The sequence below is a fragment of the Sturnira hondurensis genome, unplaced genomic scaffold (assembly GCF_014824575.4).
Source record: "Sturnira hondurensis isolate 20B ecotype Veracruz unplaced genomic scaffold, ASM1482457v3 Scaffold0019216, whole genome shotgun sequence".
NCBI lineage: Eukaryota > Metazoa > Chordata > Mammalia > Chiroptera > Phyllostomidae > Sturnira > Sturnira hondurensis.
In genome coordinates this window covers 594,169-666,257 of record NW_028091847.1, presented here as the reverse complement: position 1 = coordinate 666,257, position 72,089 = coordinate 594,169, and the positions used below count along the sequence as shown (strand labels likewise).

The 72,089-nt window shown below is 40.8% G+C and overlaps 2 protein-coding genes across 5 annotated transcripts; one reads left to right on the top strand and one right to left on the bottom strand.

Annotated features, from left to right (window-relative positions):
* Positions 1-6,310: 6,310 nt before the first annotated feature.
* Positions 6,311-28,146, bottom strand: TRA2B (transformer 2 beta homolog). 4 transcript variants are annotated; one of them, XM_037027648.1, is made up of 10 exons: positions 27,934-28,146; positions 22,116-22,392; positions 16,933-17,066; positions 15,772-15,934; positions 13,525-13,713; positions 11,267-11,382; positions 10,018-10,101; positions 8,701-8,760; positions 7,887-7,960; positions 6,311-7,350 (listed from the first exon to the last, which is right to left on the bottom strand). In XM_037027648.1, the coding sequence occupies exons 4-10, from the start codon at positions 15,802-15,804 to the stop codon at positions 7,340-7,342; spliced, it is 567 nt and encodes a 188-aa protein (XP_036883543.1). In that variant the 5' UTR covers positions 15,805-15,934; positions 16,933-17,066; positions 22,116-22,392; positions 27,934-28,146; the 3' UTR covers positions 6,311-7,339. The 4 variants fall into 4 exon arrangements, with proteins under 4 accessions (XP_036883543.1, XP_036883542.1, XP_036883544.1 ...); XM_037027647.1 differs by lacking the exon at positions 22,116-22,392; XM_037027649.1 differs by lacking the exons at positions 22,116-22,392; positions 27,934-28,146 and adding an exon at positions 21,994-22,095.
* Positions 28,147-39,672: 11,526 nt separating this feature from the next.
* On the top strand, positions 39,673-69,467 carry LOC119004267 (nmrA-like family domain-containing protein 1). The gene is given in 9 exon segments (XM_037071049.1): positions 39,673-39,871; positions 48,682-48,759; positions 55,221-55,247; positions 55,250-55,317; positions 55,320-55,466; positions 57,135-57,384; positions 60,290-60,480; positions 68,507-68,633; positions 68,636-69,467. Coding segments are annotated over 9 exon segments (1,137 nt in total). The 3' UTR covers positions 68,686-69,467.
* The last annotated feature ends 2,622 nt before the right edge of the window (positions 69,468-72,089 follow it).

Sequence of the window (72,089 nt, the reverse complement as noted above, 5' to 3'; positions counted from 1 at the left end):
TTCTAAACCAGTTACTCAAATTCCCTCCTGCTTCTAGTACTCAAAAGTTGCAAAGGGGAGGTCACTAAACAATGTTTAGGACTGGCCCTGGCTGATGTAGCTCAGTGGATTGAGTGCGAGCCTGCGAACCAGATGATCTCGGTTGAATTCCCAGTCAGGGCACATGCCTGGGTTGGGTTGCAAGCCAGTTCCCAGAGTTGCAGACCAGTTCCCAGCAGAGGACACATGAGAAGCAACCATACATTGATATCTCTCTCCCTGTGTCCTTCCCTTCCCCTCTAAAGGTAAATGAAATACTAAAAAAAAAACCCCACCAATGTTAAGGACATATTTAAATGCAAGAGAGCCATCAAAGAATTTCAAAGCAAAGATGTGTTATAACTTACCTTTGAAGACTTTCATTGGTAAGTGGAGAATAAATTGGAGGGAATATGAACTGAGACTAGAGGGATGGCTACCAGATAGGCCTATCACAAATGCTGGAGTACTGTGTTAGTAAAGACTCCAGTTATTTTAAATAGAAGAGTTTTAAAGAACAGTAGGTAGTCTGCACACCTTGCAGGAGGGGATTACCAGGCTTGGTAGAGTTTAACAGCCAGTCATACCACCAAGTCAGTTTAGTGAGGTCATCACTGCCAAATCTGGACACAACTTGCTCCACTACTGCCATTAGAGCTAGAATCACCTCTTCTCATCCTTCACTCATTCCCATCCCACCTTGCTGCTTTCTTTGAGGGACTATTATCAACTCTATCCAGATTTTCTACAGTCCCTACCTTTTGGGCTCAATTTGGAAGCATTTGATTGACCAAGACTAGTCCGCATGCATATGCTCTAGAGTCTGGGTAAAAAAGCATTGGGGAATTTTCAGCATCTATGGTGTCAGGTAGGCTCTGCCTTCCAAGATTCAATTGTTTGGGAAATCCTAAACGAAGGCATGTCTGCATGCTCAGAATCTGAAGACAAAAAGACACCAGCACAAGATTGGAAAACTGGTATATAGTAGGATGAATCATTGACCTCACTTTATGCCTTTTGCATTCTCCCTAAGTGAAAGCGGCCCATTTGCGCATCCCCTTTTTCCTTGACAGCAGTTTGCCTATGGGAAATAGATGTTGAGATTGCAGTGTTAATTGAACTTGGTTTCAAGCTTCTGCAATCAGTGAGGAATGTACCAGCCTGCCCATTTAAAGACCAAGACACGTGGGACACCTGCAATGCTTTAATCCAACCTCTTAAGTAGATAAAGCAACCCCTCTTCCTTCTTGCAGCTAAGAGCCTGGCTGAGATGAACAGCTAAATACTTATTGTATGCTGCTGAGTTTTTATGGTCTATCATGTAATAGCTGATGAGACACACTTGGAGAGTATTGTGAGGAGCTCCACAAAGGTAATGAAAATTGGCAAGTATTGGGTTGGCCAAAAAGTTTGTTTGGTTTTGTTAAGATGGCTGTAATAGCATTTAGTTGTCTTTTAACTTCAAAACAATCGTTTTCTGACAGCTGTTCTATCAATCTGCATAACTATTTTAATATTGAAGATGGAAGAACACACATTTTCAGCATACTGTTTTATTACTTCAGGAAAGGTAAAGTAAAAACAAACATTTAAGATTTATGCAGTATATGGAGATGGTTAGGGTGAGGGTTAAAAAGTTGTTTGCAAAGTTGCACACTGGAAATTTCTTAGTGGATGTTGCTCCAAGTCTGGTAGACAAGAGGACATTGATAGCAAAAAATCAAGTCATTGAGATCACCACACGGAAGATGGCTGACATACTCAAAATACCAAAATTGTTACTGGTGAAAATGAAAAATGTGTTATTTTATAGAAACTAGATGGACATTTTGGCCAACCCAATATAAGAAAGCTCAAACTATGGGAACAAGGAATGTTCCAGATGTGAATGTCTAACTACCCCCATCTGTACTAAAGTCTGAGAAGTGACTGTTGAGACTATATGTATAATCCTTTTTGAAATCCTGTTTTATAGACACGACCAATAATCTAGCAATGCTGTCATCTCACCCAAGAACCCACTCCTCCATCTTCCATATTAGAATTAAATTACCTGTATACATGACTGTCCTTACCACTAGATTTGAGAACTCATTTGTATTATTAGTTTGGTACTCATACTTGAGCCTTTTATGTGATTGTCACTTTTGCTTATCACTACCAATGGTTCCTCATGAGTAAATACAAGCACTTCCCTTATGATTACCTACAAATTGTTAACTGATGTGGCCCCATTACCCACTTCATCTTACACCCACCTTTTTAATCAGTGATATGAACAATTCCTATTCCTATATGCAATATCCCTTCCTAATATACATATGGCTCTCTCTCAGCCTGTTCAAATGTCCTACTAAATACAGCCTTACCTGACCAGCTTATAATACTAACCTTTTCTGCCTTACATTTTCCCATAGTATCTTTTGTCCGTTGCTATAACCCCAGGTCTTAGAAGTGTTACACCTCATAAATGGTTAATACACAAATCAAAGTTAAAACTGAAGTTAACATATGATGGCGTGCTAACTGCTTAGAGATCTATCTAGGTAAACCTCTGGTTTTCCTACGATATGTCTAGTCTGTGGTACAGTAGCATCATCACATCTTATGTAGGGAGTTTAGCTAGCAGCAGTGAATGGAATAGATAATGGAAGACACTTGTGCTGTCTTGGGATGCACTGAAAGAATTAAACTCAAAGGTACAAGCAAAGATATAACTCTACCAGATAACCTAGATTTTTAAATATTTGAGCCAAGTGCTTCCCTATCAAACTGGAAAACATTTTGCTGGGGAGGATAAATTAGTAGACTCCTGCAAAGTTTAAGTTACATGTATTGGTCTATTTCTGAAGTATTCATATTCTACAACTTAAGTCCATTTTAGGATTTAGAAGTTAACATGAATATTGTTAAAATATATATTAAGAGCATTTTTATGATATTAATACCAAGAAGCTAAAGTATTATGTATGTAGAACTATATTAAAAGATGACTGTAGGAATCCGTTGTTGGTTCAGTTCTCTGGAGAACTGTGACTGGTAAGTTGTGTAGTGCAGTACTGACATGACTAGCAAATCAAGATCCAGAATATAGGTTGAAGTTTTGCACGCTCACAACTGTAAACCTGATTTTTGCCCCACCCTATATTTATGAGAACTACTACCCACTTCCCAGTGGAAGCTCAGTGTTACTATCTATTGCAATTATTCCCCTTAACTATTATTTCATATTGGAATTGGTCATTACTACTGGCAAGGCCCCCTGGGATGATGGTAATATTTAGCCTAAGTGAATGGACATCCAAACTGACATTACCAACATTCCTGTTCTGACTGCTACTGCCAAGTCAGCACCTATACAGTAAGAACAGACACTGTCCAGATAGATGTCCATGAACTTGTTCTGTTTCAGACCAAAGTAAGATACACAGTGCTTAGTTTTAACTGGGAAAATGTTATCCATTAGGGTCACCTGACTGTCTAATATTAAGCACTCATGCTGGCATAGTGGATAGTCTCAACTGCAAACCAGGCTTGGAAAATCCTATTACCTAGTCACCCTAAGCACTCATCTGTGAGTTTTAATCACAGTGGTGTTCTTGATTCACATCAACTAGTTTAACTGCAAATCAGTGTCCACTATTTCTACAAGTCTGAGTATTTTTCTGCAATAGTTACAAGTAGGTTTTGGAAACGTCTTAGCAAAACTAGGAAGGTTCACCATATACACAAATGGCTTATCTTATGATTTCTGGTCCCCCCTTCAAAGGACTGTCCATGAATTCTCTATTGTGTCAGGTCTACGTTCATTAAGTTCTAGATTTTGGGTTATATAAACTCTAGTAAAACCGTAGTCTGTTGACCAAAGCAAAACTGCTGGTATATGCACTTATAGATAAATCCAGTTCCTTTCATCCTCAAAATCCATTCCTATAAAATTTGCTAAAATCCTTTCTTGATGTAAACTTTTTGAAGTCTAATTCAGAATTTACTGTGCCCCCCACCCCCTACTCCACAGCATTAAGTTCAAACACCAATGAGAATGAGGGTTGAGAATTATCTCCAGGCACTTTCCCCATACAAAGTAACTTACAAACATTGCAGAGGGCTTAGAGTTCTCCAAGGCCTCCAAAAACTATGCGAACTGTTGGGACCCTATCTTGTTTCCTATATGTTTTCACAAGACCATACATAATATTAGAGATTTAACTATTTTGACTCAGTAATTTTCCAAATCAACTCAATGCATTTGGTTTCAGTCATCTTAGCCCTCTAGCTACAAAACAGTAAATTGATATTGGCATATAAAAATCCTGGGTTCCAGCCCTGGCTGGGTGTAGCTCAGTGAATTGAGTGTGGGCCTGAGAACCAGAGGATCGCAGTTCGATTCCCAGTCAAGGGCATGTTTAAGTTGCACACCAGTTCCTGGCAGGGAACACATGATACATTGTGTCCCTGGCAGAGGCAACCACACATTGGTATTTCTCTCCCTCCCTCCCTCCTTCCCCTCCCCTCTAAAAAACCTGGGTCCCTTTGCCTTCAGTCAAGTATATGAAGACTAATTTATCCTATCCCTAAATTATTCTAATGTCATTTACCCCATGGCCATGACATTTTGTCTGTTTAAAATCATCTATGTCAGCAGTTTAACCAAAATATCACTAAGCTGATCCCATGGAAACAGATGATCTCCAGAATGAACTACCTATCTGCCTTCCTACCCCAGAATAGGAAAGGAGTCTCACCCCACTGATAAAAAATTTTTAAGTTCTTCCAGCCCCAAAAGTAAGAGATCTCAACTGACACTATCTTTGAGGGGAATAAAAACAAAACCTCTTCATTGACAGGATAATGGGTGGCTCACGAACATTTAAATTACAAGCCAACATCTTTTCTGATGTATGAATTAGACCTGGTTGCTTTTCCAAAGATGTGCTTACATCCTCCCCTCCCCCTGGGCCAATTAGAGGGCTGGAAATCTTTAATGCAACAATGACTGGCTAGGGCAGCTCATGGAGACCTGTGCCAGATCAGACGCCCACTGACCAAGCCCCACTGCTCTGGTGCTTCTAGCCTACCCATTCTGCCACCTAGCAAAACACCTAATAAATAGTAAGTACTACACTCCTTCACATATACTTTTATCAAAGCTTAGCAAAACTAAGCTTTCCCTACCTTTAACAGGGCCCTTATAATTCAACTCCTCTGGACCACATTCTACAATTCAAAGTGCATAAGCACACAAGGTGCCAATTGTTATTTCCAAACTAGTTATGATTACATTTTAAAATCTACCAGGAACACATTTACTTAGTTCCAGACGCGTACTAGAAATACCAACATGCAGGGGTGGGGACTGTATGTGTATGTAACAGCTACCGAATTAGTATACATGTGAGACACTGCCCAGCCAAGTCTGACAAACTAATGCGTGCAAATATTGTCTATTCTCCATTAACAATGTTTTCAGTCATCCAGCTACCCAGACTAGAGGCAGAATGGCATCATAATTATGAGTGCTGACTGGAATGCCCAGGTCCTGATCCCGACACTGCACCTTTTAATTGCTGACTCAAGGTAAAAGACATTATGATTGCTACAAACTATATGAGCATATATAAAAAAAAGTACTATATAAAGTACCTTGGACACAGTAAATATGCAAGTACAGGCATAACCATTTATTGCGTTTTGCAGGCACTGAATTTTCACCAGTATCAAGGCAAGATCAACCACCAGCAAAAGGTAAATATGGCGAGGTTCAGATGGTTAGCCTTTTTTAGCAGTATTTTAAAATTAAATTATGTACAGTTTGTAAAGACAATGCTACTGTACTTCATAAAATACAGTATAAACATTACTTTTCTACGCACTGGGGAATTAAACTCACTTCATTGTGATGGTCTAGAACCAAACCTGCAATACCTCTGATATGCCCATACTGTAAAGGTGCAGGCCAACAACAAAGTTACCCTACGTATAGCAATTTCCTTCAAACTGGCCATGCAAGTAATTAAAATTCAGGAAAAGAAAACATACAGAAAACATGTATTTTAGGCATTCCCAGAGCAAGTCTGAAGACTAGAGTTATTTAATACCTCCCAAATGGAATGAATCACCCCAACATCTAGTTACTCGCTCTTAACATTATTTCCCCAAAACACAATACATGTTTGGTGGTGTTTTGAAAAACCAGCACCAAAAATACACCTCAGTCCAAGGGACACTGCACGAGGAACTTTTTAAAAACTATGTATCAACTCTAAGCAGCAAGGTTAAAATAAACAAAATCTTCTTTGTAAACTGAGTTGTACCAGCCTTTTACTTTTCATTTGCATTTATTTAACACAGTTCTCAAAACATTTGAGTGAAATTGGGCCTCCTCTGTTAAGCAAAGGATCTGAAAATAATATTTAAAAAATGAACAGGCAGTCTTCAGTTCATCCACAACACAGTAGTGTTCCCTTCTCTTCCTGAACTCTGAAGCACCCAGTTTTGTTTTGTTTTGTTTTGATATAGTCTAAAAGCCAGAATGAGAGTACATTTGTGGTGGAATGTATTGTCACTTACTGATAACCAGTTGAAATACCATTATCCCCTTAAAACAGCTTTAAGAAATAGCTTTTTAAAGTCATACATTGTGTAACTCTTTTCTTACTCCCTGCTATAAACAATACAGATTATATAAAGGCTGACAAATCCACATTTATATAAGCATTAAGCATTTGCTGTTATGGAAAGATCATTAGTTCTAATACTAGCAGTACTGAGTTACAGAGCATTAATTTTTAACACTTAGTTGCAGGTATATTAAGTATGGTATGTTTTATGGACTGAAGGAAAATGGGCATTTTGGTCTTCAAATTTACTACTGACAACCTAATCTGAACAACAGTTCTGCTAAGCACTGATATGTTAGAAAGAAAAGTAAAAATCAAACTTTATTGTTGCTTTTTGCCATTTTGTAGCATTTTACACACAGGCTTCGATCTTCAGAATACCCTGGATTCAGTAGAAAAACCTTTTAAATGAAGTTTTGTACAATAGAAACTTCTCAGCAGTCAAAATTTAGACTGTAAAAAAATACATGCAAAACATACTTTTCTGAAAACACTTAACTTTGAACAAAGCACCGAACTACACAAATGCAGAATAAGAACAGCATTTCAACTCCACCAAAAGTAGTCATCATAAAAGGTGTAAAAGTCACCTAACTTCACTAGGCACTGTTCACTTTTTAAACAGGAGACAATAAAAAATATTGTCCACAAACAATATCCAAACTCTAGGGTAGGTTTCAGGAAGTCTTCTACTTCATGCTTTAATAGCGACCTAGGATTAAAAGAAAAAGGCATCAACAATGAGAACTGGTTATCAAGTATATTTAATGTTTAGAATTTTAGACTGGTCTGCCTGCCATTCAGTCATTCCTATGTACCAGATTCTCTTCTGTGAAAATAGAGTTAAGACTTTCACACAAGAGTCACACTAGAAATGAAAACCAATGTGAAACAAATAGGGAAGTATTAATTCAATATAAGCTAAGGTTTAAAGTCACTGGGATGTTTCCAAGCTGCGCAAAAATTACAAGCACTCCTCAGTAAAAGAAAAGCTACAATTGTTGACAGTATACTATACATTTACTATTTCAATTAGTGACAAGATCCCAAGGGTTGTTTTCAGGCTTTGTGGAACCCCATGCATAGTTTGGGGACAAACACACACAAACACAAACACACAGCCATAAAACTACTTGTTAACCCTTTCCCAGCAAAAGAAATAGTTACTGTGCTGTGGAGCCTGGTAAGTTAGGGCAAGCCACACAATTACATTATATAAACTAAAATATATCAAGACAAAAAACTTACGAGGTGAGTATGATCGAGATCTGGAACGAGATCTATATCCTCCACGACTATAGTAAGGAGAAGGTGACCGCCTTCTGTAAACAAATGTCAAGACCATCTAAGATGCCACAGATTACAAATAGATTAAATAACACACAGATGACACACAATCTCTTTATCAGTGTCTGAAACTAGAAGGCTATCCATGACCTTTGAAAATTTTGCATTAGTCATGGGCTTTCAAGGTCTGTTTCAGTTCTGAGAATGAAGCACAGTATCAGGTCCAGTAACAATCACTGAAAACTACCAGAAGTCAACACTCCTTGCTATATTCTCATCCATTGATATTCTGCTACCCCATTTTAAACCCTACTCAGTTAAATATTAAAGAAAAAATTCCTTCCCACTAATTCTAACCACACCCAAAAAACAAAGGCCAGTGCACCCAAATGATTTCATTTTCTAAAAGACTGACTAAAGTGTTCACACGCTTATTCCAAGATGCTCATAAAAAGCCAACAAAGAAAATGTAGTGCAAGAGGATAGGTATCAGGAATAAAGACTAACATTATGAGCTTATACCAATTACCTTAATCTATACCATCATTATTTTATGAAATAAATAGAAAATGATGCCACTGAGTAAAAGCCCAATTTCTGAAAACACATAAAGCAATGGACACATCACTTGGCTTCAGTTACAATACAATATTTTATAAACTTCATGCAATCCAATTGTGTGCAATACCATTTACAATTTAACTACCAAAACACCTATACCAAAGTGTCTTCATGTGAGCCATTTGTGTTGCACAGATTTTAAATCATGACATACCTGTAAATCTGATCCCTGTCTTGAGCAGCTCTCCATCCTCCTCCTCCTCCACCTCCTCCTCTGTGAAGGCAGAAATGCATTTATTTTTTGTAAGTTTTTGAAAAAACACAATTCATGCAGTAAAACTAAAACATGCAAAAATAAAATCTTAACAAAATTTCTTGTAAGTAAAATGCTAACTCTACAAATTGGCACAGAGCTCTCTCTGGTGGTTAAAATGAGTATCATTAGAACAAAGAACATTTCTAGGTAAGTGCTTAAGTTAATTAAAATAAAAATCAAGTCTACCACTATAGCTTTCTCAGCTCCCATAAATCAATCCCTCAAGTGCTGTTTAATGCGAAAGTACTTGCTGTTAACAATAAAATGCTGGAGAATGATGTCAAGAGGACCCTTAAAGACTCATTTTCCAGCCCTGGCTGGTGTAGCTCAGTGGATTGAGCACAGGCCTGTGAACCAAAAGATCAAGGTTCAATTCCCTGTCAGGGCACATGCCTGGGTTGCAGGCCAGTTCCCAACAGGGGATGCACCAGAAGCAACCATACATTTCTCTCCTTCCATTCCCTTCTAAAAATAAATAAATTAAGAAACTCATTTCCATAGATAATGAGTAATAAAGCATCAATTAAGCGTCAACTTCTTACAACATCACCAAATAGTGTGCAAAAAGATGTCCACACCCCAACACTACATCACATTAGGTACCATGGATTAGTGCCTGTGGTTAACACTTATTACACAATTTACATTTTGACAAGGCAAGGTCTAAATTACCTGCTGTTGCTGAAATAAAGTAAAGTTATACTTCATTTTTTATCTTTTAAAGTATTCTAAAAAAGATCTTGTTTTTCAAATATGATAGTCTTTCCTAACAACCCCCTAAAAATTTATCAAGAGTTTAGCAATGAACAAACTTAACATGTCAGTACTGAATTAGATTATTCTTAATTACTTTCCTGGACTCTTCAGAGAACCAGTTTTTTTGCCTTTTAGTGCATAATACACTAGATATACAACAAAAATTGCTTCATAAAGCATTAACTTTCAAGATACAACTTTATTTTATGCTTCATAAAAAGGGGAGGGAACATTGAAGCATGGCCTCTAATTCTGTTTCCATTTTCATGCTTGAAATACACTTGTTATCTAAAAAGGCACAAAACCTTATAATCTAGACAAACTCTAGTTCTGGTATCTTGATATAAAAGGTAATAGCTTTTATGAAAAGCTACAAGTATAGTGCTACTTGAAATTATGTTGCAACAGATATTCCTTCAAGTTTTTGGCAACTGAAAATTGATGTAATGGTTAACTTACCTGTATGATCTGCTATAGTAGTCCCGATCATCATAGCCTCGATCATAACCCCTGTCATAGTAATCACGACGGCGTGAGCTGCCACTGTGAATAATAACAATGTTATCTTCATCAAATTATCAAGTGGCCTTCCCCATCTTTCTAGACATGCCTTTGGCTGTTAAAAACTATTCAGATATTGTATTAACAGCAACAGAGACATGCCATGTTCAGCTGGATCTTAAGGGTAATACGACCTACACAGCCAAGCTCTGTGGACACAACTGGGAAACTGCTTCAAGTGTAACACATTTATTCTCTTCTGAGCAAAAAATTCACAGGCCTATGAATTAACTTCCACTGAATTCTCACAGATAGTGAATAAATAATGCTCCTTCTCTCCCCTTCTAACAATGTACATAAATATATTCTACTAACACTCTTCACTTTATTTGCCAATGCCACATTTTCCCTAGCAGGGGTATCCAACCGTTGGCTTCTCTGGGCCACACTGGAAGAAAAGTTGTCTTGGGCCACACATTAAATACACTGCAACAGTGTATTTTGAAATACAATGTATTTTTGTAATCAATCACACACACAAAAAATCTCTAAGTAAATTTACAATTTTGTGTTGGGCTGTAGAGATTGGATACCCATGTAGGCAAATAAAATCATATGGAGAATATGGTTTCAAGAGTGGGAAAACATTTAAGCCTATTAGAAACAGGACAATTAATGGTACAGTCCTGTGTGTATGGTGCAATTATAAGAGCCTTATATTTAAACAATGAATTCAGTTTAAAGCTGTAACATACACACTGGTAAGAATGATGACAAAGAAGAACTATTTTATCAGTATGTTCACTGTAAAAACTGAAGTCTGGTTTCCATTCTGCTTACGGAAACAAAAAATAAAAAGTGCATCTGAGTAGGAGTTATACAAACTTGATTTTATGGGTAAAATGGTCTAATCATAAACATTTAGTTACTCAGCAAAGCCAAATATATGATATTCTTTCATGATAAACTGGGATGCAACCTATGTAATGTAATGGTGTTCATCAGAATTTGTGGCAAACAGAATGTTCCCTCTGAGTACAGTCTATCAAATACAGTTTTACCCAGTTAAGAAAAACAAGAAAAATGATTTTTATACTGTGGCAAAATTAGATGAAATGCCCAAGATTTCCCTACAGTACATGTATTTCTTGAAGAAAGTGAACACGCTGACTGGTCAATCAAATTTTTACCTTCAAAATAAACTTACTAGGTAGGTCTCCCCATGTAAATTCCTGGTGTTGGGGTATGTGGTCTTTTTGTTATAGAGAAATCAACTCTGATTCTACGTCCATCAAGCTCCATTCCATTGGCACGCTCTTTTGCCTTCAAAAAGTACATTAAGTTGTTACATACATCCTGGACAAAGTCAAACTACCCAAAAGCTTTAAGTAAAGTCCAACTGGGTATTTCAGTTAGATGCATTAAATTAACACTGGTAGAACACTATAGCCTCAAGTTTAAGTTGTTTCTCCCATTATATTTTTAAAAGCCTTAAATACTCAGGAGTTTATCCAAAAAAGCTACAAAGGCCAATTTAAAACATGAAATACTTGGATTATGCTAACATATTTACAGTGCTTCTAGCTCAAAAGTAGTGCATATTTGTCAAACTATGATCCATGAGCTAAGATTTGAAATGGCTGGGAGTAAAATTTCATATATGAAAATTACATGAAATTCAAGTATCAATGGCCACATATGTGAGACCAAGCCCCAGTCATTAATTTATATATTGTCCACAAGGCTGCTTTTGCATTTCAATAGCAGGGCAGGAAAGCTGCGGCTCATGTGGCCTCAAATATCTACTATCTTAATTTTTAACGGACAAATTGATGGATCCCTGCTATGGAAGAAAAAATGTGGAATACAGTTCTTTTATCTAGAATATATAGTAACTGAGAGAGTATGTACTTCAAGGTAAGATAAATAAAAAATTTGTTTAAAACCCACTCCAAAGTTAGCAGTTTGTTCACAACTCATTTAAAAAGCATCCCTGCCCACCTAAGTGGATTTTAATGTCTAATTCCAAATCTATTTTCTAATTTGAAAGTTTAATGTTGAAAGAATGGGTTCTGGCACTACTGACTGAGATACAAAATATACTCTTCTTCAGAAAGTTACCAACCATAACTCCAGTCCTATAGCAAAAAAATTAGGGAAACCAAGCCCATACTATTAAGTGAATCTTAGAAAAATTTCTCTTCATATCGTTGGGCATATGATATTAAATTAAAACAAGGCTGAATGACATCTTAAAAGCAGGAATGTCCACCTTTTGGTGTCTCTGGGCCATACATTAAATACACAAACACTAATGAAATTGATAAGCAAAAAAGGGATTGTGTATAATTTCCATGATATGCACCACCACCACAGGTAAGAAAAAAAAGTCCTCACATAAGACCCTAATTATGCAGCGGCCCTTCTGACAATCTTTTAAAATCGACCAGCAGGCCCCAAGTTTGTGACCACTAATATAGAAAATGTACATATTTAAATTATAAAACTAAGTAATGTTTTAGGTTAATTTACAATTTTGTGTTGAGTTGCACCCACAGGCTGAATACCTCTGTCCTAAATCATTCCTTCAAATCTCTTGAATTTCAGTTACCCACTGTAACTGAAAATTGTAAATTACATTTTATTTAGTTTTCCATTCTTCAATAGTTCAGTTTATTGGTTTTCAAAAATGAGTAGTTTTCATAAATAACTACATAATCTTATCTAGAGCTGAATTCCCAATTTCAACCTTGACCTCAGATGGTTTTTTCAGTTTTCCTAATCCTTATACATTCCTTGGAGATGACATCAGCTATCAATCTGTATGTATAAGGCCCAAATACTTAAAATGCAGCCCAGATTCATGAATTGAACTTTTACTTTTAGTCTACATATTAAAAAAATTTACTTACATTTTCCCTTAAGTCAATTAAGATCTAAATACGAAATCAGTTTGTCAATATATGCAAAACTTTTTCCTTAATCGCTATCATTTTTAAATGCCCTCCATTTTAGAAAACTGCTCAATGTAAATAAACACTGATTAAATATTCTAAAGATACAGACATTCTTGTATTTTTTAAATACCCGTATTTAGACCCCCCCCAATCTGGAAGCAGTCATATATGCCAAAATTTACTTCAAAATAATGTGGTGGGACTGAGCTGGAATACAGCAGGCCAGATCTAAGGACACTTGGCGAGGGGCAGGGGAGAACAGGAACAATTGCTTTAAGTCATACTTTGTTATTCCATATATATTTGAAATTTCCAAAAAAGGACAAAAAAGTTCAAAGTATTGCTCTAATGTACTCCCAGAAGAATGTAGTTTAATTCAAGCTACAGCTTAAACATCCTATTTACAATATAAAAACAAAAATTGTCCTTACCCAAGTACTTGATTTAGTACTTGAGCGTTCACAACAAGACTGCTATTTTATAAGTTACAGATAAGGCTTTTACTTACTTCCTTGGCATCATCTACATTTTCAAAATAAACAAAGGCAAATCCTCTTGAACGTCTAGACTGCTGGTCATATACAATAGACACATCAGCAATGGGGCCATATTTAGAGAATACTTCTCTTAGATCTCTTTCTGTAGTGTACAAGCTCAATCCAAATACTCCAAGGCAACAGTTGGGATCGGGATTTGCCTAGAAATAGAAAAATGGATTTTCAACTTTTAATAGGAAGGGAACCACACACAAATTAGCCAAAAAGATCACTTACAATAAAAGTACTGGGTTGGCCAAAAGTCCGTATGGTTTTTCCCACAAAAGATACATTTTTCATTTATACCAATAACCTTACTGATTTGGTTATTGTGAGTATGTCACAACTAGCTCCTACTACTGGCTTCTAGTGGGGAGAGGCCAGGGGTGCTGCTAAATATCTCCCAATGCCTAAGACAGCCCCACAGCAAAGAATTATTTGGGTGAAATATCAACAGTACAAATACACAAACCACTTTTGATCACTCACAGCACCGTCTCTATATGCTACGCAATTTTTTTTGCCCTTCAGGTTTCTTTTTACCTTTCTTGAAGGAAAAAAAATGCATTAATATGCCGAAAAGACTGCATTATCATCGTCCATCTTCAGTATTAGAGAAACAAAAACTCACCAATTATGAAGTTTTCTTTTTAAATGCACGCTGATAGAATATAATCTACCACAATTGTTTCGAATGAAGTTAGAGAACTAAATGCTACTGGAACCATTATACCAAAACACCAACCAACCCACCAACCAACCAAACTTTTGGGCCAACCCAATAGATAATAAACACACTAAAACACTTTCCAAGTGATTCACTTTCTAGGAGTTTATTCCAAGAAATATCCACACATTCACAATACGCACACAGATAATCAGAATAGCATTATCTTTACAAGCAAGAGAAATAAGTGATAAATTATTAAAATGCTGACTTAAGATATACTGCCCATACAATGGAATACTTAAATGGTCAAAGATACAGGGCAGGTGCAACTCTTTTAGAAACATATACACAAGATATTCATATATACATACAAATGAAGTCAAAGATGTGTACTAAACTGTTTTAACAGACATTTAAGCAACTCTCTTGGATTATCTTGATGAAGAAAAACAAGCCACATCTTGCTGACATTCCAGTTGTCATGATTACCCCAAATTTTTATTTATTCCACATTCGTTTACTATAAATTCCATTGCACTCTCAAAAACAAGCACAGACCTAACAAAACCATTTGGACCATACAATGACATCACAGCATGAACACACTAAATGCCACCTCATTCAGAACCTCTCATGGTGGACAATAAAAAGCCTCAACACCTGAAAGAAATTTTCTTACAATTAAGTGGGAAAGTCAGAAAAGCGTTACTTAAAAGGTATTAAAACCCAGAAAACTTGAGTAACATTACTTTGGAAAAGACACACACACACAAAATATAATCCACTATACTCGTAATAGTAATTCACAATGCAGACACTTTTTATTTCATTGGCCAAGTTACCAACACAAAAACGTTACACTTAAATGTTAACTGAGCTTTGGTTGATGTGGCTTAATGGACTGAATGCTGGCCTATGAACCAAGAGATCGCTGGTTTGATTCTTAGGTCACACCCCTGGATTGTTGGCCAGGTCCCCAGTTGTAGGCATGCAAGAAGAAGCAGACTAATGTACTTCTAGCACACTGGTATTTCTTTGCTTCTCTCCCTCCCTCCCCCTTTCTCTTAAAGTAAATTTAAAAATCTTATACATAAAGTAACCTGTCCAAATGTAGATAGACCATTACATAGGAGACATCCTTTAAGTAAAAAATTGTTTTTGTTTCAAGAGGAATCAATTTGTTTTTCTACTTATTTATACACCATAGGTTGATTCTTCTCTGTGCCCAGATCAGAGATCAAACCTATAAGCCTGGCACATCTGTACAATGCTCTAACCAACTGAGCTACCTGAGCTGGGAGAGAGATACCTTTTAAAAAGACTATCTCAAAACACTAAAAAGACTCAAAAGGTAACTCACTACTAGGGTCGCCAACATATTAAAACCCTACCAAAAAAGCACTACTCATATTCGATGCCAACACTCCACTGTCAAATACAATCAGTTCTAACTTCAAACAAAAAACTCACCCCCACCCAGAGAAAACATTATTAATAAGATGGTTCTAGAAGTCCATTGCTTCAAAAACAAAGTTATTTTTCATCTTACCCGATTCCCGACGTGACGCCTCCGAGTAGACATGGGAGAATGACTGTGGCTATGACGTCTTCGATAATCTCGACTGTAAGATCTGCTACGGGATCGTCTGTGAGAGCGAGACCGAGATCGTGACCTTGTATAGTGCCTTCGAGAACTTCTTCTGGATCTAGACCTGCAAAACAAAGGCCTCAAGGTCATGACTAAAATAGCTGACAAGATATGGCTTTCAATTCTTCCCATACTCTATAGAGTTAAACTTCAGAGGACGGAACACAATCCAGGCATATACTAACATGGTAACAAGTGAAATCTTTTTTTGCTTTTAATTCAACCCTATTAGAAAAGAGTTCCAAAACCACTAGCTTTCTTCCAACGTTTCTTAAAATAGTAAAACAATTTCAATTATTTGTGGAAATCAGAAAACATGCATTTCATACTTGCTTGATTTGTGCCTCCCCTCCCCTTCAGAATACACCACCCTGTTTTTCTGCTTCTCCCATTATGCCCACACTATTCACTTAAGACAAAGATCACACCAGTTTTCTCCCAGCAGTGTTGTTCTTAACTAGAGCAACCATATGACTTGTCATCTAAATCAGGAAGGACACATTGTAAAAGAAAAGAGATGCTGTTAATTGTGCCTGACAACAGGCATGAACTGGGGCTACTCTGGTCAAACCAGTATGTATGGGCTACTCTTCACCAACATTTTAAAAATAGTATGCTGTATCATTTTTTAATACATACATGTATAAAAATACTAGACTACATCTATTTATCAAAAATTGCAGTTACTGAAAGACATGTTCTGCAGTATATTTGCCATACTAATAAGCGGTTTACTTCATAGTAAATCCTCACAACAATTCTGAAGAACTAGTACTAGTACTAATTTGCCTTCATAGATAAGCAAGCTAAAGTAGAAAAAGGTTAAGTAATCTGCCCAAGCCAGAAAAAAGAGGTAAGATTTGAAGCCTAACTGAAAAGCCCAGGCTCTTAACCACCTAAGTCTTCAGTCTCCCAAAACTTTCAATTACGTTCATTTCTAGCCCTAGCATTATATAGGCCAACAAATGATCTAACCCTCTCTATCTTCCTAGTTTACAAAGCTCAAACCAATTTCAAAGCCAAAAGAGTAACAGAAGGAAATCCCAAGACAGTCTTTCTTACCTAGATTCAGATCTGGACCTGGACTTTGATCTGGAACGCCTGGAATCTTCCTTGGAGCGAGACCTTGCAGGGGTATGCCTTGCAGATTTCCCAGATCCATGAGCACTTCCACTTCTGGAAGCAGAACGGGATTCCTACACGTAGATGTCAAAAGTTTAATTTGTATACTTTCTGGGCAACTTTAAAAACAAATAAGCTGCTGTAAGATAAATGGTGAGGGAAAGCAATCCCCTTCCAAGATAAGAAAACATAGGTAAGGGCAGGAACTGAATATACCTGGAGTAACAATCACATCGCTCCAATTGACATAAGTCAATTAACTTTAACTTTCACCTTTTTTGGAGCAGGGATAAGAGTTAATTGACCCCACTCTCTCCAGAAAGGGGTGTCAAAGCCAAGCAGCTGAAGGACTGCCCAAGGACTGTGTTTAGGGAGTGTTACGCCATAAAGACTAGGGTGAGAAAGAACCTTATTTAATAACTCCGACACCTATACTTTATACCTATTTCAATCAAGTTATCACCAATAAAAACAAAGCCCTATGAAATTCATAAAACTTACTTTTAAAATGCTATTCACTTTTAAAATAAGACCTCAACCTTCCAGATTATGTTTATTATTCAGTGGGGGAAAGAGACAAGGACAACCTTTTTCAAGTACTAGAGAAATGTAGAAGCCTAGTGGAAAGCAAGGACCAGCTTGGAGAACACTAGACCCTGTTCCATCTAACCATGGTGGGAGACCCTGTAAGATTTTCAAAGGAACCAGATGGAGCTACAGCAGAAAGGCAGTGAATTATGCAAAGGAGTAGAGAGGGTGCCAGAGAACTACAACTTCCTCAGTTAGAGATGAGCCAGGGCAAACTGAAAATAAGTTAAAAAATCTATCTAAAGTGCACATTAATACCAGAACATTAAATAAGACACTTCTAATCTAGACTCAGAAAGGGAATTCAGGAATTATACACAAAAACCAAAGTCCAGGTATGTACTATACACCCACAGCTTTCCCAATCGAAACTAGGACTAGCTAGTTTCGTGGCATAAAAAGGAAGATCTCACCCTCTCAAAACAAACAAACAACAAAACACCTAGCAATGAAGTAAGTAAATAGGATAACTTAGTAGTTCACCAATGGTCAACTCATCAGCAAAAAGGGTACACATATGTAATTAATGAAGCTAGAGAAAAATTCTGCCAAGGAGCAGAAACAAAAACTGGATAAAGAACACTCACACTGATCGCTAACTAGGGTATCACCAAGCAAGACAGCCTTCAAGTTAGCCAATCTTAAGTAAATTAAGGGGTATACAGGCCAGTGAGTTTTTCCTCCAAGAAAAAGAAAACACAGCCAGACTCAAAAGGAACCAACATTAGTGTGTAGGCAAAAATCAATATTGAAGCTGCTGAATAAAAGTCATTATAAAGAGACCTCCCTTTATGGCAGACCTTTGGAATATTTTGGCCATTCTTGAAAAAAACAGAAGACAGGATTATTTTTAAATTACAGTCCCAAACATTTTAGACTACGTTCTGGATTTAAAGAATAACAAAGTATGGAGGATCCTTCCCATGATACCCAGAGAGAAAAAAAGTATATGCGACACAGAAGACACAAATTAAAGTTTGAAGATTAGAATAAGAAACAAGAGCTAGTAAAATGAGATCTGGTCTCTAGGCCCAAAACATCTTTAAAAACTTTCCAACATCTCAAAGCCTTTATAACATCATGTGATGTGACATAAAATATTAAACTTTCCACCATGTTGAGATTTAAAAATGAAAACGAGGGTGGGGAGGGGAAATGGTTCTCTCCACAAAGATGATACTCTGGACAAAGTAGTTTTTTAAAATGAGTGTTTTTTTCTACCATAGGCAAAGACTAATCTTGAAGAGGAGATAGTAACAGAGACCCAAAAGTTCCTAAATACCTTTGTTTATTCCACTGTTAGAAAGATTACAACATGGAACAATTATAACCTTTAATGGAAACCAAAGAAAGGACAACTTGCTCTGGAAGGGAGAGCTCAATACAGTAAGTTAAAGATTATCAACAAAGCTACAGCTGTTAATGGAAACCAGGCAGTCTAGGGATCTGAGTAGAAAGGAAGATAGAGTGTCAAGATCAACCCCCTTCTTTAAACCTCTTGCTTCATTAAACAGAAGACCCTCATTCCAAGCTGAGATGCTTGTCACCACTGAGAGAAAAGAGACAGTACTAATTCTTAAAGAGATTGCCCCCATGAAATTCTAACAGATGTAGTGTCAAAGACACAGTAGCTGTCAAACTATATGACTTTTCACTCAATCTCTGAAAATAACTGGCTACATGCAGGTATCTTCTGATAATTTCTTATACCAGGAATTCCTGGGAAACACCAGAATGCAAAGGTTTTCCCTTCTATACTAATATTTGGTTAGGCTAATTATCTAATGTCTCTACCTACTTTCCTCATCAGGGATATTCTTCAAGAAGTTAAATCACTTTGTAGTTATGTTGACCATTAGCTGGTTTGGAAATACTTAAAAGGAAATTTAGACTGTCTAAAAGAAATGAGACCTAAAATCACTAGCCAAATCTAAAAGCATATAGTTAACTTTAGACCTTAATTCACAGGCAGATCTATAAAACCAGCTGGGAAAACCATCTACACACAAGGAAAATTGCAAGTCCACCCTCAGCTGACAAAGCTAGGGTCGCCAACACATTAAAACCCTACCAAAAAAGCACTACTCTGGACATCAGTACCTCAAGGAAAAGGATCATGAAACTAAGATGAGCATTAATCAAAATAAAGACAAAAACCTCACTAAAAACTGCTCAAGGAATTTAGTTCTTATAGACTGAAGCTATGATAAACATATGTGCAACCTACAAATTCAGCCATCCAACAAAATACCTTCACCTCCCTCTTCCAAGAAGGCAGGATTATAACTTTTTTTGAAAGAGGTGATAGAAGTAGGAATAACCACTGAAATGCTAAGTTTTTCCTGTATTATTTAAAAACCTGGATGCTATAAAACAGACTTAAAACCAGTTCTTGTAAACCTACACAGCACTTAAAAACACCAAAACACCAAGTATCCATATTGGAACTGATTTTACTAAGTCTAGACTTTGAGTATCTACATTCCTTAAAAGCACCATATATGTTTATGATGCTAGATAAGTCTCACTGATTCAGTCAACATCTTTAGTTTTATGCCATCTTACCTATCTGGTTTTTCTTGGTAAAGATATCTCCTGGAATCTTGTTTCTGTTACTTCTGCTCCACTTGCCCCCCCAAAGCATTGATAAGCCCTCTTGGGGTGTCTATCTTACTGCTCAGAACAAGAGGCCTGTCCCCCCACCATACCTCCTCATTCAGCTTAGGGAGTGGAGGTGGGGGGCATAGAAAAGCCTCTGGCCACAGGAGACAGACAAAACCACCAAATGGGTAATAGGATGAATTGTACCAATGTTTATTTTCACCTTTTTTTATATCTTAGGCTATTTAATCAAACTCTATTTAACCCTAAACTCTCTTCTATCTCTTCGAAGACTAGTAAGTTTTCTCTCTTTGGGACACCAAGGACCTTTCAGGTCTCCTAATACAAAAATCCATCGATTTGAATAGAAATATCCTTACACATCACTTTTACCTCAACTCTGCCTAATCTGATTCAGAATACAAAGTTAACATTAAGTTTGTACGCAGCAAAAAATTTTTACAAAGCAGCAACAGGGCAAAGCAAACTTGAAACTGTCTCCTATAAATAGAAATAACCTTCTTCTTAAACGATATATAAAAACTATAAAAAGGTTAATTTCACAACAATAGGCCCTAAAGTCTCAGAAAATGGGTCCCCTCTAGAAATGAAATTGAAGCCACTTTTCCCCTTAAGTGGTAGATTTAACAACTCCCAGAGGAAGGTTTTCCTTAAATTTCAATGTTTATTAATTGGGGTGACATTGCTTAATAAAAGTATTTTCGGGTGAGAGGAAAAGGTTTTTAGGCTCTTCATTTCAGCAATAAGTAATAACCTTGGCATCCCCAATAGGGTAAAGACTGCTAATGGTTAGCTACCATTGAGTATTACTTGGATGTGTACTTGACCCATCCAACTGAAGAGTAACAACATTATAATCACCTGACTACTCTAATTCAGCTAAAACAAAACAACAAAGAAAGGAAAATGACATAACTTTCGGGTTTATTCTCCCAAAAAGCAACAGGAGTGGGAAACTAGAATAAACCTACTTTATAATCCATACTTCTTACGTCACTGTAATAGCTAAGTGTTAATAGCAGAAAATGAGAAAATGAAAGAAGCACCTGCTGCTGTTGCCACTTTGAGTTAGATACCCTGTTCACTTGCAGGTGACCCACCTTATCCTAAGGGAAGCCACTAGATTTTTAGCAATAACCCTTGTCATTCAGCTGGAATAAGCCAACAGAAAAAAATTAAAAGTAATTCGTGTGAATGTAGCACACACACATTTTAAAGTTAAGACCTAAGTGGTCATAGCTTTCCACTATTGCCATCTGGAAAGAAATTAATGTTTTCATAAATGCTCAAATGCCCAAAGTATCCTGTTCAATTCTTTGCTTGGGTTTTGAGTGTTTGGTTTTATAACCATCCTGCTGACATTCTTTAGGAAAACTGACAAAATCCCACTACATAAGGTGGGCAAAAGTAGACTTATAGTTGTTCATATGGGAAAACATTAGAAAATAATACAGGAGAATAAACTGTTTCATGTACTCATAACTGTAAACCTACCTTTGTCCCACCTTATATAGCTCACTACCAAAAGACAAGGGTCAGTACAGTGTACAAGTCCAGGGGTGGTGGGAGGAGGGGTGGCAGAGACCACCAGTTCCAACTCTGGAGGTACTCACTCATGCTCCAGGATCAGCAGAGCTAGAAAAACACACACATGAAAAAACCTAAAGGGAACACCATGAAGTCAACTGTTACCCATGCTGGAGAACTCATTCCTGCCTGATATTTGACTACAAAGGGTAATTTTTAAATTGCATTTCAAAAATTTAACTAAAAAGTTAAAATTAGAATTACCTAATTTAAACGTTTCCCCTGGAAGGCACTTCTTTACCCTGTATATATTTTCTTCTATTAAACAAATAATGCATGCATGTTTAGCAAAATATACAGGGACACATAAACAGACTAGTAATTACTTAGCGTAGTGCTTTCTGATTCCAGATTACTTCTTATCTTAACTTCATTTTTATTTCTTTTCTTCATTCTTCCGTTTCAAATTCTGACTTCTTTCATCTTCCCCACTTCACACAAATTGCTCAATATTCTACAAGTGGGACTTCTGGTCTGATAATTAGCATGCATTCTTTCTTTTATTTTTTTCAAATTTCAGCTTCACTTATTCCTGAGCTTCAAATACTCATTTATAAAACTTGTCAAATGACGACTTCCGCATTTTCCTTCTTCAACATTAACCTTAATAGAAAAAGAACAGGATGAAGAATATTTTAAAACTCCAGGATATAATCCAGTGCCAAAACTGAAACTAGAAAAAAAAAAATCCCTTGTTTTGGATTTAAAAAAAAACCTAGAATATGCAGCTCAAAAAACTGACACTATATAGTTTCCTGTTTTGGTAATCAACCTCATTTTTCTACTCCAAAATAGCTTTATCATACTTAAGTTGAATGTGAAGTGCGCCACTGAACATTTACTGTTCATCTAACAGTTTAAAAACTATAATTACATTTCACACTTCTTATTCATCAATAGAAAATGTTAAGTGTCAAAAGCACAACTCTAAAAAAGTGACACACTAATACAAAAGTGCAAGAAAGGAAAGCACGGACAATTCATTTGTACAATGACGACAGGGCTCAGTTGGAAAAGTTTATTACAAACTGTGATTTGTGTGGGCAAGGTCAAGAAATGTATTTAATTTCACACATTTTACAACACATTTCTAAAGAGCTCTATAGAAAGGCAATGTCAGGGAATCTGAAAATTTGGACCACAGGGAAGTGTTCAACCTATCCCTCCCTAGCAAGTTGCTCTAGTGAGACTACATTTTTAAAGGTCCAACTACTAAATTTAGAACTAAAACCAAATCAACCAACTACTGTATTTGAGAACCTATGAAGGAAAATGGAACTAGAATGCAACATTGGTGATTTCAAATAATATAAACTCCCCCCTCGATGAACAACTTATTTAAAATCTTCTGCAGTCCAAAGGAGAAATTCTACTTTTAAAGGTGGCAAATATGGGGAAAAAATAGCTAGCTCACTTCCTGAATTATTAAAAAGATTTAATATCAATCAAGTGTAATGGTGTCTAACACCCTCAACAAAATAAAGTCTTCATAAAACACCCTAGTTTCACTGCAGTTCACACCTTTTGATTTTAATTTCACTGTCAACAATTTCCTCTCCTGGCTTTATTTTCTTTCTGAGGGGAAAAAAATTAAAGCTTTCTTAAAAATAAAAGTTAAAACGTTATCCCCATCTTGGGATAAAGACAGCCATGGCTATTGTGGGAAGTGCTGTGATGTCTCTTTAAGTATACTTTTCAATATTTTTAAAAAGTCAATTACGGTTTATTTAATCCAGGAAAAAATTAAAATAACTTTTTATTTATGGGAGCCAGTTAATTTACTTTCTCTTAATATCCATCACTAAAATGTAATGGGAAATGTTTGCTGGCAGCACAAATGTAATCGTGGAATCAGAATGCCCAAGCAGGTTTCCTCTTATGGGCTCCTAAACAGTATGTACAGATACAGGAATTAGATGCTGATGGTACTGGAATTGAGGCCAAAGATCTAGGTATCACAACTTTTCAATATGGACTCCTCCCTGCTTTTATTTCATTACCCCCCTTCCCAACCTCCTTTCTTCTTTTATATCTCAACTACAAAATACACTACTAAATAATGTAAAAGGTCCGTTATTTCAACTCAGCTAAGTGGTCACTTTATAAAACCAGAGGCCCAACTACTGAGCTAATATTTAGTTAAGAGACCATACTTAGAAGTAAGCAGAAACTTGTCAATCACCAACACAATTTGTTAAAATGATTCTAGGGCTTACAACAGAAATTCATAAAACGTTAAAAAAACGTTCTAGGTGCAAACTCATTAGGCTGATTACAAGGTAATTAATATTTTAAAAGTTGGGAGGGAGCAAATCAATCCTGCCACAAAGGTCGATACTCCTATCAGTATAAAGGCTATATTACATTTTCCTGTAGCCATTCTACCAGATGGTTGGGTGGACAGAAAAATCCTGAGAACATGTTCTGAAAAAAAAAAAAACCCCACCACCTGACATGCCTGAATCAGTTCACACCTCTATGCTTTTGAAGAGTTCTCTTACAAAAACAGTACACTCCGAATGTACATTCAAAAACATTCAGTACTTTCCAGCAATAGCAAGTTTAAGTATGATTTCTGACTTTCAGGGGCTTCACCTCACCCTTGTCATATTAGACCATCTTTGTTGATAAAAACTAGCAACCATAAACTCCAAAATCCAGTTCAAAGCAAAGATTTGGGGGAACCTGGAGACTTATTTGTCGTAGTTAAGAACTTTCCCCTGGATTGCAGCTTAAAAAAACTGACAACAATATCTCATTTGATGTACCCCCCACTACTAACTTTGGTAAAAACACTTATTATCCACCACCCCATCATTATACGTTGTGAGAAAAATACAATTTATTTGTAAAAAACTGATCAACATAAGACAATACTAAGACTCAGAAGATATATGCAACTGTAGCTCTCTTCTAGGGCAAAAATGTTTAAGGTCAACTATAAAAACATTAATATTTATTACTTAGGTTTGGGGTTTGATTTACCATAAGGGAAAAGGCTGTACAAGGGGAATTTAATTTAAACCATTTCTCACCATCTGAATTCCTTTTCAATTTTTTTGACCAAAACCAGTAATACTTACCTTATAAGCCCTTGGAATTTCAGTTTGAAAATGCCACCTTCCAGTTTCAGACAATATCCACAATATTAAAGCATTTAGTTAACCTGGTTTCTTCAAGAGACTTATACCTAACCATTTACAGTGAAATAAATCAAAATGATATTTCTTCCTTGGTCCACATACATTCATTTTATTAAGGGAATTTGGTACAGCGGCTACAATTCTCTAGAACACGGACTGAGATGTTCCAGTTTTTAAGGTTAGAATTTGGAGTTGGGGCTAAAAACAAATAGCAACAAAAGAATCCTTAATTCAGCAGAAAAGAAAAATGCAGAATCTGAAAGGCAGCCTGATGGGATGGTATCCAGATGTTACTCATGTCTACAGAAAATAAGACTGAAATCCCTAGATTGCAAACATATTACTTCTACAAAAATAGCCAATATTCTACCAAACTGACTTACTAACTGCTACGAGCATCTCTTACGGCAAAGGTGCCGGCCTCTTTGCTTGATAAAATACAAAAAATGTGGGTAATTTTTGGAAATTCTAGGAAGAGGTGAATTTGAAGAAAAACACCTTACTGCTATATGGGTTTGGCCAGACCAGGAAAGTTGACTGCAATTAGACACATTTCCTGAATTTAGATCAACACAAAAATCCAAGGTAGAGGGTAAAAGGTAGATTCTGCCATAAAACTGTGACACGAACCAAACATTCAAGGACGTAGTACCCTACCAGTACATTTAAAACTGAGACAAGGGAACACACAAAACCAGTCCTAAAAGAATTCATTTATTACTTTCCACACACACAATCGTTGTTTACAAAAGAAACAACTTCCAATACCTAAAGGATTGGGGGGAAATTTCTAGTTACTTTGGGACAGGAGCGTCTGGATCAGAGATTTCAATAAAAATGGGGGGTGAGATCACAGCTGAACTGAGATTTCTATCAGTGATTTACAAGACCAGTTGGGAATGTTTGAGAGCCTATCTATGTACAGAGTTGGGAGGACTCTGTATGGACTCAGAGTGGACTTCAATATGGAATGAATTTTTCAGGCTCAAGAGGCTAAAAGGCTTGTCAAAGATTACCACTGTGAATGCTGATTTTTCACTACTTTCAGGCACTTTGGAAAGGACGTTTTTAGCCAATCCCACCTGACTGTCCTTCCTACCAAGCCCGTTTTATGGCATTTTATTTAACTGTTCCACTGACCTTTATGGTTTGCCAAGCAGTCTTTGGGAGTCCAAACACATGTTTATTTTAGGTCTATTCTAACAACTTCAGTTTTGAAACCACCAGTTGGAAAGCAATCAACATACACACACCAAACCAAACAAAATGGAAGTATCCCACCACTTCAAAGGTTGGAAATCCCTCCCAGGAAAAGTCTGGACTTCTAAGAAAAAACAAAAACACTAATTACTACATGCAGCTTACAGTTATTTTATAGTTTTATCTCCTTCAACATTCTATGTGACAGCATTGTGGATGAAAATACATCCCAGCAAAAAAAAAAAAAAAAAAAAATCTATTGAATTGAGATAACACTTCTTGAATCGTCCCAAACCAGGACCTATGGTAATTACAACTGTTTCCCCTTTATATAAGTTATACTAATTTATTTTCCTTTGTTCATTTTTTTCATCCCCACGAACACACAGGTAACTTATTCAGGTATACTCAAATGGGACCTCCTCTAGTCAGAAACCAGTTATTCTGTATTCCCTAAACTGTGTACAAAAGTACCCAGTAATTGTTTCAGTATAAAAAGGCCTGATTAGTTCAAACCAAGTTGGACAGTAAACTTGCTAAAATACCAGGAACTAATATAGTTTATTCTTAAACCACCCCAAATCTGTTTTTTCTCGTTGCGAGTTCGGTGAGGTATTTAGATAGATTTGCCTGATAATTACTGAAACTTTTAAGGTGGCTCTACCCGAAAGGAAAAACCTAACAAGTAACAAACTGTAAAAACATTCAAATTATTCCCATCAGGTTAAAAAATCAACATGTATAGTGTTCAGAATCTAACAAATTCTCCTTAACCTCCAAATATGCAAGACTCGGGCATTCCTTGCATTGTTTCACCTTCATTAGAATACAATCTACACCACGCAACCAAGCTTTACATCACGCTGCTTAAAACCCATTAACTGTTCTCTCTGCAATTTAATCAATCCTCACCGAACTCCACACCTGGGACGTGGAGACCTTAAAACAACAACAAAAAGGCACAGGTCTTGGCCCACAGAATTAATTAGAATGCCTTAAAACAAAGGAACTAACCGCGCCATGAATCGTTGCCCGCCAATTTCTCCTACACTCCTGCGGAAAGATATCTATTCTATATAATAAGAAAATATCGAGTCCTCGTGGTCTACTCTATTTTGATACTGGGATAACGAGCCTGACTCTGAAAACCCTTTCATTATCAAAGAAAGCCACTTCATTTAAACTAACACAAAGACCCCGCGCGCAATCCCCTCAAGCTAACGGGCGGAGAATTTAATCTACCTCAAATTAGTTACCCCCAACCTAAAGGCCTTAAGAACACACTAAATTTCACCCTTTGGGGGCCCATAAGACGATCCTTTACTAACCTAAATACCTGTGAAAGACCCCAAAGAACGATGCCTTTTCTAACCCTCAAGTAGCCTCGTGAGGCGCGAGCCCAGCCCGCGAGAACGCGCGGCCCCGCCGCCATTTTGTGCCTCTGGCAGCGCGCCCAGCCCGCCAGCCCAAGATGGCTGCGGCGTGGCTTCGCAGGAGAGCAACGGCGAAATAAGATACCGCTCCCCTCCCCCAACACCGAGGGGACGCAGCGGCCATTTTTGGTGCCCACCGCTTGTAACGGAAAAAACCGTCAACTCGGTTACGAAGCCATATAAACCTGCCTGCAGCCTCTTCAAGACTAAAAACACTATCCACAAAGGCTTCTTTAACCCGACTCCCATCCTCCCGGCCTCAGGCTTCGGAGCCAAAATCGCCCGTCTCCCGGTCCGAGGCCGACGGGTCTGGAAACAGATGCAAGAAACTGGGACTACACAGCCGCCCCTGCAGCACCTCCACGTACCCGCTCGCCGTAGTTCTGCTCTCCGCTGTCGCTCATGACTCGTAGGTGCTGCCGCCGCTCGGTTCGAAGTGCTTCAATCGAAGATGCAACCTCTTGGTTCTTCTTTATACAGATTCCGCCGCAACCTGCCAGAACACACTACTTCCCAAGGCGCTCGGAAGCTAACTGCTCCGCACCACCTCCACACGGGATCTGTGTCTCCCGGATGTGACGCAGCGTCTTTAACCCGGCTCCACCCCCACCCAGAACGCGCGCTTTCTTGGCCCCTCCCCTCCGCCCTCGTTTTCCCTTTCAGCAGCAGCGCATTGCCGACCGGATGTGACGTCACATCGTCTCTGGCGGGGCGCTGTCCTCTTGTCCGTTTCTGAGAGGCGGGAAAGTTAGGTCGGTGTTTGACCTCTGTGCTGGTTGCCGCGGGGCACGTTGATGCCACCCGGTGACCCCTGACTCTTGTTTCCAGGGGAACTATCGTAGTCAGGGGAAGAAAGGGGGGAGATGCCCCCCGCCCCGTTTTTCCCATCTTTTTTTCACTTTATTCATTTCTATTTTTGTACCCTCTTTTGGCCGGAGAGGGCAGTTTTCCATGCACCTGGGTTCAGCACTTTGCATTTATTTAGTCTTCATTGTAGATCTTTCCTTCTTGAGTAAACGTTTCATTTGAGTATTAAAAGCCAAAGCACTTTACCAAATCTTGATGCACTAAAGTCAGACATAATCTCCATTCTGAAGAAATTTGTGGTCTTGTAAGGAGTCTGGTAAACACACATTTGTAAACTATGACAAATAGTTATATGTTCAGCTTACAGCATAGTGGTTAGACAATCATCTACTTTACAAAGTGTGTCCCCTGACATTTCCAGGACCCACCTGCACCATACACAGTTACAATATTATTGACTTTGTTCCTTACGCTGTTCTATACGTTCCCTTGACTGTTTTGTAACTACTGGTTTGTACTTGTCAACCCTCTCACCTTTTCACCCAGTCCCCAAGCCCTCTCCCTTCTGGTAATCCTCAGTCTATTCTCTGTGTCTGTGAGTCTGTATTGATTTTCTTTATTTTGTTCTTTAGATTCCACATGTAAGTGAAACCATTCCTTTTCATTGCTAAATAACATTCCATTTTATAAATAAACATTTTAATAATTTAATCAGTTATTTATATTAATAACATTTAATCAGTGGATAGATTTTTGGATGGTTTCCATTTTTTAACTGTTATGAATAACACTGCTATTAATATTCACGGACAAGTTTTTGTATCAACATATGTTTTCACTTCTTAGTTCTTTGGAAATCTACTTAGGAGTGAAATTGCTGGGTTGTATGGTAACCCTGTTTAGTTTTTGGAGGAACTGCCGTTTAATTCTAGCCACTCTAATGGATGTGAAGTAGTATTTCACTGTGGTTTTGATTGACATTTCTGTAATAATGAAGTTGAGCATCTTTTCATGTGTGGGTTTTGTTTTGTTTTTTCCATTTGTAGATCTTCTTTGGAGAAACGTTTAATCAGAAACCTTGCACATTTGTTAGTTGGGTTATTAATCTTTATTACGGAGTTGAAAGAATTGGTGATTAGATTCCTGCTTGTTTTAAAATAGTCATCTGGAACAGCATCAGTATTTAAGGTAACTGAGACCCAGAAATTTGCTGAGGAATCAAGATCTCTTTTTATATGTTTTCTGGAGCCAACCTCATATACTTTCATGGTTTCAGTTAGGGACCCACACACTTAAGGTCTCCAAATTGATATTTACAGCATTGAACATCATCATCAGCTTTGTGCTTAAATTTCAGTTGCTTACTGGAATATTTATTTTATTTGTTTGTTTATTTTTCTTTTTAGGTTTCACATATAAGTGAAATGATATGGTATTTATCCTTCTCTGTCTGACTTCACTTAGCTTAATACCCTATAGGTCCATCCATGCTGTATCAAATGGTAAGATTTCATTCTTTATTTGGCCAAGTAATATTCCACTGTATATGTGTTACTGTAATATACCTGGGTGTTTCAGAGTCTTATAAAAATTAACATATCCACTTCCAGCCCAGATGGAGGCATAGGTAGACACACTATGCCTCCTCGCACAACCAAAATTAAGGACAACAAAAATTTAGAAACAGCCCTGGCTCGTGTAGCTCAGTGGATTGAGCGCGGGCCTGCGAACCACATGATCGTGGTTCGATTCCCAGTCGGGGCACATGCCTGGGTTGCAGGCCAATTCCCAGCGGGGGACTAACAAGAGGCAACCATACATTGATACTTCTCTCCTTCTCTCCTTCCCTTCCTCTCTATAGATAAATAAATAAAATCTTAAAAAAAAATAGAAACAATAAAACAACCAGAACCGATAGAAAATTGAACCGCACGCTGAACTGGGCAGAGTAGGCGGCCAGTGGAGAGCAATTTCAGCAGGAAAAAGTGGTGGCTGGCAGACCCAGGCACCGGGTGGCAATGGTCAGATCCAGTGAGGCGCTCAAGGCGATTGGCTGACCATGGTCATGCAATCACGCGCAGATAAACCAGGTAAAATGGGCAGCGAGCTAGACCACAAAACCCAGGGCTCTAGCACAGGGAAATAAAGCCTAAAAGTACCGATTGAAAACACTTGTGGGGGTTAAGGTGCCAGGAGAAACTCCCACCCTCACAGGAGAGTTCTTTGGAGAGACCCACACGGGAACCAGCACCAGAAGGGCATAATTTGCTTGTGGGAAGTAGCAGACAGAACTGAAATCAGAAAGAGAGTGGAGCAAGTGCCATTGTGCCCTCTCTGACCCATCCACCCCCCACATACAGGGTCACAAACCAGCAACCTGGGTTGCCCTGCCCTGGTGAATACCAAAGGCTCCGCACCTCAATGTAACTGCGACCAGACCAAAAAAAAAAAAAGGCTCAAACGGAAGAACAAATCAAAGTCCTGGAGCCAATACATCTAAGCGACCAAGAGACGACTAACCTATCAGATGCATAGTTCAAAGCACTGGTGATCGGGATGCTCACAGAATTGATTGACTTTGGTTGCAAATTAGATGAAAAAATTAAGACTACACTAAGTGAAATGAAGCAAAATGTGCAAGGAAACAATAGTGATGGGAAGAAAACTGGGACTCAAATCAATGGAGAGGATCAGAAGGAAGGAAAAAAACAACCAAATAGAAAAGAATAAAGAAACAAGAATTCGAAAAAAATGAGGAAAGGCTTAGGAACTTCCAGGACATCTTTAAACGTTCCAACATCTGAATTACAGGTGTACCAGAAGGAGAAAAGGAAGAGCAACAAGTGGAAAACCTATTTGAACAAATAATAAAGGAGAATTTCCCCAATCTGGCAAAGGAAATAGACTTCCAGGAAGTCCAGGAAGCTCAGAGAGTCCCAAAGAAGTTGCACCCAAGTTGCACCCAAGCCCCTGGCTGGTGTAGCTCAGTAGATTGAGCGCAGACCTGCGAACCACACGATCGCGGTTTGATTCCCAGTCAGGGCACATGCCTGGGTTGCAGGCCAGTTCCCAGTGGGGGACTCACGAGAGGCAACCAAACATTGATAATTCTCTCCTTCTCTCCTTCCCTTCCCCTCTAAAAATAAATAGATAAATAAAAATATGTTTAAAAAGTTGCACTCAAGGAGGAACACACCAAAGCACATCATAATTACATTAGCCGAGATTAAAATGGAGGAGAGAATTCTAGAAGCAGCAAGAGATAAGGGACAGTCACCTACAAAAAAATTCCCATCAAACTGTCAACTGATTTCTCAAAAGAGACCTTACAGGCAAGAAGGGGTTGGAAAGAAGTATTCCAAGTCATGAAAAACGAGGACCTACACCCAAGATTGCTGTATCCAGCAAAGCTTTCATTTAGAATGGAAGGGCAGATATAGTGCTTCTCAGATAAGGTCAAGTTAAAGGAGTTCATTATCACCAAGCCCTTATATGAAATGTTAAAGGGACTTATTTAAGAAAAAGAAGATAAAAATATATGAATAGTAAAAAGACAGCAAACTCAGTTATTAACAACCACACCTGAAACAAAAGCAAACTAAGCAAACAACTAGAACAGGGACAGAAGCCCAGAAATGGAAATCACATGGAGGGTTAGCAACAGGGGAATGAGAGGAGAGAGGGGGAAAAGGTACAGAGAATAAGTAGCATAGATGGTAGGTAGAAAATAGACAGGGGGAGGGTAAGAACAGTATGGGAAACGTAGAAGCTAAATAACTTATAATACATGAACATGAAATAAAGGGGGGAATGTGGGTGGGAGGGGGTGTGCAGGGTGGAGGGGAATGAAATGGGGAAAATGGGACAACTGTAATAGCATAATCAGTAAAATATATTTTAAAAATTAACATATCCAAATTAAAATTTAAATAATTTTAATATTTTACTCCTCCTCTGTCCTCTAAATGGCTCTGCTAAAACTTTCTTCTCTCTTCCTCCCATTATCAATTCTACTTCCTTCATTTTAAAATTTTACCTGGCTAGTGTGGCTCAGTGGATTGAGTGTTGACCTGCAAACTGAAGGGCACATGCCTGGGTTGCAGGCCAGGTCCCCCCAATTGAGGGCATGCAAGAGGCAACCACACATTGATATTTCTTTCTCTCTCTGTCTCCCTCCCTTTCTCTCTCTCTAAAAATAAATGAATAAAATCTTTGAAAAAATTCAGTTTTGCTTCTCTATCTCCCCCACCCCATCTCCATTTATCAGAACCTCATCAACTCACTTATCTGGAGATTAAGTATCTTAGAAACTAAATTGAGCCATGGCTGGTGTAGCTCAGTGAATTGAGTTCCAGCCTACAAACCAAAGGGTCACTGGTTGGATTCCCAGTCAGGGCGCATGCCTGGATTTCTACCCAGGTCCCCAGTGGAGCATGCTCAAGAGGCAGCCACACATTGCCATAATTATTTCTGTGATTTTGGTTTTCATATCTGTCTTCCCCACTAGACTGTAAGTTCCTTGAGGAGAGGGGGCTTGTTGAGAGAATGAAGGAAAGCAATGTATGAATTTAGAATTGCTAGAGCAGAATAGATTTAGAACAGAATTTAGAATAATTGCCTTTATAAGTTCCTGACTGACTTGCTGAAAGCAGGGAACATTGTCTTGGAAAAGACATGGAAGTCAGGCTGAATGTATTATTTACATTTGTATCTTCAGCACCTAGAACAGGGTCAGACTACCGAATGAGTGGACATGTGGGATACGTACTATAAATATGAGGGGATGAGGACTGGGCTCCTATGGCAGTACAAACAGAAAGTGAACTGATTGGGTCAACTCTTAAGAGGGCAGACCTCACTGGTCTTAACGATGGGAAATCAATAACCATGAGTTCCACATCCATGGATTCAACCAACAACAGATCAGAAATATTCCCAAAAATGTTATATTGTTTACTGACACATAGTTAGACCTATGGTGGTTGTGTTTGTAGTGAACTCATGCAGAGTTTTTCCTTGTCATTATTTCCTAAAAAATAGAGTCTGATAACTATTTACATAGTATTTACATTGTATTAGGTATTATAAGTAATCTAGAGATTATTTAAAGTATACAGGAAGCTATGCATAGGTTATATGTGTTTGCCATTTTATATAAGGGACTTGAGTATCCTCAGATTTTGATATCTGCAGAGGGTCCTGGAACCACTCCCCCCATGGATATGGAAGAACTACTGTATGTGTGTATAAAAGGAAAAGAAATAGTAAAAAAGTAACCATGAAAGTTTTGTGGGTAGGGGTGGTATATGCAGAAAAAAGCAGTGTGGCTTGTTAGGAATATTCTCTGAAGTTTACTCCCACAGCTTAGAGAAAAACCAGAGGCTGCCTCCAAATCTGATTATTGATTACAGAGTGTAGACTCTCTCCCCCAACACCTCTTCTTTGTTCAGCATCTGTCCTGGAATTTACTAGTTCACTCTTTCTTCAGCCAATGCAATACTTTTGTTTTCGCTCATTTTGTCATTCAGTAACCTGGAGAAGGCAACAAAGGGAAGATCATAGAGGACTCTTGCATGCCTTTCTAGGAGTTTAGATTTTATTTAGTAGGCAATAGGGAGGTACTGAGGGGTTAAAAAGGCGAGTCATGTGGTCATTTCTAGGTTTTGAAAAAGTGGTAGGAATGTGGAGCATAAATCTGAGGAGTGATGTGGGCAAGGAAAACTGGAGACGGGGCATATGAGGAATAAGGCCTCTACTGGGAGTATACCTACCAAGGGTCCATGAAAGCTGAGATCTAAGCACTGTGCTTTGTACACCCAGAGGAAGAGCTTCCTTTTTCAAGTTCAAACAAAACATCATTTGGGCCAGTGACAGATAAGCCAAGACACCAGTTCCTAGACTCTTTTTTAAAAAAATTTTTTGAGGTATAATGGACATAACATTATAATTTTCAGGTGTTTCATGTAGTGATCTTATATTTGTACGTACTACACAATGATCAGTACAGTTAGGTGCAGTTAATATCCATCACCATACATAGTTACAAAAATTTTTTTTCTTGTGATGAGAACTTTCAAGATCCACTCTTCTAGGTACTTTTAACTATGTGATACAGTATTATTAACTATAATCACCATGCTGTACTTTACATCCCCATGACTGACTAAATTTATAATTGGAAATTTGTACTTTTTGACCCCCTTTACCCATTTTGTCCACCTCCACTTTCCTCAAGCAACTACCAACCTGTTCTTTAAATCCATGAGCTTGGTTTTTTGTTTTGTTTTGTTTTATTAGATTCCACATATAAGTGAGATCATATGGTATTTATCACTTTTTGGTCTTACTTATTTCGTTTAGCATAATACCCTCAAAGCTCATCCATGTTGTTGCAATGGCAAGATTTTATTTTTTATGGTTGAGTAATATTCCATGGTATATAATATTCCATTTAAATATACATTTATCCATTGATGAACATTTAGGTCATTTTCATGTTTTGGCTACGGTAAATAATGCTGCAATGAACATTATGAACAAAAGAGAGGCACATCTCTCTTTTTATTTGTTAGTTACAGTTGACATTCAATATTATTTTATATTCATTGCATGTGAACATGATAGTGGTTAGACATTTATATAATTTATGAAGTGATTCCCCAGTATGTTTAGTACCCACCTGGTGCCATACAGTTATTAAATTATTACTGACTATACACCCTATGCTGTACTTTATATCTCTGACTATTTTGTAACTGCTAATTTGTACTTCATAATACCTTCACCTTTTTTACTCATTCCCAACCCGCCTCCTATCAGGCAACCATAAATTTGTTCTCTGTATCTTGAGCCTGTTTTTATTTTCTTTGTTCATTGATTTTTTTCTTTAGATTCCCCAGTCAGTCCCAATTCTTCCTGATTAGTCCAAGAAGTCCCTATGGAAGTGTATCTCACTTGCTTCCTCCTTGTGGCTGGACAACAGGAGTTCATGGCTCTGATTTAGATTGCATGGCTTGCCTCTCAGGGTCTTAGGAGACTCTGGATCTGTCCCTCATTTATTGATGAGGACATTAAGGTCCCAAACTGGTTACTAGTATTTTGAGAAATTTTGTTTATGAAGTCTTTCCTTACCCACCAGTTACAAAGATATTCTACATGTTCTTCTATTTATTCTTTTCATCTATCACATTCAGGTTCAATTCCATCTAAAGTCCACTTTTGTGGCTGGTGTGAAACATAGGTCATTAAATTTTTTTCCATTTGGTTATCACCAGTTGTTCCAATACAGTTTTGATCAGTGACAGGTTACATATGTGATTGTGATTCCATAACATTATAATGGAGCTGAAACACTCCTATCGCCAAGTGACATACTAAGCCATCACAATGTAGTGATGCTGGTGTAAACAAGCCTACTTCACTGCCATCTTATAAAAATATAGCACATATAATTATGTGAAGTATACAATACTTTATAATAAATGAATGTTATTGGTTTGTATATTTACTATGCTATTTACCATTTTTTTAGTGTGTACTCTTTCTACTGATTAAAAATTTTGCTGTACAGAAAGAAAGAAGGAACTCCTATCCTTCACGACAGCATAGATGGGTCTGAAGAACATTATACTAAGAGAAATAAGCCTGGCAGTGAAAGAAAAATACCATATGATCTTACCCATGAAACCTAATCAACAAAACAAACAAGGGAGCAAAATAGAATCAGTGACATGGAAATAAAAAATGAACCAACAGTGACCAGAAGGGAGGGAGAAGGGGGACAACAGGGGAAAGAAGGGGAAAGGTCAAGTCAAGGAACATGTATAAAGGACACCTGAACAAAGGCAATGGGGTTCAGGGTGGGGGAAGGAGTGTATGTGGGAGGTGGGGGTTGGGTAGGGCAGGAGGGACTAATGGGGGGAAAAGTGGGGACAACTGTAATTGAACAACAATAAAAAAATTTCAACACACACAAACAGATAAAAAGCAAAATAGTAAAAGTAAGTATAACAACATTTTCCAAAACATAAAAAAATAAAAAAGTTTGCTGTAAAACAGTATGCCATTTTATGCCAGTGGCAGTCTCATGCAGCTGTCTCTTGATTGCATCATTTTCTCTTGTGCTTGATTTAATCTCACGTTGTTTTGTTCATTGTAACCCCTAAGTGTTCACATATTGCACGATTGCCCAGTGACTCATTTCTCAGAACCTATCCCCATCATTGAACAATGCTTGACTGTATTAGGTATTAATATTGCACAATAACTTTTTATTTAGTCAATAACTTTGTGGTGCTGTTTTTATGGTTTATTAAATTCTCACATATACATGTCAATCTCTAAGTTATCCTGCTTCAAGGGTTTATCTGACTGCTTGCAACAATACAGTTTTTTTGTATGAAACCATCTGCATGGCGAGGGCCCAGCCCCCAGTGGAAACCTTTACTGCAAAGTAACTTCCTAGAAACCATGCTAAATCTTCCAAGCACCCGTGTAACCGGTTCGACCACTTTTACCTTTTCATTTACAAATATCCCTCTTCTGCGATGTGATTAGCGGCGTTGCTCCTTTGTTTTCTGTAAAAGCTAACCACCTAAATCAACCTGTGCACAACCTGTGAATGAGGACTACCAGGTAATGTGCAGACAAACCCAGTAAAGGTCGGTCATGGCAAGGGTTACCGCTTTTGCTCCCCTGGAGAGAAAAGCCATGCTGTTCCTTTTCCTCCATCGGACTGGGTAGTCTGTGTGAATGTCTCATTTCATCCGTAATGAGGCGTTCACTGAGGGCCGGTGTCCCATCAGCTGGTGCCCACGAACAGGGACCCAGAGGCCACAAGCCATGGTCCTCATGGACAACACACCAACTTGGTTGGAGTGCACGCATCAGCCCAGGTAAGGCCCGAAGACCCCGAGTGCTGTTCGGGAAGGTCGTCGGGTGTGTTGGATTACAGAGGAAAAGGGTTTTCTTTCTAAGTTGCCCTCTCTTGTGACCGTTTTGCAACTGTACCTTGTTTAGTAAGCAGTAGCCTTGCTCCCTCTCCCAAGCTTTTGCTGCAACCTTGTGGGCACGGATTGAGCAGTTAAGAGCGACAGAGGCGCTCGCCGCAACACTGTAAAAATACTCACAAGCTGATCCCCGTGGCACAACCCCCAACTAGGTCTAGGCTTGGGAGAAAGAGCAAAGATTTTTCCCTTTAATCAGCTTTAAAAACATCAACTAGTTACAGGACAGTTTACAGGCATCTCGGCAAATTCTTTCTTTTAAGCCACCTCTTGCGGCCCCTTCAGTTTTGCCTTTTCCCTCCATCCCCCAGCACAAGGATTTAAAGGTGCAGGCGGAGAAAAGGCAAAATTGAGACTGGTTTCGTAATCGCTGTGCTTGCGGCGGGAGGAATTTCAGAAAAGGTTCTTTTATTTGTTAAAAAATTTCTTTGAAGGTTTCTGCGAATCCTCAACCATGGGGAACGGGCTCTCTAAAGGAACAAGAGCAATGTTTTAGGTTCAGCCGCATTTTGGGGCCGCTGAATGTCTCCTAGATAAGGGATCTTTGCATTTTGGAAATATGGAACAGAAGGGACTGAAGTGCACTAGGTAGGCCCTTCTCGCGGTTCCTGTCAGGGGCCCTGAGTCTCCTGGCGTGCCTGGTGGGCTCAGCAGCGGCTTGGGTGCGCGTGGGAGCTCACAGCGTGGCTGCAGCCGTTGGCGCGAGCATACTCGCTGTGAGTAGAGTCAGGGCTGGGTCTCTCCTCCAGACCGGCAGCGGCGCAGAGGGGAGATTGGTTTCCGGTGCCTTCATTTCTCCCGGGTGGGCGCCGAGAGAGACCTTTCCCCACACCCAGAACCGGGTGCAGTCCCAGGCACACGGGCGCAGTTGCTACCAGCCAGGCGCAGAGGTGCACGCCTGTAGTCCTAGCTACTTGGGAGGCTGAGGCAGGAAGATTGCTTGAGCCCAGGAGTTCTGGACTGCAGTGCGCTATGCCCATGGGGTGTCTGCACTAAATTCGGCGTCAGTATGGTGACTTCCTGGGAGTGGGGGGCCACCAGGTTGCCTAAAGAGGGGTGAATCGGCTTAGGTTGGAAATGGAGCAGGTCAAAACTCCAATTTTAAAAAAGTAAATGTATTTGCCAGTATAGAAAAAACTGTTTCTGGAAGTTGTGAATGTGTTCATAAATTTGTCAATCTAAAGCATGCTATAAGTGGGATGGGGGATGTGACGTGTTAAAGAAATATTAAGAATCCTCCTTATTTATGCCAGAGCCGTGACCTTTATTATAAAAATGAAATATAGGTATACTGCCTCCCAGGGAGAACTAGCCCTTCTCCACAGAAGACAAAGTACCATTTTTTTAAATTCAGTACCTGTAAACACTGATCGTTTCTTTGGGGAAGAACTGGCTATTCTCCCAGAAGGAATGGTTAGTCAATCGAGTCACAAAAGGCCCTTGGCACGCAACCGTTTTTGTCTAAAACATATTTTTTCAGAACACCTCCCCCCGCATCTTTCCCACTTTTCTTGAAAACTCTGAACCTAGGAGCTACCAGGTCCTGAGAACAACAGGGCGGTTAACTTGCTGCTTAAACTCATTGCAGCTTGCAGAAACAGCAGGGAGCTGTCTTTCCAAGCCTTTGGCAAGGCACCCCCATTTACAGGAGTTAATCCTCAAGAACTACGTTCTCAAATAATTTGGCAAACAGATGTCACTCATTACGCTCCATTTGGAAAATTCAGATATGTTCACATTTCTATTGATACTTATTCTGGCACTTTACATGCATCTGCTTTAACAGGAGAATCTGCTAAAAATATACAAACCCATTGGCTTGAGGCCTTTAGTCATTTAGGACGGCCTCAGCAAATTAAAACTGATAATGGCCCTGAATACTTTGCCCATTCTACTCAGGTTTTTCTTCAGTGTTGGAATATCCAACATAAAGCAGGAATATCTTACAATCCAACTAGTCAGACAATTGTAGAACAGGCTCATTGTACTTTTAGAAATCTTATTAAGAAACAGAAAAAGGGGGAGTCACGAGTCTTTTCCCCCCAAATTTGATTATGTTAGTACTGTTTACCTATAATTTTCTAAATTGTGATGAGTCACTTTGTACTCCAATTAAGAAACATTTTCAGAAGAAGGAACCAAAGTCATCTGATCCTCAGGTTTTATATAGAGATTCGCTGGGAGATGGCTCTTAGCAAGGCCCTGTAGGCCTCTTAACTTGGGGAAGAGGGTATGCTTGTGTTAACATCCCTACAGGTCCTGTCTGGCTACCAGACAAACGAGTAAAGCCTTATCATGAGCAGGACAGACACCAAGCTCTGCTACCTGAAGCTGAGAACCAATCGACTGACAGACCAGATGGCCCAGCTGACCCTGAACAAGCAGAAGGAAAACGGACATTCACACCATCACTCACGGGTCTGGGTCTGCCAGCGGAGGAGGATGGGGCCTGCCACAATGACAGGGGCTGAGGCCCAAGCGCATCCTGCAGAGGGCAACAACCCCTTGGTGCCCTGTAGTGTTCAATGGTTGAACCCTAAAAACTGTTTCAGTGGATTGAGTTTATGGGTTTGGGTCCTTGCAGCCCTTGGATGCCCCTTTGTCTTAATCCTTATTTGTGCTTTATAATATATATAAAGGTTGTTTTCTTGAGATTGCATTGGGGAACAGCAAATAGTAGGTTTTACAGGCTTAACAGCTACAATTGCATTTACAGTAGAAAAAGGGGAAAGATTAGATGTTGGGAACCACCCTGCCTTGTTTCAGAAGCTGTAATCCCCCCATGGCTAAGGCTGAGTAAGAGCCCAAGGGACCTGCTTCATCTGGGTCCGTTTTGCCATGAGGACCTGAGCCACTGAGGAGACAAAGCTTATCTTCCTGGCAGGAACACCGCCTCTGCTCACTTTAGTTCACCCTGCCTTGTGGTGGACTTCGGCCAGCAGAGTCCGCCTGTTGTGGCTGATAAGGAGAATCAAAGCACTGGCGACAACAATCCTGTGGAGAAAAGGGGAACAGCACAGCTACTCTCTCAAGGGGAGAGCACTCTGACCCTTGCCTAGACAGGCTTTTATTGTTTCCCTTGGGTCTTACATCAGAGAAAGATTTGTTACCTATCACATAGAATATTATCATCTACATTTTAAGTATGATGAAGGAAATGAAAATAACATGCAGAGGGGGATGGTGATGAGCTGATTAGCTCTGTCTTTGGGAAAGTTTGTACAGGCTTTGGAAGTTACCTTGAAGATAGACAATACACATTTGTTGTCTTAGACTGGGGTAATGGAGTTTTAGCAAGAGCAAGCTGTAACAATCTGTATGCATTTTCTAGGCCTGATTCCCATGGGAAAACTCGGTTTGAAGGTCTGGCTCCTGCCCACCACTTGGCTTCTGTAGGTTTTCCATCTAGAGCTGAGTCACATTTGCCAGACCAAAACAAACCAGTTCCCTACACTGCCTGGTCCCCAATGCTTGGTCATGGTTAGCCAGTGATGGGTAAGATCCCTCAAGGGAGGATCGACCTAAGACAGGCATGGTCACCTGGAGGCCTCAGGGAAGGACTTGAGGGCTGTAGAAAAAGAGAGTAATGGGCCCTTGACCCTCGGTTCTGACATAGCCTGAGTTCTCTTTCTGTCTGCAAGAAGTCTCCTAATCTCTTGGCTGTCTTGCTTCCTGCTCAATCTAAGCCTGAAACAATGCCCAAGGTGTGTGTGGCCATGTGCTGGAAAGGGTAGGTTCCCCCGGGGCAATCAGGCCTAAAAGAGAATGAATAAAATCCTATGAAACCTACTTTGCTAGTACCCTCAATTTAAATAATAAAGATCCAAGCCTGAAATGAGTTTGTTTTCCCAAAATTTTATGACCATTTAGCTATCTGACCCTGACTCAAAATAGGCCCTCTTTGAATGTTGTCTATTTGATCATTACTGCCTGACAGTGATCAATGGGCTTAATCTGAGAATGTAGGTTGCTTACTGATTATAATAATGCCCTGTGTACTTTGATACATTTGCAAATTATTTTCCCTGGGTCATGTGAGACACCAGCAAGTAGCAAGCTTTGTGGGATCTATAGCGGTTCTAAATAAAAACAACGGGGGAGATGTAGGAGATCGTTCTGCGTGACAAGGGCCCAGTCCCCAGTGGCAAACATTTACTGCAAAGTAACTTCCTAAAAACCATGCTAAATTTTCCAAGGACCAGTGTAACTGGTTCAACCACTTTTGCCTTTTCATTTACAAATATCCCTCTTCTGTGATGTGATTAGTGGCATTGGCTCCCTTGTTTTCTGTCAAAGGTAACCACCTAAAGCAACCTGTGCATAGTAAATGAGGACCATCATATAATGGGCCAAGATACTCAATAAAGGCCAGTCACAGCAAGGGGGTGGCTTTTGCTTCCCTTGAGAGAAAAGCCATGCTGTCCCTTTTCCTTCATTGGACTCAGTAGTCTGTGTGAATGTCTCATTTCATCCGTGATGACGTGGACACTGGGCTGGTGTCTGCATCACTTTTTTAAAAGAAATTATTAACAAGGCTTTAGAGCAAGTCTTTAAAACTGGTAGGACAAGTCCCCCTTTGTGATTTTGAAATGTGAACTGGCTGGTTGTTGAATCAAAGCTGACCCAGGTGTTGTACGGGCATTTTGTAGATGTGATTAAATTCCTTTAGTCTGTTGGCTTTGTAAGGAAAATGATCTGAGATAAACTGAGTAGGCCTGATACAATCCGTTTAAAGGCCTTGGAAGCAGAGCTGAGGTTTCCTTGAAGAAGAAAATTTTTCTGTGGACTGCAGTTTCAGGCTGTGCCTGCAAGTTCCCGCTTGCTTTTTGTGATGGCCTGCCCTCTGATTTCAGGCTCGCCTAGGCTGCCCCCATGATCATATGAGCAAAATTCTTGCAATAAATTTCTTTATATATATCTCCTACTGGTTCTTCTTTTTTTGGTTTAATTCTGACTGAGATATCCTCTTTATACTTAAAAAAAAGATTGACTTAGTTATTTGTAAATCTTTATTCTCTAAATAAATTATAGAGATGTTTATTGAATTCTCAAAAAATCCATGTGACATTTTGATTTTTTTAAAGATTTTATTTATTTATCTTTAGAGGGGAAGGAGAGAGGGAGAGAAATATCAATGTATGGTTGCCTCTCGTGTGTCCTCTACCAGGAGTGTGTCCCCTGCCGGGAACTGGGAACTGGCCTGCAACCCAGGCATGTGCCCTGACTGGGAATGGAAACACAATTGTGTGGTTCACAGGCCCACACTCAATCCACTGAGCTATACTAGCCAGGGCTGAAATTTTGATTTTTGATTGCATCAGATTTATTGGTTAACTCAGAGGGAATTGACATCGTTATAATATTGTCTTTCATTCCAAGAGTACTGCTCTGCATTTATTGAACTCACCTTCTATATTCTTCATAAATTTTTTTTCACAAGACATAAATGCCCAAATACTTCACTTATTTTGGTAATTATCAATAGTATTTTATTTTAACTTATATTTTTAGTTGGTTATTAATGGTGTGAGAAATGCTATTTTTTTGTATGTTGATTTTATATGCAGAAGACTTACTGAACTTATTAGTTCTAATAGTTTTTATCTAGGTGCTATTGCTGTTTCTAGATAGGTGTTAACATTCATTTGCAAATAATGATAGTTTTGTCTCTTTCCAATTTTTCTTTTGTTATTTCTTGATATGAAGTAGAGGGAGGAATCTGTAGATTTAAAGAAATGGGAAGACTTCTGCCAAAATGGAGGTGTAGGTGGAAACACCATGCCTTCTCCCACAACCAAGTTTGAATAAATAAAGGTTTGGAGAACAAAGACGCAGCCAAAGAACAGAAAATTGAACTATACAGAAGTCCAACAACAACGAACCGTTCTACTGGACAGGTAAGAGGGGCGGAGCTGGCAGCAGAGCAGGGTGGAGCAGGAAAGATCCCCCGACCCCAGGCGCCCAGACATCTGGGGTAGCGTCGGGCGGACCCAGTGAGGGCTCGGGATGATGGGAGTGAGCAGGGAGACAGACCTTGCAGCCCCCAGCAACGAACCCAGCAGCGGCTGAACGTAATCGCACATTCTCAAGCAGTGGGACAAATCTCGAGGCCCATTCACGCGCAGGGGGACGAATCCAGCGGCCCGCAGTGGCAGCGGGAGGAAGCAAAGGGTGCCCGCCATTGTATTCCTTTGGCCCTGCCCCCACATACAGCGTCACAACCCAGTGACTGGGTCGCCCAGCCCTGGTGAACACCTAGGGCTCTGCTCCTCATACGTAACAGGCACGAACAGACCAAAATATGGCTCAAGAAGAACTCAAAGCCCCAGAGCCAATAACTCTAAGTGACCAGGAAATAGTGAACCTCTCAGATGCACAATTCAAGACAAGGGGTACCAGGAGGGGAAGAGGAACAGCAACAAGTGGGAAACTTATTTGAACAAATAATAAAGGAGAACTTCCCCAGTCTGGCAAAGGAAATAGACTTCCAGAAAGTCCAGGAAACTCAGAGAGTCCCCAAGAAGGAACACACCAAGGCACATCATAATTACATTAGCCAAGATTAAAATGGAGAGAAGCAGCAAGAGATAAGGGGATAGTCACCCACAAAGAAATTCCCATCAGACTGTCAACTGATTTCTCAAAAGAGATCTTACAGGCAAGAAGGGGCTGGAAAGAAGTATTCCAAGTCATGAAAAGCAAGGACCTACATCCAAGATTGCTTTATCCAGCAAAGCTTTCATTGAGAATGGAAGGGCAGATAAAGTGCTTCTCAGATAAGGTCAAATTCAAGGAGTTCATCATCACCAAGCCCTATTATATGAAATGTTAAAGGGACTTATCTAAGAAAAAGAAGATGAAAGTATGAACAGTGAAAGGACAACAAACTCACAGTTATTAACAACCACACCAAAAACAAAAGCAAACTAAGCAGACAGCTAGATCAGGAGCAGAACCATAGAAATGGAGATCACATGGGGGGTTAGCAACAGGGGAGTGGGAGGAGGAGAAGGAGAGAGACGGTACAGAGAATAAGTAGCATAGATGGTAGATAGAAAATAGACGGGGAGGGGAAGAATAGTATGGGAAATACAGAATCTAAAAAACTTGTGACACATGGACATGAGCTAAAGGGGGGGAATAGGGGGGAAGGTGTGCAAGGTGGAGGGGAATGAAGTGGGGGAAATGGGAGAAATGTAATGGCATAATCAATAAAACATAATATATGAAACCAAATATGCTAAGTGTGGTTCCCTCAGAGTAGTGGTAGTATGAGAAGAAGGTTCCTAGTTCTTCACACTTAACTGAATTTTCCCAATTCTTACCATGGGAATGTATTATTTGATAAAGAAATAAAATCTATTACAATATGAGAAACAAAACAAAACCAAAGAGCTTCATCTAAACCTTATAAAGTTTAAAATAGTCATGGGCTTGTAAAGCTTTTACCTTTACTAGAAATATCTTCCTCATCCAGCTCTAAAATTTTAATTTTTAAAAAATTAATTAATTTATTTTTAGAGGGAAAAGGAAGGAGATATCTCCTCTTCCGAGGAGATAGAGAGGGAGAGAAGCATGAATGTTTGGTCCCTTCACATCTGTCCCTTCTTGGGGCCTGACCTGGCCTGCAACCCAGGCATGTCCCCAACTAGGAATTAAACTGGCAACCCTTTGGTTCACAGGCCGATACTCAATTCACTGAGCTACATGAGCCAGGGCAAATTTTAATTCTTATTTAAGCTTGAATTCCTGGTCTTTCTTGATTTTGTTCCTTTGTCCAACCTCTCTGCAAGTGACAAATAATCTTTCCCTTTTCAGAACACCAATAATTTAGCTTAAATTTTACTGTAATAATATCGAGAAATTATTGAACAGTTACCATGTTCCTACTTGCCCTGGTAGGGACTTGCCTAGTTAGAAAGCTGAAGTTTTTGCTTCCATCCTGTGTAAATGTTTACAGGCTTGTACCTGCCCATTTTAGCTTTTCCTGTTCAGACACTTGTTTTTTCCCCCTAAAGATTAGTTTTTAAAGTAAACTTTTAAATGAAATATAATAGAGAAAATTGCACAGATCTTAACTGTACAGCTTGATAAATTTTCACAGAATGAACTCACAGGGACGATCAACACCCAGATCAAGAAGTAGAATATTTCAGCCCTGTGGCAGCCCCCACAGAAGCCCCCTTAAGCTCCTTCCAATCACTGCCCCCAAAAGTAACCACTTCTCATGTCTATCACCATACATTAGTTTTTCCTGTTTTTGAACGTTACAGAAACTGAATCATATGCTAGGCATTCCTTTACTCTTTTGCTCAACATTTTATTTGTGAGGTTTCTCAGGTCATTGCATGTTGAACTTGGTTTATTCAGTCTTCTTGTTGTGTGGTACGTCGTTGTATGAATATGCCACACTTTATTCATTCTACTCTTGATGGACATTTGGGTTGTGTCAAGCCCAGGCTAACATTAATAGTGCGGGTATGTCCTTGTAGGCTTTTAATTTTTTTCAGTCAGCTCATAGGATGATGGACATGTCATAATGTCATGCTATAATCAAAGTATAGAACAATAATGCCATGTCATGCCATCCTTTGGTTCTACCACCAACATATTGCATAAAATCACTCAACTGGTCTTAGTCTATATATGCATATGCATGTGTGTGTGTGATTTTTTTCTTTACAAACTGAAATCACACTATATATGCAGTTCTCTATTCTGTTGATTTCATATACCTTTATATTGTGAGCATTTTCCCATTTTATGAAAATTCTTACAAAATGTAATTTTTTAAAAGATTTTATTCATTTGTTTTTAGAGGGGAAGGGAAGGAGAGAGGGAGAGAAATATCAATGTATGGTTGCTTCTTGTGTGGCCCCTGCTGGGAACTGGCTGTAACTCAGGCATGTGCCCTGACTGGGAATTGAACCGTGATACTCTGGTTCGCAGGCCTGTACTCAATCCACTGAGCTACACCAGCCAGGGTTCACAAAATGTAATTTTTAATGGAGATATACCATTCTGTCTTATGGCTGTGCCATCATTTATTTAAGATTTAGGTTGTCTCTAGTTCTTTTCCACATTAATAATCTATGGGTAAACTACTTGAATATTAGTCTTTGTTTCTTTTGCATGTTTGCTGGGAATGTTACTGAGAATTCTCCATATGGCAAGAGTAATATCATGTGTAGTTTAGGGTAGCAGGCACACTACATGTCTTTCTTATTACATAGCTGACTTTATTCCACTAATATCTTTATCATAGAAATGAGAACAGTTTTCCACTTACTGGACCCTATGGATTTAGCTTTTCCAGCTCAGTCTCTTTGCCTTTGTCCCTAAGAAATGCACAGGTGTGCACGACCAGCTCTTCCAATCTGTAACAACTCCAGAGCCTCCCTCTCTGTTTCATTACAGGTTACACTGTAGAGGGAGGGAGTTAGGAGAATTGCTTCCTTGTGCAAGGATAATCAGGAGGGAGAAGCTATATGAGCAGGGGAGTGGAGGGAAAGGCAAGGGACAGACAGGCTGCAGAGTCATGATTTGCCCCATTTTTGATATGTCTTCATAACTTTGGCAGAGGGTTCCAGGTATCCCTGAGATAGCTGCTGTTTTCAGCATCTCTTCACTTGTGCTGCACAGTCCATGCCTTCCAGCTTCCTTAGAAACTGGAGTTACATTCATTCAACAAATACTGTGACCTACTATGAGCCAGATATAGCTGTAGTCTCTGGATCTGCACATGCACAGTGAATAAAACAAAGTCACTGCCCTCATGGAGTACACAACGTAGTTGGGGGTGGGGGTGGAAATAAACATATGAGCAAAGAAATCACCTGTAATATGTCAAGTCATAAGTGTTACGAAGAAAAATAAACAGAGTGTAAGGCATGGAGAGAGCCACTTTTCACCCACAAACATGTTCAAGTCTTTCCTTGTGAAATAGGATTCCATTTCATTTTGTAACCATAGTTCGCTCTCCCTTCCTTTACAGCAAGGCTCCTTAAAGAAGACATCTATACGTGCTTTTCTTACTTTCTCATCTCTCAATCACTCAATGAGCTGTGACCTCAAACCCAGGAGGTTCGCCTCTGATCTCGCCCCCTGAGCTCCGCTCCTGCTCCTCCATCACCTATCCAGCTGGCAGTTATTTTGGTCCTTTCTCTCCCTTGCTTTCCCTTTTGCCACATCCATTCAAGGATTGGATCAGTATGCTTCCTAAACATCTTTCACTTTACCCTCATTGTCACTGCCTATGTTGGTTTACTAGGGCTCCCATAACAAAATACCACACAGTGGCTTGATGAAACAACAAAATTTATTGTCTCACAGTCCTGTGAGGCCAGAAGTCCAAAACCAGGATGCTGGTAGGGTTGCTTCCTTCCGAGGGTTGAAATTTCTCCCTCGGAAAAATATCTCAGAGTTCAAATTTTCTCCTTTTATAAGGACACCGGTCATATTGGATTAAGCCCACTCTAACGATCTCACTTTAACTTGATTACCTCTGTGAAGACCCTATCTCCAAATGAGGTCACACTCTACTGTATTGGAAATTAGGATTTCAACATACGAATTTGGGGAAGGGGCACAATTCAACCCCAAACACTGCTCTGTTCTAACCTTTGTTATTTCTTACCTGTATCATTTCTTTAGTCTCCAGTATGGTCTTGTTTCGACTCAGCCTCCACTCTGCTGCCAGAGAACCACATATAACCTGCTGTGGCTATCAGAATGAATCCAAGCTCATTGCCATGCCCAACAGACCCTTTGTGTTCTGGCTCCCACATCCTTCCCAGTCTTCTTACTACTCATGTAATGTTGTTGCAGCCATCGGGGAACCCTGTATCAGAATTGCCATGCTGTTGAACTTGGCTATGTGTGGTTCTTCCTGCCTGGGCGGTCTCTCAGAGGGTCTTTAGGCCAGCTCCAGCATCCCCTTCTATGAAAAACCTTCCCTAACACCTCCAGTCTGGGTTTGGTGTCGTTCCTCCATAACCTATGTCCCCTCTGCCATTCCTCTCTACTGTATGTTTATTTACTAGTTTATCTCCCTTACAAGATCTGGACCACCAGGGCCTCTAGTGCAATACCTGATACACCAAAGGCACTCAATATACATTTGCTGAACTCATGAGTGAGGGAACAAATGAATCCTGTTTGGAAAATTGCAGCGTCATAGTGAGTGCTAGCTGGTAACAACAAAAATTATACAAAGGAGGGGCAAAAAATTATGCAAAGGAGGGGTGTGGCTTATAACTCCCATGCTTGAAGAGAAACTATAACAGCTGCTGTCACTAATCTCAGGAAAATTCGGCTACTTCACTATTTCTTTGTCCAGTAACACGACCAGCAAGAAAGTAATTGCAGTGTTTGGAGTAACAGGTGAGAAAAACTCCTTACTATGAAGTGCATGATGACTTGGCTTACTTTTCTGTCTTGTTTTAAAGTCAGAGCCTGCCAGTGTGGGCTGAACAAAGAGCCCTCTGGAAGAAGGAAGAAAGGTGTCCTGTTGCTTGAGTTTCTGATGTGGTAAAGGGGCTGAGTGATTTGGTTTTGTTAGAAATGATCTCAGTGGGACATGGACAACTGACATATTCTCTCTTTCTCAATCGTGTGCTGACTTGTTGGTATCTTTCATTTTAATATAAGCTATACACTGGAGACTTTTTTCCATGCACTTCCTGACAAGTAAGAGGAGCAAGTGTGAGAGGCCCGTGGGTTTGCAGGGGATGTCTCATGCCCGGCCAATACCCAAGTGATTCTGAAAGGATGGAGTGGGTGGAGTTTAGGAGAATGTGCTGAGTGACTTTTCTCACTGGGACAGCTGTGCGGGCCTTTTAACTGTCATCTCTGCTTTCAGCCTTGCCTCCTTTACAATCTGTTCTTTACAGCCAGAGCCATCTTTGCAAAATATTCATCCATTCAGGCCATTCCTATGAATAGCAATCTGTTCTCATTTCAGCCTCTTGATAATCCACTTGAAACTATCAGATGAGGACATGCCTCTGCTCAAAACTCTCCAACCCCCCCCCCATTTCACTCCAAGAAAAATGCAAAGTCCAGCTAATGGACCCCCATCTTCTACCCTCCCCTTTACTTACTTTGCATTTTCCTCAAGCATGCTGTCACCTTAATTCCTTTGCACTAGCTGCCCCTTCAACCTAGAAAAATCTTCCTCCAGTTACCCTCACAGCTTTCTCCCTCATGTCCTCCAAGCCTCTGCTCAAATGTTGCCCACTCCATAAGAACTTTCCAGAACTTCACATTTACCATTGCAACTCCACTCTGCCCTGCTACTGTTTGCCTGCCCTGCCTGCTTGATTTATCTGTACACTAGAATAAATATAAGCTCTAGGAGCAAAGGAATTTTGTCTGAAAAGAGGAAAGGATCAAAGTAGGGAGAAGAGAGAAATATATTTGCAAAAACCAATAGCCAGTTATTACAAAAGCCAAAAAACTTGTATGTATGACCCTGAACATGAACTAAGGTGGGGGAATGATGATGGGAGGGGTGGTACAGGGAGAAAGAAGATAAAGGGGAGAAAAAAATAGGACAACTATAATAACAATCAATAAAATATATTAAAATTTAAAATAAAGAAATGGAGATCACACAGAGGGTTATCAGTGGGAATAGGGAGGGAGAATGGGGGAAAAGGTACAGGGAATAAGAAGTGTAATTGGTAGGTACAAAATAGACAGGGGGTGGTTAAGAATAGTATAGGAAATGGAGAAGCCAAGAACTTATATGTATGACCCATGGATGTGGACTAGGGGCAGGAGAGGGAATGCTGGAGAGAATGGGAGTACTGGGCAGAGGGGTGTAAATGGAAGAAAAAATGGGACAATTGTAATAGCATAATCAATAAAATATACTTTAAATATATATATATAAAACTAAATGGGACATGGGGATGACTGTATAGGCATTGGGGTGAAGGTGAGAATATTGTTTTTTGGGGTTTTTTTTTCTGAAAAAAAAAATAGAGAGCCTTTAAAAGATTTTGAGCAGAGGAGAGATCGAAATGACTTCTGTGCCAAAAGGATCATTTCAGCTTCTCTCTTGGGAAGAGAGTGCAGGGGGCAAGGGCCGAAGCAGGGAACCCCTTTAGGAAGCTGCTGCCATAATCCAGCCCAGATGACCATGGCTTGGACAGGTTTGGTGGCAATGAGGTGGTGGGGAGTGATCAGATTCCAGATATATTTTAAAGAAGGTTAACAGGGTTCACTGACAGACAAGATAACAGGTGAAAAGAGAGGAGTAAGCAATGATTTCAGAGCGTTCAGAGCAGCTGGAAGAAAACGCAGTGTGATCACTGAAATAGGGAAGACCGTGGTGGGAGCAGGTCAAAAAAAGACCGGGAACTCTGCTTTAGTCTCAGGCTTGAGTTGCTGCCTAGACATCCATAGCAGGCAGTTGAATAAGAGCCTTGGGAGTGGCCCTTAAAAGAATCAGATTAGGTGTGTTGGAGTTGAAGAAAGTTGCTTCCTACTTAACTAAGGGAGTGGACGGATTACTTTATTGGCCAGGCCTGGTCCCTACTTCAGTTACCATGGAGTTAGGGTGTGTTTGGGGGTTTGAGGTAGGGTTGCCCAATTTAGCAGATAAAAATATAAGATGCCTAGTTAACTTTGACAGGGACACGTGTTAACTCTTACCTTTGTATGCGTTTGCGCATCAGACTCTGAATAGCACTTGCCATTCAAATGCACTTGTAGACAAAAGGGGGTTCTGTGGAAAGTCACTTCCCAGAGTGATCTGATCACAGATCTCTAACTGATCAGGTCATGGTGGGTGGACATGCCCAACCACACAACTTCTTTAGTAAAAGGCGTATCTGCCTACAGCTAGTCCTGTCCACTGCTTCTTTGCATCTAGGTTAAGACGCCTTTGACATAAGCCTTCACCACCCTGAAGAGAGCACATAATCTTGTTAACTATCCTGTAATCCAATCCCTGCTTTGCTTTCTGCCACCTACTTCTATCTTCCCTATGCTCTCTCCTTAATTTCAAGTGCATAAAAGAAACTGCAAAACTGTTATTCTGTGGAGTATTTGAATCTTGCTCCCCGGCATATGTCATCAGTTGGCTCAAATAATACTTTTTCTTTTTTATTTCTTTTTTAAAACTATTTATTTGTTTGTTTGTTTATTTATTTAGTTTTAGAGAGAAGAAGGGAGGGAGAAAGAGACGGAGAGAAACATCCCTGTGTGATAGATCCACTGATAGGTTGCCTCTCACATGCCCCCAACTGGGGACCTGGTCCACTACCCAGGCATGTGCCCTGACTAAAAATTGAACTGGGAATATTTCAGGTAGCAGGCCTGCACTCAATCCACTGACCCACACCAGCCAGGGCAGCTCAAATAATTTTATTATATGTATGAGAGTTTAAACTCATAAAAATTCTCTATAGCTTTGGCTGCTTTCTATGTTGACACTGTCTGCAGCATTGAATCACCTGGGAGGAAACTGGATCCAAGAGAGAACGATCCAGAGCAAGCAAAGAAGCTCTGGGACAACTGAGTGTGTCTAGAATGGATATTCTGGGGGCTGCTTTTATGGGTTCATAGGTTTATGTCATGCCTTGCTAATTTAAAGGACCAGGGCCAAGATGGATGAATTCTTCCCTTGGTTTTGGTCTTAGTAAAACATTAAACGTGACGGTGGTTGAGAGAGACAGCCCTGGTTTAGGCCCAGCTCCTCTTATTCTTTCATACAGGTGCAGGCAGGACCGTTCACCTCCAAAGCTATGAGTTGAGAGCACAGAGGTTTCAGTCTTTTCATTTCATTCATTCAGGCTGCCCCTGAACTTGTCAGGTTTTGTGCATGGCCCCTTTTGGTCCACAATTCAACATGTAGATGTTGAAAACTTGGAGTTTGCCAGAGAATAGTCTCAGCATATGGTTGGGAAACAGGGATGAAGAGGAAACAGTTTCTGTCCTCAAGGAGAACCTAGTTTAGTAGGAGAGTTATAAGGAAATAATTACAATAGTCGATGATATGGGCTGAATTGTTTCTCCCCCCAGAATAATTAATATGTTCTAGCCCTAATTTCTATCACCTCCCTAAATATGACTGTATATGCAGGTAGGGCTTCCCTGAGGTAATTACATTAAAGTAAGGCCATGATAGTGGTTCCTAACTCTATCAGACTGGCATCCATTTAAGAAGAGGAAATTTTCATACACATAGAGACAGACAGAGGGGCTCAAGTGCGCAAAGCAAAGATTGTACGAAGACACAGTTAGAAAGCTCTCCATCTGCAAGCCAAAGGGAGGCATCTCAGGAAAAACCAAACACAGCAGCACCTCGATCTTGGGCTTCCAGCCTCCAGGACTGTGAGAAAAGAAATTTCAGTTGTTTAAGCCAGAATCCGTGGACTTTTGTTACGGCAGGCTTAACAAATTAATACAGCCAACAAATATTTTATATTGAATTTTAATTTTTATAGATGTGCATATGATAGTTTTAAGTCTACTTACAGGTCTTATAAAGAAACCCAGCAGACCCTGCCCTACCCCTTTCCACATTTAACGCTGTTTCTACGGTGATTGTCTCCATATTTCTAAATAATGTGGTATTGGGCGGTTTCCTGATTTTTCAGTTTCAGATATTATTCATTATCTTTAGCTCTCTTATATCTCCAGCCCCAAGCAATACTTCCCATTTCTCATCCTCCCCATATAATTGATAACAATTTGTATTTTTCATATAGTGATGAAAAGTGCATCTTGTTATGACTATGTAATTATTGTTCATATTTCAGCATTGTATGTGCACTTTCTTTTCTCGTATAACTTATTGTTTTCCCCGAAATTAATAATTGCCTTTATTTTTTGTTTCATTTTTTTGTACCTATCACTCATTTTTTCCTATAATCTGTCTGTTCTGTTTTTTTCTTTCCATGGAGAACTTCCTCTTGGAATGCTATCTTTTTCTATTTCAGTCTTTCTAGGATTCTCTCCCCTATTATTCTAATAATTATCTTTGTCTTTCTCCTGGGTTTGGTTTCTGTTTCCTGGGTTCCTCTTGTTTGCTTTACTTTGTCTTTTTGCTGGAGTACATCTCCCAGCAGCTTACAGAGAAAGAGTACACAGGAGTTAAATTTTTGAGATCTTGAGTGTCTGAAAATGTCTTCATGTAGAATGTTCAGAATCAAGTGATCATTTGGCTATGTTTAAAATTCTAAATAGAAATTAACCCTCACCCCAAATAGCATGACTCCATTGCTTCCAATGTTATAAAGAAATCACATGCTACTTTTATCCCCCATCTTTGAATCAACTACCCTTCTACCAAAGTTCATAAGGTTTTTTTATTCCCAGCATTCTGAAATTCCCGAATTATGTAAATAATAATGTGGGACTTTATTTATGCATTGTGCTGGGTACTCAGTGGCCCCTTAATCTGGAAGGTCATGCAAAATCCTTGAACTCTGGAAAATTATCTTCTTTGATAATTCCATATGTCCATTTTCTCTGTTCTCTCATTCTGGAATTCCCCTGGCTCCAACTTTACGATCGCTTTTCTAGTTCCCATTTCTTTGTTTTTTTTTTTTCTCTCTTCCAATCCTGAGAGATTTCTCCAACTTTTCTACTGAAACTTTATTTTTGCTATAATACTCTAAATTCCTGAGAGCTTCGTCTTCTCTTCTGGATGCTCTCTCTCCTTCTCCCCTGCCTCCCTCTCCATTTCTGTCAGTGCAGTACGCAGATGGGTGGGTTCTGAATGCAAAATCTTCTCCGGCCTCTGAAAATACTAATTCTTTAAAACTTTTCTTCTTGTCACTGCATTGTTTCTGTTTCCTTTTATCAGTTTGTTTATTTTGGTTTTGTTGGAGGCTTTCTTCAAATATCTGGTGACCTTTGGCTGTCTGTTTGCATTTACTACTAGAAGACTAAACTTTGGCTGAAATCCTTGGGCAAAGGCAGAGCTCATTGAGTGGCAGACCCTATAGGGTTATCGGTGGTGTATCAGTGGGGATTCCACAGGAAACAAGTGCCACACTCTTTCAGAAAAGCCAAAGACAAAGTAATGGTGGAAAGGGAAGAGACCGGGAATGAGTAAGTAAGCAACAGGAGGAAGAAGCAGAGGGTAAGAGAGATGACCAAAACCCAGGGAGAGTAACAAAGATGACCAAAACCGCCCCTCCTGCCCTTGGGTCTCCTGCTGATGCCTCTCATTGGCCAGACCTCACCTGAGAGCAAGTGAGCCTATTGGTGGGGTCACACAGACCAGCCTCCCAGGGCATTAAGCAGGTGAAGGTAGATCTGAAGTCACAAAAAACATAGTCGAGACAGGTATGCAACCAACCTGATAGAGGATCCCAAATGTCAGTGACTCGGCACAGTGCCTGGTGTATATCAGAGGGCATTGAGTATATACTAGTAGAGTAGATAAATTAGGCAAGTAATGGTCACCTCATTAATTGCTTTAAATGCCATAAAAAGAAACTTAGCTAGTTTTCAACTGTTAAAAAATGTAAAATAGGAAGCTCTTTTAAAAATAAAATTGTGTGAAGAACCTCAGAATAAAATCTATGATCAGATAAAAGTACATTTCCCAGTTGAATCTGGACGGAGGGTCTGGCACCCCACTCCTTTGTCTTCCCTGTTCCCTCGGGTCTCTCCCATTCGTCCTTTTCATCGTGGATTCCGCAAAGGTGTCTCTGGTGAGGCTGCGGGAAATCTAGTTTGAAAACTGCTGTTGCAAGCCACGGGGATGCATCCTGAAATAGTTACCACAACAGCTGTACTCTGAATAATGGGGCTTCCTGTCCAACTGTTCTGTAGTGGACATTTTTCCTGATTCTTCCTCTGTCTCTTCCCCAAACCTGCAGGAGCTCTGGGTGGCTCTGTGGCCAAGGCTATTTGGAGAGCAAAAAGTTTGCTGTGAGAGCTCTGCCCAGGGACGTGACTCGACCTAATGCACCTTGGGACCGGTGCTCTGGGACCTTGTTGCTGAAGTGGTAAAAGGGGACCTGAATGATGAAGCATCAGTGGAGGCTGCCTCAAAAGATGCCTATGGGGCCTTTGTGGTGACCAACTTCTGGGACAATCTCAGCAAAGAGAAAGAAGTGTGTCAGGTGGGGACACCTTTGAGCATCTCCTCTTACCCTGGCTGCTCTGCCCTCTCTCGAAGGGGGTAGGCGCTCAGTCTGGGCAAAAACACAAGCGTCGCTCCACAACATCTCACTGGTATTTATGAAATATATGTATTTCCAGTGCTCGTTAGTGGAGGCTTTGATTGTGAAATCAGTGTTGTGCAGCACAGGCCCACAGTCAAGACCCCGGAGACTGGAGAGTGACTGCGCACCAGAGCCAGTCATTAAGTGCTCCCCACTTGTTTGCAGGTGACATATGAAGGGTACCCCACAAATTAAGACAACTCTGAAGTGAAGAGGGAAGAACAACAGTGTCATGAGTATATTTATACTCTGACAGAGGTTTTGGGGAGAAATTAGTAATGGGTACATGGAAAAGGAACTAAACAAACAAGAAAATAAACCCACAATGATTAACATGAGGGAAAATAAAAATTTGTAGGGAAAAAAACCCCGTAACCTTAGAATGTTACATTGTTCAGTGTCAGCTGTGTGTAAGCACCGAGTGTTGATCTTTCCCAGAACTATGCTATCAGGAATACACATATATGTGTGACCGTGGTGACGGACTGTGTGTGTGAGAGAGAGAGAGAGAAAGGGGGGCACAAAGACCAGGGCTCATCTTCCATAGTAGGAATTTAGTAGATGATATCTGAAGTGGGACCAATCAAGAAGCAGTGGTGCAAACATGTCATTTAGAGATGAACAGCAAAAACGGATGAAAGTGGTTACTTCTGGAGAGTGGTTATCAGCATGGGGGCTCAGAGAACATCTTTGTCATTATAAGTTCTATCCCTGCCGTGATGGTACTATTTGAAATTATAGATAAGTATAAATTGGAAAAATATGAAAATTAGATTTTAAAAATGTCATGCATGGGATCAGCCTCTTGCAGAAATGGCAATTAAAAATATTAAGAACAGAATTGAACCATTTCAGGAATGTCTGTGAAATTAATTATACTATTTACAGCTTATCTTTTAGTGGTAAACTTTGGAAGGGCTTATTTGAGGAACTCTAGGCTCTGGTTCTGATACTCACTCAATGTGAAGCCCAGAGGTACTGAGTCACTTCTCTGCTTCACTTTCTGCACCTACTAAACCAGACTAATCATGTCTTTGCTTGCTACATGGTGTTTTATAGGGAAAAGAAAAGGAGAAAACAGTGGGGGGCGGTGAGAGAGAGAGAGAGAGAGAGAGATGAAGGTGCTTTGGACATTTTGGGACTAAAACACAAAAAAGAAAATGTGTATGTGTGTGTCTTCATTATGCTCTCAATTTTGAAATGGTGTGCAGATATAACTCATTACCCGAAAACATTATTACACGATATATTGTGTTCTCAGGTATTCCTGAGCCTCATATACAAATAAACGTGGCAGCTGATCACAAAGATACTGACATCTTCCTGACTGTTCCCGCCAGGCTGCCTCTCAGCCTTTGGCCAAGTTCAGCATTTTGACGTGGTGGAGCCTCTGCCCCCTAATACTGGTGGCTTCTCAGACGGTAGCTTGAATACATTTTGATGCTGGAAGAGCTTCCTCTCTAAGGAAGATAATAAGAAAAAGAGGGTGTAAGGGACACCAGCACTTGCCTCTTGTCCGTATGCAGATACGGTGATCTACATAAAGAATTTACATTTCTCTCTTAGGGAAAGTTGGTGGCAGATGTTACCAAGTGCCTGGGTCCTAAGCACGTGGTGTGTAGTGGCCTGGAGAACGTCAAGCGCCTGACCGGTGGGAAGTTGGAAGTTGAGCACTTCAGTGGGAAGGGAGAGGTAGAGGAATATTTCTGGTCCATTGGTGTTCCTATGACCAGCGTCTGTGTAGCAGCTTACTTTGAAAACTTTCTCACCATGGGGAAGGCCACAAAAGCCCCTGATGAAGATTACTTCACCTTGGGTAAATGGTAGTTTGCAGAGAAAGTAACCAGACAACTGCTGTCCTTCCCTCCCCCTCCCTCTTGACCTTCCTCCCTCATTTCAGTGGACATATATCATTTGAGGACCTCCTACACACTTAACCTCTGTGTGAAGTGCTAACAGGGAGACCGTGTGGTTTCCACTTCACAGAGGACCGCTTCTTGGACTGGAAACACAAAGGATTTCACTTCCAGTCTTAGCAGTCTGATGTTCTTTAGATAAGTAGTTAGCCATGTGACCTCAAGACTTAGTTTCCTCATGTCTAATGGAAAAATTGGATAAGATGACTTCTAAAGTCCCTTCTACCTCATCCATCTGAACTTCTGTGGCAACAGCAAAGCCATTCTTCTCTTGACCCGGGTCCCATGATCAGAATCTCTAGAGGGGCCCTGACTCCCCAGAGAAAGAGTCTGATTCTGTAGGTCTGGGCTGGGGCTTGGAAGATTATAGTTTTAACAAGGATTCCTAGTAATTCCAATGCTTCCAGTCCACTGGCTGGAATTCCCCTGCCCTTTGGAGGCATTTTCTTTGCCCGGAGTCCAAAGTGGCTCTGTGGGACTATGGGAGGGACTATGGGAGGGTCTATGGGAGTACCAACAGCACAAATTCGGTCTTTTCTCCTTGGCACATAGTTGAGACTTATCAGAGGCATAACTAGTGACAGTCATAGTCAACCTGGAGTTGCCAGCCATACATACGGCACTCGACCCGAGTAATAAATAGTTCAACAAGTGACGAGATAAATGCATAAATGTGATATAGTGCTTTTTACTCCTACTTCCTTTCTTCCTATGCCCTTCCCAGGTTTCAGAAGCCAGCTCACTGCCATTTCCCAGGCCCTGAAACAGGACATTGGAGCCTATCAGTTAAATTGGCCTGGGTAAAGAGGTGATGCCCTAAATTACTTCTGGTGCCCAGCTCCATAGCAGGCCCCAAAGTCTGTATTGGGTATTCCTGAGTCTCAGGTATCACTCTCCATTATAGAAATAGCTAACACTTACTAAGGGCCTGGCACTGAACTACTTACCTTCATTTTACAGATGAGGAAACCGAGGCAAGATACATTAAGTAACTTTCCAAAGATCATTAATAAGGCAGCACCAGGACTTGGAGTGTGGCAGTCTGGCGCTAACGCCATGTTCATGACCATTTTCCCATGGCTGCTTTTAATCTCATCCCAAGATCCTCAACTCTCCAACAAAAACAGACCTCAAAGGCAGAACAGGCTTAGCTCTGAGTGCTTCAAAAAGCACAAACTACTTTACAAATATAAAATACAATTGTAATTTAACCTGAGCAGGCAATTTGCCTACCAAGAAACTGAGAGGCAAAGCTAATTTAGATACAGAAGACTAAGTATGATATTTAGTCCCCGGTTGCTAAGCCCGAAGTCACTGGTACAAAGGATTGAAATCCAGAGACCTGGATTCTCGTCCTGGCCTGTTGCTTCCTAGCTGTGAGGCAGCAGGTGAGTCAATAGGCTTTGTTTCTTCATTTAAAAAAAAGAGATTTCTGGGGCTAGAACCTGTCCACTTTGGGTTCCAGCCTCAGAATTCTGGGATTCTGGGACTCTGTGAGAGGCTGTATCACGCCGTAGGAGGGGAACAGGCTTTGGAGTGACATGTGAGGGTTTGAACCCACTTCTGGCAAGTCCCTAATACTCCTATGTTTCAAGGTTGTTTTTAAGATTAAACTAGCTAATATTTTTATTTGTTCCTTCTTTCATCCATTCAATAAATACTTTAGGGCTTCCTACGTGCCAGTCATTTACTGGGGAATCAGAACCAGTAATAAATAGTTCAAAACAAACAGCTCTGCCTTCGTGAAGGTCTTTTTGGGTGAAGGAGATAGATTACAAACATAATAGATAAGTAAGGCATATTGTACATTAAGAGGTAAATGCTAAGTAAAAAAATAGGTCAGGGTGAGGTATATGTGGAGCACTAGCAGTAGGGAGTTGGCACATGAAATTTAAACAAGATGATCAGTGGGCCTCTTTGAGAAGGTGATATCTGAGCAGAGCCAGGTGGTGGGCTTTGTGGGTGCTCAGGGGAAGAACATTTTGGAAAGAGACAACATCTGGTGTGGCTGAAACAGAGCAAGTAAGGGAGAGTAGGGGGAGGTGAGGCCAGAGTTAGCAAAGGTCTGGTCCTGTAAGGCATTGGCTTGTCTTTTGAGGGACAGAGAGCCATTGGAGGGCATGGGCAGACATAATAGGAGCTGACTTTAGTTCTACAGGTCCACAGAGAGACCATGGAAAGGCAAGAATGGCAGCAAGGAGACCAACTTTGCAATAATCTAAGTCAAAGACGATGGTCCAAGGTGCCCGGGGTGGTAGCAGTACAGATGGTGACAAGTGGTGGTCAGATTCTGGACATAGGACTTCCGAAAACCCAGAAAGATATGGGGGTGAGAGAAGTGTCCAACGGACTCCAGGAGTTTTGACTTTGAGAGACTGGAACGGTAGAGTCGCCATTAACTGAGATGGGGAAGTCTGCCAGAGGAGCGCGTTGTTGGGGGACATAGGAATTCATTCTGGGGCCCGTTGAGTTTAACATGTCTATTAAACAATGAAGTAAGGATGTTGAGTAGGAAGTTGAACAAATAGAGCCTGGAATTCGGCAGAGATGTCTTGGTTGGAGACATGACTAATCATACTTTGCACATAGCAGATGCTTGGTAAATGGTCGCTTTTTTAAAAAATAAGTACTCAGGCATTATGGTATTTTTTTCAAAGAAAACATTGTAACTAATTGTGCGTAGATTATGGCCACTCAGTGTTACATTGCTTTCTTATATGTTTTAAGTGGTTAACTGATTCAAGTTGGTGAGACCCACCAAGGATGTGATGTAATTAGCCATTTTTATCTTTTTTTTAAAACTAGCGCTGCCTATGAGAGACATACCAATGGATGGCATCTCTCTTGCTGACATTGGAGCAGTTGTCTCTAGCATTTTTAATTCTCCGGCAGAGTTCTTGGGCAAAGCCGTGGGTCTCAGTGCAGAAGCGTTAACAGTACAGCAATATGCTGATGTTTTGTCCAAGACTTTGGGGAAAGAAGTCCAAGATGCAGAGGTGAGTTCTTAGGAGACATAAACATGATCACAAGAATCCACCTGGCGTCACGCCCCACTGACTTACAAATTCTGGTAGACTTTCCATGAATTTAGGCCGGCTTCAGCTTAGGCTGTCAGAAGAAATTGAAAAGGATTTCAGTTCCACAAATCTCTTATATTAGTGCACCTGAATCCCACCCTTACAGCTTTGTTTCTTTGGCTTAGGGTTAATCAGCTTGTTAGAGTAAAGTTGCTTTGGGGTGGCAAGAATTTAGAATCTGAAGACCGAGGTACAACGTTTTCATACACACCACCCAGCTCTGCTCCCATAAGCAGTCATGCTGATCACGCCAGTTTGCCAGAGCTCCTTGGTGTGGTGCAAGGGACTTAGCCTCTCTGTGCCTCAGCTCCCTCATCTGTGAAGTGGGATAATAGCATCTACCTCAGGGCGTTCTTGTGAAAATTAGAGAGAATATATTTAAGGGTCTTAGCATAGGGTTTGGCACATATATCAAGTACCAGATGGTATACACCATGTACCTGTTATGTACCTGGTGCTGTCTTTGAGGAGTTTATAGCAAAGTCAGGGCGAAAATGTTAATGCACAAGACGTCACAGTGATCAGTACAGGATGGAACACTATAGGTGCTTAGTTGTGTTGTCCACACTGACGGTGACCAGAGAAGGGCAGGGGAAGGTTTCATGGAAAAAGTGTTTCTGAAGTGGTCCTTGAGGGTGGGCAAGACTGTGTCTAGGTAGAGGGAATGATGGGGCTGCCCTGGCCTAATTCTACAATCTTCAATCCTTGCCTGGCTAGATCCACATGAATGAACCAGAGGCAGTTCGAGGAAGGGAAGTAAATCCTGACTCTGTCCTTATCTGTCTATGGAGCCTCAGCAAGTTGCTTGGCCTCTCCAGCCTGAGTGTCTTCATGTGCTAAAAAAGTTATTATAGGTCTTGGATAGGATTGTTATGAGGATGAAATGAGGTATAAATGGCAGGTACTTTGTAAATAGTAAATCCTCAATAACTGATCTTGGTACAAATTGGGTGGGAGTGGCCTGACTAGAGTGTGGATAGGACAGACCTTTTACAGAAAAGTGAGGAACTGATGATAATATGCATTACCAGCCATTTCTCCAAAGCAGGTATTGATAAAAGGAAGGAGAACAGGGCTTCTGAGAAGGAAGTGTGTGTTCATGTGTGCCCTGCAGAGACCCTCAGGGCTGAAAGGAGGACCCATACTTCTTTCACGCTGGCAGGCCTTGAGTAACCTGGCTCTTTGCCTCTCTTGGCTGCACTCTCTCATCTGTAAAACGAGAGTTTCGTTTAGATGATTTCTAAGGTCCTATCCAGCACCAACATCTCTCTAGCACAGGGTCTGCAAACTAGGATCCTCCACCTGCTTTTTTAAACATTTATTGGAACACAGTCACACCATTGTTTATGTATTGTCTACGGCTATTTTCATGATATAATGATAGAGCTGAGTAGTTGTGACAGAGCCCATATGACCTGCAAAGCCTTAAATGTTTATATCTAACCCTTTAAGAAAAACTTTGTTGACCTCTGCTCTACAATGTTTCCTGGCATTAGAGATAGAAAGTTGGTTGCTGTTTTCATCTGCAACTCTTGGTCCAGTAAATCTTGAGTCTTAAGGAGGTATCTAAATTCCCAATCCAGCATCAGGAACTGGAGCTCTGAGAAGGCTAAGAAAAAAAATGTTGAAAACTATTGTAGATGTCTTTAATGAGGAAAATAAGTTACCCCCAACCCAAGAAGACAGTCAGTCACTCAAAAGATGGACACATGAGAGAATCTGCAAAGCCACTTTTACCTGGGTTCAAACACACTTCTCAGGCCTGGCCCCTCTCCCGGGGCATACGCATTGGGTCTTATATTCCTTTTGTTTCATGGAGTTTGAAGTCTGTAAGAAGATGGGGAGAAAGGTGAAGGGATGTGAGCATATGGTGTGTGTGATCATTCTCAGAGGATTGGGTATGATTTTTCACATCTTAATATTATTCTTTTCTTTTTTAAATTATATTTTACTGATTATGCTATTACAGTTGTCCTAATTTTCCCCCTTTGCCCCCCTCCACCCAGCACCCACCACTCCCTCAGGCAATCCTCCCACCATTGTCATGTCCATGGGTCATGTATATAAGTTCTTCCACTACCCCATTTCCTATACTGCACTTTACATCCCCATGGCTATTCTGTAACTACCTGTTTGAACTTAATCACTTCACCTCTTCACCCATTTCACAACAACCCCCTCCCATCAGGCAACCATCAAAATGTTCTCTGTATCCATGATTCTGTCTCTTCTTGTTTGCTTAGTTGGTTTTTCAGATTCAGTTTTGACAGGTATTTACTTATTGCCATTTTATTGTTCATAGTTTTGATCTTTTTTTCTTAAATAATCCCTTTATCATTTCATATAATAATGATTTGGTGATGATGAACTCCTTTAGTTTTTTCTTGTCTGGGGAGCTCTTTATTTGCCCTTCAATTCTAAATGATAGCTTTGCTGGGTAGAGTAATCTTGGCTGCAGGTCCCTGCTTTTTATGACTTTGAATACTTCTTGTTAATCCCTTTTAGCCTACAAAGTTTCTTTTGAGAAATCAGCTGACAAGGCTTATGGGAACTCCCCTGTAGGTAACTAACTGCTTTTTTCTTGCTGCCTTTAATATTCTTCCTTTATTTTTAACCTTTAGCATTTTACTTATGATGTCTCTTGGAGTGAGCCTCTGTGCATCCATCTTGTTTGGGACTTGTTTGGGACTGTGCTTCCTGAACTTGCATGTCTCTTTCCTTCATCATATTAGGGAGGCTTTCTTTCACTATTTTTTCACATAGATTTCCAATCTCTTGCTTTTTTCCCCCCTTCTTGCACTCCTTTGATGCTAATGTTGGGTTGTTAGAAGTTGTCCTAACAATAGACTAAGAGGATGCTTAGTCTAACCTTGTTTTTTTCATATTGCTTTTTTTTTCTTGTTATCCTGATTGGTTGCTTTTTGCTTCCTTATGTTCCAAATCATTGATCTGATTCTTGGCTGTATTCACTCTACTGTTGTTTCCATGTAAATTGTTCTTTATTTCACTTAGTGTATCCTTTGTTTCTGATTGGATCTTATTTATGATGTTGAGGTGCTCACTAAGTTTCTTGAGCATCCTTATAATGAGTGTTTTGAACTCTGTATCTGACAGATTGCTTATTTCAATTTCATTTAGCTCTTTTTCTGGAGTTTTGATCTTTTCTTTCATTTGGCCATGTTTTTTTTTTTTTTAAATCTCCTCGTTTTGACAGCCTCCCTGTGTTTGTTTCTGTGAATTAGGTAGAGCTGCTTTAACTCTGTGTCTTGGTAGTGTGGTCTAATGTAGTAGGTGTCCTGTAGGGTCCAGTGGCACAATCTACACTATCATCCAAGCTGGGTACTTGAGATGTGCCCTTTGTGTGGGCTGAATACACCCTCCTCTTGTAGTTGAGCCTTGGTTGCTATTGGCAGGTCAGTGGGAGGGATCTGCCTGGGCCAGTCAGCTGCAAGGACTGGCTGCCTTGAATACTGACCACCACCCTCAGCCCTCCATGGAGGATCAGCTGTGCAGGAGCAGGGTGGAGGTGTTCCATTGTGGTCTGTAGCTGTACACTGGGTGTGCAGGCTCTGTGGTTTCCCATGTGATGCAGGCCAAGGTCGGCCCCCACCTGTGTTTTGCCCAGGACCACCCTGTCTGAGCTATCAACAGTTTGAAATGGCTGCTACTTGTGCTGGGCTTACAGATTCCCAGGCGAAGCCAAGCTGGCTGCTGCTAGTGCCAGGGGTGCAGCCACTTAACAAGAGGTACAGGGGCTGGGGGCTCACTGAGTCTGGCTGTTGCTTGTTTGAGAGGATTTAAAAAATTGTGAAGCATGAGCCAAGACCAGCCATTCATATGGAAAAGCAGGTTGGATGGGCCCATAAGTTGGGTGGGTTGGAGTCTCTGGGGATCTTCAGGGCAGGACAAATTATGTTAGCCGGTTGATGGAGTCTCAGATATGGCACCAGCATGCTGTCTCTGTGGCTCTGTGGGGACAGGGTTCAGAATAGGGGCAGTGGCCTCTGTCTGCTTTTCTTTCCAGAAGAAATCTGTCCTCCAGCTCTCACCTTCATGCCAGGCACTGCAGTTCTTCCCTGTATGCCACTGGTGCCTTTCAAGCTGCTACCCTGGTGTTAGAGCTCAGAGGGAGTGAGTCTCAGTAAGTCCATGTGTGGGTTCTTTAAGAGGAACTGGTTGGGACTCCAGCTGTTTTTTCTACCAACTGTATCCCCACTGGTTTTGGCAGCCAGAAGTTGTGGGGACTGATCCTCCTGGCACTGGAACCCTGGACTGGGGGTTCTGCTGTGAAGCTGGGACTCCTTGCTCCTGAGATATACCTCCTGAATTTTTGTCCACCACACGTGGATGTGTGACCAGCCTGTTTCACAAGTCTGTCCCTCCTACGAGTCTGGATGGATGTGGTTCTTTTAAATTCCATAGTTGTGAGACTTCCATTCAACTCAATTTCTGAGTAATGGTTGTTCTATGTTTTAGGTATAATTTTGATGTGGTCATTCGAGGAGGTGAGATGTGTTTACCCATGCCGCCATCTTGAATAGTTTCTATTTAACTGATGAATGTGGCCTTTTCTCTTTCATGTTCAGAAAATTGTGGCTGTTTTATGGATTTGTTCTGCAGTCCCCATTGTTCTTTATGTAATTTCAGTAGATTTTTCTCCTTTCATATCCATTAATATTTGCTAAAGAACCAGAATGTCATGTCAAAACACAACAGCAAGTGAAAGGACTTACTTTGTAGTTGAGAAAATGAGGCACAAAGAATCTGCTTTAGGTCTGCAGTCAGTGGAAGAGCTGGTACTGTAATAAAGTGGTATCCTGAGTCCTAGTGCAGTTCTCTTTCTACCACTCCACCCTGATAGTGGGGATCTAATTCTGCAGAATATTTGCATGTTGAAGCAGCTTGGGAGAGTGGGATTTATTCACCTTTTAACTGGATGTTCTTGGACAAATCAGCTAATCCTGATGAAGAGTATAGTTTCTTCTTATGGAGGTAATGTGACTATTTCTATTTTTACTTTGGCCACTAGGCAGCTCAGAGCCAAACTAGTAAGTCTGTTGTACCAACTCTGTAGTCCCCTTTGACTTGCATAATTGTATACTAATTCTATTCTCCCCCAACCTGCTGTCTTTTTTTAAAAGATTTTATTTATTTATCTTTAGAGGGGAAGGGAAGGAGAGAGGGAGAGAAATATCAATGTATGGTTGCTTCTTGTGTGTCCTTTGCCGGGAATTGGCCAGCAACCCAGGCATGTGCCCTGACTGGGAATTGAACCGTGATACTTTGGTTGGCAGGCCCACGCTCAATCCACTGAGCCACACCAGCCAGGGCTCCCCAACCTGCTGTCATGACCTCCTAATATGATTTCCTAGTTTCTTGCTCTGATTTATTTGTTTTTTATTTTATTGCTTTTTTTGTTTGTGTTTACCATAGTTGCAACAAATATTTATGAAAAAGGTGGTATATAAATAAAGAACACCGGGATGTTTGAAAAAGTTGTTATTGACCATCCTGATTAGGATGAAAATAGTGTCGTAGTTCTGAGGAAATGTTGGTGGCTTCGGTATTTGCTTTCTTTTCCTCCCTGGTCCTCCTGTCTCTCTAACCAATTCATCATAGTCACCTCCACCCCCCTCTCTCTGTGGCTTTGTCTGCCATGAGCAGTGATGGCTCATCTCTGTCTCCAGCCTCACCCAAATTCACAGATGCATGTCCTTATTTCTGACTTCTCTCTTATTGGATGGCTCCATCTGAATGCTCAACAGGTACCTCAACTCAACGTGTTCAAAACTGAGCATGGGCCCTTGCCAGGTAGGTCAGCTGGTTAGAGCTTGTAGTTGAGCCTTGGTTCCTCTTAGCAGGTCAGTGGGAAGGGTTTACCCAGACCAGTCAGCTGCAAGGACTGGCTGTGACCACTGACTACCAATCTCTGCCCTCTGTACAGGTTTTTATAATTCCATAGTTGTTTATCAACTCAATTTCTGGCAGTTCTGAGTGTTGTCTGTTCTATGATTTAGTTGTAATTTTGATGTGTCTCTGTGAGGCAGTGAGCCATGTTTACCTATGCCGCTATCTATTGTGGACGCTAGACATAGTTTTGGATGGCTCAGGACTTTCCAAGCATCCCTCAGTCACAGCCTGATCCCTGACTATTCTCGATACATCAAATAATTTCGCAATTCAGCAGGAACTTTTCTCGCACCAAAAGTCTTAAGGCATTAAAAGCGGGGAGTTTTACAGAATGGTTAATGCTGTTCCTAGTAACTAGTCTCACTTGAAGACGCTGCCCACGGAGGGTTCCTGAGTGGGGAAATGCTTAGGCCCCGTGACACTCTGGGAAAGGATGCATATGGCCACAAGATGGCGCTCCAGCCTCAGCAGTCTGACTTTTTCCCCAGTCCGGTCAGAAGGGGGCTGTTTCCAGAAGTGCTTCAGTGAGTACGTGGCCCTGAACAAATTCCCATCAGGAACTCTGGTCTGGCTGAGAAATGTCTGTCCAACCCCAAAAGGAATATGGTCCTCTCAGAAAGTGAGACACAACAAAACAAATCTCTTTCCTTCACAAACCTGCACAAAAGAATCTTCTATTTCACTAGGGGTTGGTAGTTATCAATGTTACGCAGTGGAGGAGTGACTCAAGGAGACAGACATCTTCGAAGTCATCTTTCATGATGCTCATGTAGTCTTCTTACTAAAAGCTTACATTTTCTTCTGATTTCAAAATAACATGTGCTTATTTCAGAAAATACAGAAAATTATAAAAAAGAAAATAAAAATCACATACTTTAATTTATCAGAGATAGCAACTGTTAAGACTTGCCACATTTTCTTCTAGTCTTTTTCTAGTATATACATGTTTATATCTAGCTTTCTTATTTAACATCGTATTGTGAGCACTTTCTATTTTGTTAAAGTTCTTCAAAAACATTAATTCTAATAGCTGCCTAATATTCTTAAACCAGATTTACCATCATTCATTCTGCCATTCCTTTTGTTGCACATGTAAGTTATTCTTGAATTTTTATTGTTATAAATGACATGTGACATTTCATTGTTTTATAGGAATTGTTTGTCGCATTTTTCTGAGACCAAATGGAATACCACGGGTAGAGTTTGCTTCTGGGGGCCAAAGGCAGATTACACTGGATCCAATAGTCGGAAATGGTTTTTGCTAATTCAGATGGGGGTTATTGATTGAGTTAGTGTCTGAGGGACTCAGGGGGCGGGTTCTGCGGAAGGCGACGGAAGGCAGCTCAGTGAGTGTGTGACAGGCAGTGTTTGTCTGAGCCCGGGCCTGGCAGAGTTGGGGATGGCTGGAGTCAAGACGCTCATTTCTAACCAAGGAGGGAAGTGATGGCGAAGGGACCTCAGCCAGGAGGAAGGGACAGAGAGCCTGGTGCCAAGGTGAGCAGGAGCCTTGACCCTGCGTGGACGGCCAAATGGGTGGGCTGAGGTGCGGCTGAGGGAATCCCACAAGGAAATGGATATGAAAGCTGGTCAGGTGAGGGGGACACAGACCCACAGTACCCTTTCCAAACGCTTGGGGCCAGAAGCAATTCAGCTTTCAGAAGCTTCCCACTTTCAAATAGGTCATATGCTACATGTATCACATAAAATTACCATGGGGGGGTGGGGGCAGGAATCTGCAATCAAACACCTCAGTATCTCTGCAGAAAAATACATGACTATTTCCACTAAATGGGATAACTAAAGATCATATCTAGCTTCACATCAGTTCAGATCAGAATTAGTTCAGAAAAGTCAATTTGCTGTCAAATTGCTTATTTAAAAACCCTGAGAGTTTCTTGGGTTTTGGAGTTCAGTTAAAGAACTGTGGACCTATATCATCCTTAAGGTGAATAATTTGTTCTCCAACTATTTTCAATGAGAGCTAAAGCATTTTCTTTTAAAAATAACATATATTTTTTTAACTTGTTCTTCAAAGCTCACCCCGGAAGCTTACAAGAAGCTGGGATTTCCTGGAGCAAAGGAAATGGCCAACATGTTTCGTTCCCATCACACAAAGCCAGACCGTGATGTCCAGCTCACCCACCAACTAAACCCCAAAGTCAAAACTTCAGCCAGTTTATCCCAGAGGACCAGGGAGACTTCATGGGCATTTAAGCTGGTCAAACAGCCCCTGACCATGCAAATGTCTCCTCTGTGATTCTGGTCCTCTTTACAGCACATCTCCATGTAAGAACAGAAATGTTAGAATGCAACTGTTTGCAACACCAAAGGCTTCCCTGAGTTCTCTCTTAAGTAGGAAACATCGAAACAGCAACTGGACACAGTGATTCGAGTCATATCTAACTTTCCAGCCATTGATAGGATGGGACACCTGTTTGGTTACATGAGAAGCCCCAAGCCCTGCACCAGCGCCTCCCAACAGCCAAGTCCCCTCCCAAGGCTCTGGCTGGAGGAACCTGGAGCTTCTTCCCCAACATGAATGGGGGCATCCACTCAGCCTTCTCCTGCCTGGTGATCCTGAGCCCTGGCTCTGAAACTCCCCTCGGCAGCTCCAGTTGTGTTTCAAGTAATTTAAATTTCTTAAAATAAAAATCTTTGCAGGGGAACTTCTGGGGAGCACGGCATTCAGTGGACAAGTGCACGTGTTAGAGACTCTAAAGTTCAGTTTTGCTTCAAGGTCGACAGACCCTTCTCTGGTTCATTCACTAAATCATCTATTGAATCCATCAATTAGTCATCCATCTATTCCCCTATTCTTCATTTAGGTGTTTCACAAACTTTATTTTTAGTGCCAGTGGTGCATTTGCAGACTTCTCTCCCCTCCCGTGTGTTTTCTTATCGGACTGGTCCATGCTTCAAAGGCCGCCACAGCTTCTTTTCACTTTGTGGTTGGCTTCACTTGTGGCCATGCTAGGGCAAGGGGGCTATCTAACCATGTAAGTGAAAGCAAACCCTGGAGTTCTGCAGTGGATGAGGACAGGAGCTTGAGGCAAGAGCTGGAGCAAGGTAAGGAAGTGGAGAGAGCAGTTGATGGGAGGCCCCATAGCATCTCTGTAGATCTCTGGCCGAGCATTTTCTACACCATAGTGTAATTGCCTCCTTTGCTAGTCTTCCTCTTGGCTGGGAGTGACTTGTACTCCTCCCTATCCTGGTGCTTGGCTCATGATAGGAGATCAATAAATGTTGGTTTTCTAAATGAGTGAATAAAGTTAACTGATCGCATCATTGCAAGAAAAGGGAAATCAACAGGTATCTAGAGTGGAGAGTGGTAAGACTCAGCCACTGGTACTCAAAAGGCAAGGGGCTGTCACCTTTGGCAGGGAGGCAGGCGGGCAGCCCCCGGGGCTGGGAGCAGCTGAGCGAGGATGGCACGGTGGTGCTTGGGTGACAGGACACAGGGACTGAGGATTTGACTTGGAGGAGAAGGAGTCTTGGAGATGCCAAATGTCAGCTTTTTTTGGTCATGTAATGAACCAAGTGCTATCTTTGTGTTAAATGAAATACATTGAAATTATTGCAGATGAATTTTGATTCTTGGGAGGAAATTGCAGTCTGAGTGCGTCTGAAGACCACTCTCCTTTTTAAACCCTGCAAGCAGTAAATTCAAGGCGACTCAAGCTCTTATGCCTGGGAAACAGGTCTGGGTAAATTTCTAAAAAGGGAAAAGCAAAACAAAACCCTAAACTAAAAATAGGTGGTTTATTACTCATCTGGGTGGGCCAGGCGGGAGGAAGGGCTGCAGTTTCCTAAGTAAACCTCAGCATCCCCCCAATGGGGGCCTGTCTGCAGGCTGGCGGGTCTCCTAGCCTCCTTGTGTGTTCCCTAGATGGCTGGTTGGTTCGGTAGCCTGGGCCAGCCCTGCCATTGTTCCTACAAAGCACAAGAAGCTCTTTCTGAATTTCGAAGTGAAGTTTTCAGTGGCCCATCTGAAATGCAACTGTGTCTTTTAAAGGGCCCGGTTTGCATCCCCACTTCACTTGACCAGTAAGGGGAGGAACGGGGAATGTTAGTCTAAAACATTTTATATTTGTTGACCGTCAACACGGGGCACCACCACCGTCTTCTCCTCTCCCCCACTGACAGGGAGTCCTCGCCCAGGGAAAGAAAAGCTTCCCCTCAGAGTTGCTCAGAGTAGACGCGCGGGGATTCGAGAGGCGTGGAAAGTGGAGATGTGGCTGTGAACCCGCCGTGAACCAAACCATCCTCTGTCGTCCAGGGAATGGGTTGGGTGGGGGTGGGGCCAGGGGCAGTGAACAAGAGGGGATGCAGGAGATCTCCCGGTGATTCTAGAAATGTTCCTAGAAACCCACGCTGTGAAATCAGATCGGGCTCGATAGGAGTCCTGCTCTGCCCCTGACTGGCTGTCTGAACCTGGGCCAGTCTCTTGACTTCTGTGGCCTTCGGTTTCCCCATCCACCCAGGGGGCTGCTGGGAGTGCTCAGAGACTGAAGGTATAAAAAGCACTTTGGACAGTCTTTGGTACATAGTAAGTGCTCAGTAAACAGTAGCTGTAATTATTATTGAGAATAATTCCTGCCCTTGCTGCCTTCACAAAGCACCCCAACCTCGGAGGTGCCGCGGACTGCTTCCCAGTTCTTCCCATCTGCTCACCCACTGGTGGCCTCAAGCGCTTGGGGTTCCCAGGTTCCTCACGTCCTGACTGCCCTCTACTGGGGGGCCTCGTCCCTGCCCATCTCCCTGTGCCCGCCACTAGATGGCAGGACGAACCTAGCATGAGGAAGGGTCATTCCGACCTCACCCTTGGTAGATTTCTCCCCGGCCCGCCAGAACAAGGCTCCTGAGACAGCCCTTCAGTCTCTCTCTTTCAGGCTCTCTCAGTCACCCTCCAAGGTCATTTCATTGAACATGTTCTGGGCACCTTCCCTGTGCCTGGCACTGCAGGATTACATGCCTTCTCTGTGCCTAATTTGGGATTGAAGAAAGGAAAAGAAGAGACAAGGTACTATTTAAAAGCTCTAGCACTGGCCCAGCCCACTGCAGAGGGAGCCCCCCATCCTAGGCCAAGGGCGGGCCTGATGTGGAAACAGGGCCCCCAGGCGCCTGCCCCAGGAGCGCCCGGCACACTGCTCTCCAGCCTGGGAGCTGGGGCAGAGCCTGGGGGCGGGGCCTCCTGCAGCTGCTCTTCACCATCATCCTCTCTGCGGCTCAGGGGACCCTTCCCACTCTGGAGTCCCATCAAGGCTGCACAAGGCGGGGAGACAAAGTTCCCAAAAGGAATTTGGGGCACTGTTAGGAAAAGGAAGTGCATGCTGGGCAGGCCCCAGTGTCCACTCTCCAAAGCAGCTGTTCTTTGGCAAAGGAGTCAACTTCTGGACTCCTTGCCGAAGTGAGCAGGAAGGCAACAGCATGACTTTTAATACACCCTAGAGAGGATAAGGTTTTACGGCATTTCTGAAGGGCTGCTCGGCTGTCTGTTGCAAGAGCATTAAAAATGTGTGCGCTCTTTGACTTGGCAATACTACCTCTGTGAAGCTATTTTAAGTAAATAAACACAAATATAGATAAAAATATAAAATTTCCAGGATTCTATACGGAAG

Bases quoted from the DNA above. Each gene is read 5' to 3' on its own strand.
- TRA2B (XM_037027647.1), bottom strand. From the start codon at position 27,969: ATGAGCGACAGCGGAGAGCAGAACTACGGCGAGCGG. The intron at 15,935-16,932 runs GTAAGAAAGACT...TTTGTTTTGCAG, and splicing joins AGGTCCAGATCTGAATCTAG to GTCTAGATCCAGAAGAAGTT. The intron at 10,102-11,266 runs GTAAGTTTATTT...TATTATTCACAG, and splicing joins TACATGGGGAGACCTACCTA to TGGCAGCTCACGCCGTCGTG.